General features: G+C 42.8%; 2 protein-coding genes and 2 pseudogenes across 8 annotated transcripts; 1 reads left to right on the top strand and 3 right to left on the bottom strand.

The window, feature by feature from the left end:
- Positions 1-750: 750 nt before the first annotated feature.
- LOC129815148 (6-phosphofructo-2-kinase/fructose-2,6-bisphosphatase 2-like) lies at positions 751-11,759 on the bottom strand. 6 transcript variants are annotated; one of them, XM_055868582.1, is made up of 17 exons: positions 11,413-11,757; positions 10,630-10,782; positions 9,779-9,904; positions 9,325-9,421; positions 6,747-6,813; positions 6,575-6,649; positions 6,326-6,382; positions 6,040-6,164; positions 5,017-5,224; positions 4,546-4,692; positions 4,216-4,320; positions 3,991-4,120; positions 3,844-3,906; positions 3,628-3,692; positions 2,959-3,114; positions 2,294-2,316; positions 751-1,628 (listed from the first exon to the last, which is right to left on the bottom strand). In XM_055868582.1, exons 2-17 carry the CDS (start codon positions 10,715-10,717, stop codon positions 1,562-1,564), a joined length of 1,599 nt encoding a protein of 532 aa, XP_055724557.1. In that variant the 5' UTR covers positions 10,718-10,782; positions 11,413-11,757; the 3' UTR covers positions 751-1,561. The 6 variants fall into 6 exon arrangements, with proteins under 6 accessions (XP_055724557.1, XP_055724558.1, XP_055724559.1 ...); XM_055868583.1 differs by lacking the exon at positions 2,294-2,316; XM_055868584.1 differs by lacking the exon at positions 2,959-3,114.
- Positions 11,760-14,936: 3,177 nt separating this feature from the next.
- Positions 14,937-35,243, bottom strand: LOC129815147 (protein PHTF2-like). Of its 2 annotated transcripts, XM_055868579.1 has the most exons (18): positions 34,946-35,243; positions 34,575-34,647; positions 34,250-34,364; positions 32,582-32,638; positions 32,434-32,503; positions 32,174-32,332; positions 30,828-31,002; positions 30,592-30,709; positions 21,953-22,108; positions 21,626-21,865; positions 21,418-21,546; positions 20,945-21,214; positions 20,706-20,837; positions 20,489-20,575; positions 20,162-20,317; positions 19,981-20,076; positions 19,723-19,848; positions 14,937-17,898 (listed from the first exon to the last, which is right to left on the bottom strand). In XM_055868579.1, exons 3-18 carry the CDS (start codon positions 34,277-34,279, stop codon positions 17,878-17,880), a joined length of 2,022 nt encoding a protein of 673 aa, XP_055724554.1. In that variant the 5' UTR covers positions 34,280-34,364; positions 34,575-34,647; positions 34,946-35,243; the 3' UTR covers positions 14,937-17,877. The 2 variants fall into 2 exon arrangements, with proteins under 2 accessions (XP_055724554.1, XP_055724553.1); XM_055868578.1 differs by having other exon boundaries at positions 34,575-35,243.
- A 628-nt stretch (positions 35,244-35,871) lies between these two features.
- On the bottom strand, positions 35,872-36,388 carry LOC129815873 (olfactory receptor class A-like protein 1; annotated as a pseudogene).
- A 4,061-nt stretch (positions 36,389-40,449) lies between these two features.
- On the top strand, positions 40,450-43,693 carry LOC129815872 (olfactory receptor class A-like protein 1; annotated as a pseudogene).
- The last annotated feature ends 11,987 nt before the right edge of the window (positions 43,694-55,680 follow it).

Here is a 55,680-nt window from a genome sequence, read left to right as displayed (position 1 = left end):
TTTGTAACTTTTAAATTTTTGGACTTTAGTTTATTTATTAAATATTTTCTTAAGTCATTTTTTGAACTGCGTTGTTGGTTAAGGGCTTGTAAGTAAGCATTTAACGGTAAGGTGTGTTGTACTCGGCGCATGTGACAAATAAAACGTTATTTGATTTGCTGCAATAGCCCACCCGTGACATGGACCAACGAGTTGTGCGTTCCGAGATTCCGTTCTGCAAAGCACTGTTGTACTGAGACGTTATTTGCCTGTTTGCAGCCTGCTGTTAGCTTGCACGAATCTTGGACTTCTGCTGACTGGATGTTTTTTGTTTGTCACAACATTCTCGGTAAACCCTAGACACTGTCGTGCGTGAAAAGCCCAGGAGGCCGTTTCTGAGATACTGGAACCAGGACGCTTGGCACCGACACTCATACCACACTCAAAATCGCTTAGGTCACTAATTTTGACCATTCTAAAGTTCAATCGAACAGTAACTGTATGCCTCGATGCCTGTCTGCTTGCTTTATACAGCAAGCCACGTGACTCACTGTCTGTAAAGTCTGCATGTCAAGTACATACATCTGTCAAATACAAATTACAGTGAAATATTAAAGCCTCATATAGTTAATATTCTGATAATGCATTTGAAGTGACATGACCTGAGTTGTGTGTGTAGTGCTTAATAGTTATCTTGAGCCATACAAAGAGTAGGGAATGAACTTGAAACCTGATACCTCCTTCCCCAAAACTCACACACAAAAAGGAGAGAACAATTACACCTGTTTTATATCTTCATTGACTCTAATACAATTACTGGAGAAACGTCTTAAATACAATTCAACAATGCTAAACTAGCTGATTGATGCAATGAAGTCCATATCAACAGGCAACATTTGGCATGTTAAAATTCACGCCACCGTGTATTGAATACAGTACATTCTTGAGCAGAGCAGGCTATCCTTGGAAAACTATCAAATATATAGTCACACCTCTTGACATTTATTTGGAACCTTCATGTGTATGATTATACACATATTTATTATGCACAGAACAGATGAGTTTCCAGCAAGGCTTTCAGCATGCCCCAAAAGGCACAGGAAATAACTTGCAACATTAATAAAATGTGACAACTTCAGTATACAATAATTCAATTTTTAAAGAGCACTGGACTAACTTCTAATCTAAAAGTATATATATATGTGCCTTCGGAAAGTATTCAGCCCACTAGATTTTTTCCACATTTTGTTACGTTACAGCCTTATTCTAAAATGAATTAAATCAATAAAAAAATCCTCAGCAGTCTACACACAATAACCCATAATGATAAAGCAAAAACAGGTTGAAACACCTTATTTACATAAGTATTCAGAGCTTTTGCTATGAGAATCGAAATTGAGCTCAGGTGCATCCTGTTTCCAATGATCATCCTTGAGATGTTTCTAAAATTGCTTTTTTTGTTACACTATTCTACCAGTTGTTCCAGAGGTTTGGCATGCAGAGAAATGGAGGAGAGGATGATGAGCTTCAGGGTCACAGGGAGATACTGAGGCACCAGCTGAACATGAAGGTGACTTCGTAGTCACTCAGAAGCGGAAACAGCCACTAGTTTCTGGGCTGTCATAGTTGACTCCTTCACACAGGGAGTCCTTCAAACAGAACAGACATGACTCATATAATATTCCTGGTCTCTTTTCTATCACTGTCTTAACACGTTTCAGAGCAGTCTGATTAATCATTGTCTTAAAAAGAAAAGACAGGTCTTACATTACTACTAGTGTTTTGCTTCAGAAAAACCAATGCACAGAGATCTCTGCTAGGGAAAATGTTTCTCATGATACACCATCATCAATATACTACAAAGAGGGAACAAAATGATTAGTACTATCAGTAACTGAAAATTATGATACAGCATTCCATCATACTGTATGTCGATATTATTTAAAGGTGATACATAATCCATTGTTTGAGATTACGTCTCATGTGAATAAATGAAATTATAAACTGGGTAATTAGCACGCTGAATGCTGATGGGCTAAAAGCTGTGGTATATCAGACAATATACCATGCGTAGAAGCAAAATTACTTGTTTACTGTTATAATTATGTTGCTACCCAGTTTATAATAGCAATAAGGCACCTTTGGGGTTTGTGGTATATGGCCAATATATGGCTAAGGGATATATCCAGGCACTCTACGTTGCGTCGTACATAAGAACAGCCCTTAATCGTGGTATATTGGCCATATACCACACCCCCTTGGGCCCTATTGCTTAAACAGAAACTTTCTGCAGGAATATATCTAAAATACTCACAGAAAACAGCTTCCTATACGAGGCTGTAATGACAGACAGACAGGGACAAAAGGAAGAGACACAAATGGGGGGACTAACTATAGTACTGAACTCACAACAAACCAAATTGAACCAACACACTTGCACCACAACAAGAAACTTTGAATATGCATCTCAAAACATCAACATGTCTATATTTACTGTCCTTGTGTGGTATTGAGCTCTGAAGCTAATTGTTGTACAGAGCATGCTTCTCCTAGGATCACCAGATGGATTTAACTGACTAATGTATAACACCTGCTTACTGGAAGACGTTTTAACTGTGTATCTTCTGGAATGGTTTTCAGAAGACGTAAATGAGTATAAGAGGTAAGTGGTGCAGTTTGTTTGGGATAGGAATAGTGCTATGCATATTCAAGCTGGAGACATACAGCCTATGAAGAAAAAGGGAGACCATGCAAGACAAACAGCTGATGTTGGGGGAGAGACAGACATAATATAAAGAGGAGAAGCCACCAACAAGACCACAACATGTCTGGATTATCAAGGGGATTTAAGGGTAAGGGGATGCTAAGGATAAAGAGGGATTGGCTTGGGGTGGGGTGGGGGTGGCAGGTGGGAAGAGGGAGGTGACCGAGTTGAATTAAGAGTGATTCATTAAGTGGGCGCCAATTTTTGACACTAACTTGGCTTTGCTGCAGCATCCCCTCTGGCATCTCGGGGAGCCAGGGCCGGTTGCCGGCACTGTAGAGCCTGGGCCGCTTGAACTGGTCGTGACTGGACAGGGGGGTATAACTATTCCGCCGGAGCAGCATGGGAGCTGGGTCCCTCGGGACATTATCCTGATTGGAGATGGGGAAACACCAGGTGCATTAAAGAAAAAGACCTTAGCACACCCATCGTTACTGGGACAATTCCCCAAAATACAGCAATCGAACAATAGTTTTCCTTGACCAACCACCACAAAAACATTTTTTTAAATGCTATTGGACAAGAAAAAGGTGATTCTGCAAAAAAAGACCATCTAAAAGCAACTTCAGAGGGCAAAGGTTATGGTGCAAAGGCTGTTGTCCTTTGCACCACACTGTGTTGTACACCCATCAATACAAGTCAGTTATTAAAGGGGACCAGAGCATTGGTGGTGGTGTTTGCAAGCAGGGAAATGTGATCAGTTATAGCTGCCTCCAAGTTAAATATAAAGTCACACTAACTACTCATTTAACCAGACATACTGTAGCTTGAGCTAGTTTGGTTAAAGAGGAAAAATAACCAAGAAAATGTTCAGTGAAGCATGTGATATGTGAGCAGAACAGAGCAGAGCCTTGCCACTGAGGATAACGTGCAATGTTACTCACAAGTGGTCGGTCGCGATGTGTGTTCACTGCCTTCACATTAAGATAAAACATTTCCACTTTACAGCCTGGGGAAAGTTGCAAAGAAATTGATGTGACCCGTTCCTAATTGCAATACAAACGACAAGTAGTGATAGAGGAACAGGAACTCAGATGTGAACATGCATAAAATAATTGTCAGAACAATTTGTTCAGCATTTAATGAACACAAAGACTTACCATATGCAACAGGAGTGAGTTTGAGCACTGTGTGCAGTGGACATTTCAGGTAGGGCAGGTCATCTATGAAAGACAAAATAAAGTGTCATTACCTCTGGTGTTTGTGAAACTGTCAGTAAAAGTACTGTGCGGTGTGTGCTCACCCACCTGCACTCTTATCCAGGAAGTAGGCCAGCAGGCAGCGCATGACAGCCTGGTGACAGATAACCAGCACGTTGCCCTGTCTCTCTAGCTCCATGATGACAGGCTCTAACCGCTGCACCAGGTCCTGGTAGGACTACAGGGAGGGAGAGGGGACACACTGAGCCTTAGTGATCCCTCACCCTGCCAAGAACAGGGCCTCAGAAAAGTGGTAAGAGGGTAGGACTTTACCTCTCCCCCTGGGTAGCGGTAGTGGTACTTATCCTGGTCCCTCAGGGCAAACTCTTCTGGGAAGGATTTCTGGATCATATCATAGGTCATCTCCTCACACACACCCTAACAGACAGGAAAGAGAAAACTCTGGAAAATTTGCCTTGTCAGTTGAGTTGACAGGTAATGATAAATCATTAATTATTATACAAACAAGGAATATTACAAGTCCTTTATCACAGAACAAGTTCATTTTCATCACAAAAGGTGTCTACCTAAATTAAACCCTCATGGTATTAATTATGTTAGACCAGTGATAAGTGAGAGATCAGAGGTGAAGTCAGTACTGACAGCATCGATCTCGTTGAGGATCTTCCACTGTTCGTAGGGCACAATCAGCTCCTCAGCAGTCTGGATGGTGCGTCTCAGCTGGCTTGTCCATACCTTCAAGTCAGACAGTTTGTGCTCCTCAATGAAGCTGTGCAAGGCATGAGCAAACTGGACCAGAGGTGGCAAAGGAGAAAGATACCGTAAAACTAGTGAAGAGATTAGTTTCAATAACAAGCCCATCCATCAGGGTACTTTTTACTGTATATAGTCGTAAACAGGCTATTAACTATTTAAGAGTATATAATTACATGATCAGATTACCAGTGTTTATTCAAATTCAAAGTACAGGAGCTTTAATTAGTATTTTCCATTAGCTGCAACTAAATCGAAATAGAAACTGGTAGTGTTCACTGACTCAAATACAAGGGTCAGTGTCATGCTGACTGTGTTCTCTAGAGTGGGCCTAACCGTTATGGCAGACAGGACACATACCTGTTTTCCTCCTGGGGAGAGCTCCGAGTCACCTCCGATACGGCCCTCCATGTTGTGATTACTCTCTCCATGCCGGCACAGGTAGAGGGAGTGAGAGTGCACTTGGATGTTCATGAGGTAGTACACTATCTTACTCTGGATGTAGTCCTGCACCCGGTTCACCAGGAAGCGCCGGCCCACATTCTCCACCTTGATGAAGGATAGGTCCCTACGGGATACACAGTAACAAAATTGTCTGTATTCTGCCTCCACCTGGCGGCTTACATCTGAACTGTTGCAGCAAATTTACAGGAATTCTGGAGAATTACTGTTAACGCCTACTAAGTATAACAACAAATGATCCGCATGAACAGTTATTGCCTCTAATTGAGGCAAGCGGTTGCTTAGGGGCCCGGCCACTAGGGGGCCCGGACTAAAAAAAAGAAAACAACTCAGTTGGGGTTTCAACTGAGAGAAAGAATAGTAGAAAAACACCAGGTGCAATTTCTAAAATTGGTAATCCATCAGCAGTTTCTCTCTTATGTCACTCAGCCATGTCAGCTATCAATTTGTAGTTAGTCTAGAATTTGTAGTTAGTCTAGACAGCCATCTAAACTTGCAGTAATCATGGCCGAATACAACGCAGGGCACGTGCCCAGGTGCCCTGACCTCCAGGGGGAACTCATTGATTTTGTTAGTCATTCCCACTCAGATATCATATTAACATGGCATAAGTCATGGCAAAATGTGTAGAATTGCAGGGTATTAGCTTTAAAAAAACTGCACTGTTTTTCTCTCTGCCCCATGAAAAAAAAGAAAAGTATAATTAGATGAAATGTGTTATACAATTGCAAACATTTCTCTCCACCAAAGGCAAAATGGGTAGAATTATAGCACATTTATCTATCCACCATCAAGAGGGGGAGCCACTATATTTTGTTGCCACGAGGTGGGGGGCCCCCAACCAGAAAATGCTACGGAGCCCACCTGGCAAACTCCTATTCAAATGGACTGAGATAAACAATATGCTTTGGTCATTCTTACTTGTCATAATCATCGGGATCCAAAGGTTGGTATGTAACCTTATAGCACTCTATGCGTTTGAGAAAGTCATCCATCACTCTCTCTCTGTGCCTCTCTGGGTAGTCTGGACTGGATACCTTCACCTCCTGTATAGAGATATAACACATTAGAATGTGGGCAAAGAAACAATGAGAGTCGTCAGTCACATAGCAGAGATATAGTCAGTGTATAAATAGGTTATACTTTTGACCGTGGCCTGGGGTCATAGTAAAGCATTACAATCCCACATGGCGACATCGGAACATACCAGAATATTAGCAGCAATGACTTCTGGGTCGTCACACACTGACTCCACAAAGAACACCTGTTGGAAAGAAAATAGCTCAGACTACAACAATATACTGCCTCACCACAGGGATGGATGCAGAGTCCCATGACCACACACTATCAGATTCATCTCAATATTAAATGGCTGTCCATAATACAGAGTAATGTTATATGGAGATACAATTCAAACACAAAAATATATTTGGCAATTTAGCACATTGCATGTTACCTTGAATGCATTCTCTTTCCCAAAATCAAGAATGAGGTCTCTCCTCTCCCTTGTTGTGTTTGTTGCATCAAATACCTAATCAAACAAAGCAAACATCACAAAACTGGTGGACTGGTGTCAAATATATCGAGTAGACAAAAAAAGAAACAAAATGAGAGAGTAAATGCCGTACAGCGATTTGTCCACCTTCTTCAGTTAGATATCCCTTCACATCCTCCAGGGCTACCAGGGCACACTGTCTGTGGGAGAGGAGGAAAATACAGTTGCCTGCAGCAAAGGGGGCAGGTATGCAATCCAAACTACTATACTTTTTTTTATTTAGATACTTTATCTTAACGGCCCCTGTACCATTTATTTGCTCATTTCGTGTTTGATTGTAAGGGAAGCGGGCCAGAAGACCAGAGTGATCTACTGTATGCCTATATTTCTTCTATACCGACACCTGAATACTAACACTGACAGAACAGTGACGGAACATACCGATTCAACATTTTGCAAGGCTCATACGAGCAGAAGAGTGGCAGCAGACGTATATTTAGATCAGCATTCTGTGATATCAAGAACAGTAAAGCTGTTTACAGGTCCATAAAGGGCAATTCTCTACACAGACTGCTACATTCACTTTCTGAGCCTATTTGGATGCATGTCTCATTCAGTGATTATACTGGATACAGTTTTGTGCTTGCTTAGAAAATGTTCAGCTAGTTGGAAAATAGTAATCCATCACAAATTACTATGAAAAACTAAGCAAATTTCATTTTGAATCCCGCAGCTGGTGTGTGTGTGTGTGTGTGTGTGTGAGTGTGTATACAGACCCTCAGACCCTGTGTATACACACATACACACACATGCAGTGCATTCGGAAAGTGCATTCGGAAAGTATTCAGACCCCTTGACTTTTTCCACATTTTGTTACAGCCTTATTCTAAAATGGATTAAATTGTTTCCCCCCCCCCTCATGGATCTACACACAATACCCCATAATGACAAAGCAAAAACAGGTTTTTAGAAATGTTTGCAAATGTATAATAAAAAATAAAATAAAAACATCACAATTACTCAGTACTTTGTTGAAGGACCTTTGGCAGCGATTACAGCCTCAAATCTTCTTGGGTATGACGCTATAAGCTTGGCACAGCTGTATTTGGGGAGTTTCTCCCATTCTTCTTTGCAGATCCTCTTAAGCTCTGTCAGGTTGGATGGGGAGCGTTGCTGCACAGCTATTTTCAGGTCTGTCCAGAGATGTTTCGATCGTGTACAAGTCCGGGCTCTGCTGGGCCACTCAAGGACAATGAGACTTGTCCCGAAGCCAGTCCTGCGTTGTCTTGGCTGTGTGTTTAGCGTCATTGTCCTGTTAGAAGGTGAACCTTCGCCCCAGTCTAAGGTCCTGAGTGCTCTGGAGAAGGTTTTCAAGGATCTCTGTGCTTTGCGCCGTTCATCTTTCCTTCGATCATGACTAGTCTCACAGTCCCTGCCACTGAAAAACATCCCGACAGCATGATGCTGCCACCACCATGCTTCACTATAGGGATGGTGCCTGGTTTCCTCCACATTGGCATTCAGGCCAAAGAGTTCAATCTTGGTTTTATCAGACCAGAGAATATTGTTTCTCATGGTCTGAGAGTCCTTTAGGTGCCTTTTGGCAAACTCCAAGCGGGCTGTCATGTGATTGGTGGATTGGTGGAGTGCTGCAGAGATGGTTGTCCTTCTGGAAGGTTCTTCCATTTCCACAGAAGAACTCTGGAGCTCTGTCAGAGTGACCATCGGTTTCTTGGTCACCTCCCTGACCAAGGCCCTTCTCCACCGATTGCTCAGTTTGGCCTGGTGGCCAGCCAGCTCTAGGAAGAGTCTTGGTGGTTCCAAACTTCTTCCATTTAAGAATGATGGAGGACACTGTGTTCTTGGGGACCTTCAATGCTGCAGAACGTTTTTGGTACCCTTCCCTGGATCTGTGCCTATACACAATCCTGTCTCTGAGCTCTACGGACAATTCCTACGACCTCATGGCTTGGTTTTTGCTTTGACATGCACTGTCAACTGTGGGACCTTATATAGACAGGTGTGTGCCTTTCCAAATCATGTCCAATCAATTGAATTTACCACAGGTGGACTCCAAGTTGTAGAAACATCTCAAGAATAATCAATGGAAAAAGGATGCATCTGAGCTCAATTTCAAGTCTCATAGCAAAGGGTCTGGATACTTAAGTAAATAAGGTATTTCTGTTTTTATTTGTAACACATTTGCAAAAAAAATCTAAAAACCTGTTTTTGTTTTGTTTTTAATGGGGTATTGGATGTAGATTGAATACATTTTTTTCCTCATCAATCAATTTTAGAATAAGGCTGTAATGTAACAAAATGTGGGAAAAAGGAAGGGGTCTGAATACTTTGAGTACACTGTATTCTGTTAATAGAATGAGTATTTTGTACACTGAATAACTGCTTGCACAGCAGACAGTGTGTTGATTCAGAAACTCATTAGCCATTGATGCAGCAGCCAACCCTGAAAAGTAAATCTGTGAAATTAAGCATGACAGAACCTGGTGTACTGCTGGAGTAATGAGATTGACTCAGATCTGACCATGATAATGGAGACACAATACTTGATTAATGATTTTTCCCCCTAACATTTGACCATTTATACAAAACTTTGGCTCTCATATGTGAACTAAAGTGTGCAAAGCAGTTGTGACTGCTTTTTCAGAATGACTCATGCATATCACTGCATGAATAAAACAAATGTAACTTACTTCCTTATTTCCATGGCTTCCTTGTTGTCGTGCCTGAAGAAGTCGTAGGACTTGTAAGCTTTGACGGCCTCTCGGCGGTAGACACCCAAGTTAAACACTACAAAACGAACAAAATGGCATCAACAATAGAGTTATGACTAGCTTTTATCAGTGTCTACATGGTCTACTATCTCCTATCATAGAAATGGGACTGGTTTAAAGTAGGATCCTATTCAACATGGGGCGTCGCAGTTCTCAGGAGCTTTAAAACTTGACAGTTACCTAATTAATGAAAGTACCTTACTTTGTAGGCCACAATACACTTGTGATTTAAAGTTGAGTCATGTGCTTATTTAAAGATCTCTCAAAAACCAGAGTGTTAATAGTCAATAGTCTGTCATAATGGAAGACTTAAACGGACATGTCTAATTTCTTCAAATGTAAAGTTGTAGAGAGGTTGTCTTTCCCCACTCACCTTTGGTTGGAACCCCTATCCAGTTGAGGTATCGTGTCAGTTTCTTAGACATGTAGGTCTTTCCCCTGGCAGGTAGGCCAATCATTACAATCACTGTGGGAGAGTTTGTCATGTAGGATGCCCATGCTGAACAAAAAGACAGACAGACATACATACTATAGTGCATTCACATTGGACTAAATCAGATACTATTGTATACTGTCTATACAGTATACCTACAAATGATACACATCCCTGACAATGAAATGAGATACAGTAGATAAGGCAAAACAATTGAACTATCAAAGTTGTTGGTTGGTGTGATCAAACATCACTGGATTCATTTCTTGTCCTTGATTTCCCATGTACTGTATACTCAGATGAAAAGGGACAGATCAAAGTGCACTGGCAAACCATAGTTTGCTATTCTCATATCAATTACGGACACAACAGGACTGCATATAGGCTGAATACTGTTCAGAATATGGGCTAATTATAATCATTTTTCAATATAATATGCATTATACAAATATGATGTGGAAAGAGAATGAATCATTTGCCCAAAATATGCCCGAAGGAATCATTTTCAGAGAAGACTATTCTCTCACAATATTATTGATGCACTTGTATTTCTTTTAAACTAATTTGCTTGAGAATGTGTGCATCAGCTATATGTGTTGCATGTCAGGCATAGGGACATCTTTCAGAGATAAAGCCAAAACATCACCTGCAGACTCATTCTGTGCCAGTCAAAACAACCTGAGGCAATCACGCAGACTGCAGAGGAATTGATGCCGTCCTGCTCATGACCCTGCCTGTGCACAGCTCTCCTGCATTGAAGAGTTTTCTCTGGGAGACTTATCAGTACTTACAGCATTTCTTCTCATTAATTCTGAGCTCTGTTTTCTTGGCTTCAGCAGAGTTGGCCAAGCCAGTCTTTCTCTGAATGGTTGCTGACATGGTGAAGTTGTGTCCTTGTTGAGCCAGGTTTCCAAAGGCTCTAGAAGAGCATCACCCCAGACAATCTGAAACAGAAGGTTGATTTATTGTAGCAGTAGGTCTAGGCCTAGTAACTGAGTATTTTAGTATTTCATTTCTTAGTAACTCATAACATTTTCATGTCTATTCCCTGAATAAGAATTACTAATTTACTCACTATCTGAACAATATTCAATTAAAGTAAAGTTGATGTACTGGTATAAAATGTAAAAGCACTTCAAAATTGGCAATACATTAAGTAATATGAGTTTGATATGAACTTTCAAATAAATGACAAAGTAATGGTATACGACTTGACATATTGCTGTAATATAGGCTACTTTTATATTCTGTCCACAGCCTTCAAGAACATAGTAACACAGCAAAGTAAGGGAGACTAACATCTGATCTTCATAGCCACTGCACTGTATGTAGCCTACTGCGCGACCATTTCTGAGGCTATCATCAAAAATAGCGCACGCATTAAACGGACATCACCAAATGATGCTAAAGGAAGCCATTTACCGCAGTACGCTATGCAATATTATTAAGCGACGACACTACTCTATTGCAATGGTAGTCTCGGGCCGGGGTCTTAAAATGTCTGTCTGGAATACTGATAATAGGCTTATTGGTTGTTTCGCACACATACACTCACCAAAGCTATTGCAATTTACCTGCAATATGCGAGACGATGAGGCAATTAGAACTGAAAAGGTTAATCTGACGACGGATACGCGATCTTTTTCTCTACGATGTTTCTGTCCCACTACAGCCTGCGTTGCGAATGTCTGATCGGGGTCGACGCTGTCCTTCGTATGTTGGTGGCGCGGACCCGGTTGATGCCCTTCCACTAATTACCACAGCCACACGGTCCAAATATATTGTAATTCATGAAAACAAAAATTCGCTTTTTGGTCTTAATTTAAAGATAGGGTTAGGCAAAAGACTAGAAGTGTCGTTAACATTAGGTTTAAAATCACATTTTAAGATACATTGTAGAAATAGGCGGGGTTTATGACTTTGTGGCTGTGGTAACTATTGACTACACCTTCCAAACCAGAAAAGCATGAGGTGTGTCTGAGTCACAATTTCCTTACCGTAATCTTCATAATATACAGACTTCTGAAGCGCATAGGCAGTAAAAATCGGCTTATATGCATTGACCAGACAGCAGTAATAATACAATCATCAGCCTATTGAAGGTCTTTATCAAACTATACTATTTGTGCATTTGCTTAGCAGAACATGGGATGCTCGAGGGTGGAGTTCCTGCAGGAACAGTGGAGGCTCCTCAGAGGAGGAAGGGGAGGACCATCCTCCTCAGTGAATTTCATAAAAATGGTAAAACATTAAAACATTTAGATAAAAGTTAGATAACACTATACTAAACATATTCATGTCACCAGATAAATGATTAAAACACACTGTTTTGCAATGAAGGTCTACAGTAGCCTCAACAGCACTCTTGGGTAGCACCATGGTGTAGCCGGGGGACAGCTAGCTTCCGTCCTCTTTTTGGTACATTGGCTTCAATACAAAACCTAGTAGGCTCTTGGTTCTCACCCCAGAGCCTACTATAATATCACACTGGTTGATATTATACATGTGGACATTTGAATCTATTTAGATGAAGCCATATCAAGTTAGATGAAGTTGCATGAGGAAAGATACACTGCATGACCAAAAGGATGTGGACACCTGCTCGCCGAACATCTCATTCCAAAGTCATGAGCATTAATATGGAGTTGTTCCCCCCTTGCTGCTATAACAGCCTCCACTCATCTGGGAAGGCTTTCCACTAGATGTTGGAACATTGCTGCAGGGACTTGCTTCTAGTTGCCTAGTTAAATAAAGTTAAATACAATAAAATAAAAATACTCAGCCACAAGAGCATTAATGAGGTCAGGCACAGATGTCTGGCGATTAGGCCTGGCTCGCAGTCGGCGTTCCAATTCATCACAAAGGGGTCCGAAGGGGTTGAGGTCAGGGCTCTGTGCAGGCCAGTCAATTTCTTCCACACCGATCTCGACAAACCATTTGTGTGTGGACCTCGCTTTGTGCATGGGGGCATTGTCATGCTGAAACAAGAAAGGGCCTTCCCCAAACTGTTGACACAAAGTTGGAAGCACAGAATTGTCCAGAATGTCATTGTATGCTGTAGCGTTAAGATTTCCTTTCACTGGAACTAAGGGGCCTAGCCAAAACCATGAAAAACAACCCCAGACTATTATTCCTCCACCACACAACTTTACAGTTGATACTATGCAGAGGGTGAAGGGATTCATCACTCCAGAGAAAGCGTTTCCACTGCTCCAGAGTTCAATGGCGGCGAGCTTTACACCACTCCAGCCAACGCATGGTGATCTTGGGCTTGTGTGCGGCTGCTTGGCCATGGAAACTCATTTTATGAAGCTCCGGACCAACAGTTCTTGTGCTGACGTTGCCTCCAGAGGTAGTTTGGAACTCGGTAATGAATGTTGCAAAAGAGGACAGACAACTTTTATGCCCTACGCGCTTCAGCACTCGGTAGTCCCGTTCTGTGAGCTTGTGTGGCCTACCACTTTACGGCTGAGCAGTTATTGCTCCTAGACTTTTACACTTCACAAAAACAGCACTTCGAGTTGACCGGGGCATCCCATTACGGTGCCATGTTGAAAGCTCTTTAGTACGGCCATTTTACTGACAATGTGTGTCTATGGAGATTGCATGGCTCGTGCTCGATTTTATACACCTGTCAGCAACGGGTGTGGCTGAAATAGTTGAATCACCTAATTTGAAGGTGTGTCCACATACACTAGATATATAAAAGTATCTTGATTACATCATAAGCATTCAACTGCCTGAGTCAATACATGTTAGAATCACCTTTGGCAACAATTACAGTTGTGTCTTTCTGGGTAAGGCTCTAAGAGCCTTGCACACCTGGATCGTAGAATATTTGCACATTATTATTTTTGTCAAGTTGGTTGTTGATCATTGCAAGACAACCATTTTCAAATCTTGCCACTGATTTTCAAGCCGATTTAAGTCAAAACTGTAACTAGGCCAATCAGGAACACTCAATGTGGTATTGGTAAGCAACTCCAGTGTTTATTTGGACTTGTGCTTTCGGTTACTGTCCTGCTGAAAGGTGAATTTGTCTCCCAGTGTCTGGTGGAAAGCAGACTGAACCAGGCTCTATTCTATTTCTTTTATCCTAAAAAAACTCCCTTGCCGATGACAAGCATGCCCATAACATGATGCAGCAATCACAATGCTTGAAAATATGAATGGTACTCAGAAATGTGTTGTGTTGGATTTGCCCCAAATATAACGCTTTGTATTCAGGACATACAGTTGAAGTCGGATGTTTACATACACTTAGGTTGGGACCATGCAGCCGTCATACCGCTCAGGAAGGAGACGCATTCAGTCTCCTAAAAATTAACATACTTTGATGCGAAAAGTGCAATTCAATCCCAAAACAACAGCAAAGTACCTTGTGAAGATGCTGGAGGAAACAGGTACAAAAGTATCTATATCCACAGTAAAACGAGTCCTATATCGACATAACCTGAAAGGCCGCTCAGCAAGGAAGAAGCCACTGCTCCAAAACCGCCATAAAAAAGCCAGAATACGGTTTGCAATGAACATCGTTATGTTTGGAGGAAAAAGGGGGATGCTTGCAAGCCGAAGAACACCATCCCAACCGTGAAGCACGGGGGTGGGGGTGCTTTGCTGCAGGAGGGACTGGTGCACTTCACAAAATAGATGGCATCATGAGGGTGGAAATTATGTGGATATATTGAAGCAACATCTCAAGACATCAGTCAGGAAGTTAAAGCTTGGTCGCAAATTGGTCTTCCAAATGGACAATGACCACAAGCATACTTCCAAAGTTGTGGCAAATGGCTTAAGGACAACAAAGTCAAGGTATTGGAGTGGCCATCACGAAGCCATGAACTCAATCCTACAGAAAATATATGGGCAGAACTGAAAAAGCATGTGCGAGCAAGGAGGCCTACAAACCTGACTCAGTTACACCAGCTCTGTCTGGAGGAATGGGCCAAAATTCACCCAACTTATTGTGGGAAGCTTGTGGAAGGCTACACGAAACGTTTGACCCAAGTGAAGCAATTTAAAATGCAATGCTACTAAATACTAATTGAGTGTATGTAAACTTCTGACCCACTGGGAATGTGATGAAAGAAATAAAAGCTGAAATAAATCACTACTTTTATTCTGACATTTCACATTCATAAAATGAAGTGGTGATACTAACTGACCTAAGACAGGGAATTTTTACTAGGATTACATTCAGGAATTGTGAAAAACTGAGTTTAAATGTATTTGTCTAAGATACATGTAAACTTTCGACTTCAACTGTAAATTCAAGTTTTGCAGTTTTACTTTAGTGCCTTATTGCAAACAGGATGCACATTTTGGAATTCTGTATAGGTTTCCTTCTTTTCACTCTGTAATTTAGGTTAGTATTGTGGAGTAAATACAATGTTGTTGATCCATCCTCAGTTTTGTCCTATCGCAGCCATTCAACGCTTACGGTTTTAAGTTACCATTGGGCTCATGGTGAAATCCCTGAGCGGTTTCCTTCCTCTCAGGCAACTGAGTTAGGAAGGACACCTGTATCTTTGTAGTGACTGGGTGTATTAATACACCATCCAAAGTGTAATTAATAACTTCACCATGCTCAAAGGGATATTCAATGTCTGCTTTTCATTTTGTTTTTACCCATCTATCAATAAGTGCCTTTGTATTTATGCTTGCCATAACAAAGGGGTTGAATACTTATGTCAAGACATTCCAGTTTTTATGTTTTTAGTTCATTTGTAAAAATGTCTACAAACATAGTTACACTTTGACAGTATGGGGTATTGTGTGTAGGCCAGTGTGACAATATCTCAATTTAAACTTTTAAATTCAGGCTGTTATACAACAACATGTGGAAAAAGTCAAAGAGTGTGAATACTTTCTGAATGCACTGTATGTCAGTAATGAAATACTGAAAACCCATAAATAAATAAAGCCCCCATAAAATCTATATTAAATTCCCTTAAATATCACAAAATACAATTAGAGTAGAGTTTAATATATCCTATTGAAAAGAAAATACGTAATTAAGTGAGTTCAGTAATCCATTTTGAAGATCTATAGATTTCTACATAATCTACCAGCTGTGTTTGAGAGAGTACATGTATACTAAACAAAAATATAAACGCAACATGTAAAGTGTTGGTCCCATGTTTCATCATCTGAAATGAAAAAAAACAAACACACAAAGCTAATTTCTCTCAAATTTTTTGCACAAACTTGTTTACATCCCTGTTAGTAAGCATTTTTCCTTTACCTAGACAATCCATCCACCTGACACGTGTGGCATATCAAGAAGCTGATTAAACAGCATGATCATTACACATGTGCACCTTGTGCTGGGGACAATATAAAGGCCAGGAAATGTCAAGCTGACTGCAGGAAAGTCCACCAGAGCTGGTGCCAGATAATTTAATGTTCATTCCTCTACCATAAGAAGCCTCCAACGCCGTTTTAGAGAATTTGGCAGTACATCCAACCGGCCTCCCAACTGTAAACCATGTGTTATCACGCCAGCCCAGGACCTCCACATCCAGTTTCTTCACCTGTGGGATCGTCTGACACTAGCCACCCAGACAGCTGATGAAACTGTGGGTTTGCACAACCAAAGAATTTCTGCACAAACTGTCAGAAACCGTCTCACGGAAGCGCTGATTCAGAGGGGTTGGGTTAATAAGGAAGACATTTTAGTTGAATGCAATCAGTTGTACAACTCGTCATCCTCACCAGGGTCTTGACCTGATTGCAGTTTGGCATCGTAACCAACTTCAGTGGGCAAATGCTCACTTTCGATGGCCACTGGCACACTGGGAAAGTGTGCTCTTCACAGATGAATCTCGGTTTAAACTGTAAGGGGCAGATGGCAGACAGCGTGTATGGCATTGTGTGGGTGAGTGGCTTGCTGATGTCAACGTTGTGAACAGAGAGAAATCCATGTGAAATCCATGGTGGCGGTGGGGTTATGGTATGGGCAGGTATAAGCTACGGACAACGAACACAATTGCACATTATCAATGGCAATTTAAATGCAGAGATACCATGATGAGATCCTGAGGCCCATTGTCGTGCCATTCATCCACTGCCATCACCTCATGTTTCAGCGTGATAATGCATGGCCCATGCCGCAAGGATCTGTACACAATTCCTGGAAGATAAAAATGTCCAAGTTCTTCCATGGCCTGCATACTCACCAGACATTTCACCCATTGAGCATGTTTGGGATGCTCTTGATCGACATGTACGACAGCATGTTCCAGTTCCTGCCAATATCCAGCAACTTCGCACAGACAATGAAGAGGAGTTTGACAACATTCCACAGGCCACAATCAACAGCCTGATCCACTCTATGCGAAGGAGATCTATCGTGCTGCATGAGGCAAATGGTAGTCACACCAGATACTGACCGGTTTTCTGATCCATGCCCCAACCTTTCTTTAAGGTATCTGTGACCAACAGATGCATATCTGTATTCCCAGTCATGTGAAATCCATAGATTAGGGCCTAATTAATTAATTTCAATTGACTGATTCCCTTATAAGAACTATAACTCAGTAATATCTTTGACATTGTTGCATGTTGCGTTTATATTTTTGTTCAGTGTACATGTCAAACCACACTGGAATGTCCAATTCTTTTATAAGAATTTGTTCATTCTTGTTTCCTATTCCATCCTTTCTCCATATCTTAAAATGGTTTACATTCAAATGGCCAGCAAATTTCTCCATGTTCAGAAGGCACCCATTGGCTACTGTTTCTCCATGTGAGAGCCAGGAAGTGGTCAGGTCCAGGGACATTCCAGATTCAGGCACTGGGTTACTGGAACTGCTGCAGCAGATGTAGTAGTCAAGGATGTGTATATCATTCATTGTCAAGAGTTCACGCTTGTGTATGACCACAATGGTATTGTGTGATTGAAAGTTCAATGTTCCTGGGAGGGAAGGCACTGAGATGCATAGGCGATCACTCAGTAGATTTGCACACTTTGCACAGATAGCAAGCTGTGGATGGTAGGAGTTGGCAGTCTCCATTGTCCAACAGTTAGTGGTTTAGCATTAAGGCTTGATCTTCCACAGCTGTAGAAGAGACAAGAAGGAGGGTGCATTTAAAAACACAGCACATATACTCACTTTTGGAAGTTAATACACTGCTCAAAAAAATAAAGGGAACACTTAAACTACACAATGTAACTCTAAGTCAATCACACTTCTGTGAAATCAAACTGTCCACTTAGGAAGCAACACTGATTGACAATACATTTCACATGCTGTTGTGCAAATGGAGTAGACAAAAGATGGAAATTATAGGCAATTAGCAAGACACCCCCAATAAAGGAGTGATTCTGCAGGTGGTGACCACAGACCACTTCTCAGATCCTATGCTTCCTGGCTGATGTTTTGGTCACTTTTGAATGCTGGCGGTGCTTTAACTCTAGTGGTAGCATGAGACGGAGTCTACAACCCACACAAGTGGCTCAGGTAGTGCAGCTCATCCAGGATGGCACATCAATGCGAGCTGTGGAAAGAAGGTTTGCTGTGTCTGTCAGCGTAGTGTCCAGAGCATGGAGGCGCTACCAGGAGACAGGCCAGTACATCAGGAGACGTGGAGGAGGCCGTAGGAGGGCAACAACCCAGCAGCAGGACCGCTACCTCCGCCTTTGTGCAAGGAGGAGCACTGCCAGAGCCCTGCAAAATGACCTCCAGCAGGCCACAAATGTGCATGTGTCAGCATATGGTCTCACAAGGGCTCTGAGGATCTCATCTCGGTACCTAATGGCAGTCAGGCTACCTCTGGCGAGCACATGGAGGGCTATGCGGCCCCACAAAGAAATGCCACCCCACACCATGACTGACCCACCGCCAAACCGGTCATGCTGGAGGATGTTGCAGGCAGCAGAACGTTCTCCACGGCGTCTCCAGACTCTGTCACGTCTGTCACATGTGCTCATGTGCTCAGTGTGAACCTGCTTTCATCTGTGAAGAGCACAGGGCGCCAGTGGCGAATTTGCCAATCTTGGTGTTCTCTGGCAAATGCCAAACGTCCTGCACGGTGTTGGGCTGTAAGCACAACCCCAACCTGTGGACGTCGGGCCCTCATATCACCCCCATGGAGTCTGTTTCTGACCGTTTGAGCAGACAAATGCACATTTGTGGCCTGCTGGAGGTCATTTTGCAGGGCTCTGGCAGTGCTCCTCCTTGCACAAAGGCGGAGGTAGCGGTCCTGCTGCTGGGTTGTTGCCCTCCTACGGCCTCCTCCTCGTCTCCTGATGTACTGGCCTGTCTCCTGGTAGCGCCTCCTTGCTCTGGACACTACGCTGACAGACACAGCAAACCTTCTTGCCACAGCTCGCATTGATGTGCCATCCTGGATGAGCTGCACTACCTGAGCCACTTGTGTGGGTTGTAGACTCCGTCTCATGCTACCACTAGAGTGAAAGCACCGCCAGCATTCAAAAGTGACCAAAACATCAGCCAGGAAGCATAGGAACTGAGAAGTGGTCTGTGGTCACCACCTGCAGAATCACTCCTTTATTGGGGGTGTCTTGCTAATTGCCTATAATTTCCACCTTTTGTCTATTCCATTTGCACAACAGCATGTGAAATTTATTGTCAATCAGTGTTGCTTCCTAAGTGGACAGTTTGATTTCACAGAAGTGTGATTGACTTGGAGTTACATTGTGTAGTTTAAGTGTTCCCTTTATTTTTTTGAGCAGTGTACAAATGTACTAGGAGGAAAACAACTGACAGAGGTGAAGAGTCACTGTTTGGTAAACAGTGTTTAATTTCTAAAAATGTATTTGACTAGGCAAGTCAATTAAGATCAAACGCTGGGCCAATTGTGCTCCACCACATATCAGTGTTCTGCTACAGCACTGTGGTATTAGAAGTGTCTCCACTCACTCTGATGTTGAAGCCGAGCAGATCGCTGACCACAGCGGAGACTGCAGACAGGATGACCACACGTGTGATGTTGTAGATAAGAGGGTTCACAGTCAGACCCAGCAGTCGGAAGGGGGTGTCAAGCTCCTGTGAAAGGGTTGGTATGAAAAGCTAGAGATGCCTTCACTGCACGTAATGCTGAATAAACAACTACCAGCCCAAAAGATGTGACTAAGTCCAAATATTCATAATATGGATAAAGTTTAAAGACATGCTTACTTTCATTAATTTTGTTGCAAGCTTCAGAACATTGTTCACTATGTTCAACATTTCTTTCTTGTTGGGCTTCTTTTCCATCTTAAGATACAAGTTGATCTGAAAGAATTGAGGAGATACATTACTGAAAGTATTAAAGTGGTCTGTCTGCATGTGCACGTGTGTGTGTTGTAGGGAGCCTCACCTGTTCCGTCAGCAGCACTGACACGTTGCTGTATTTACAGTTGGTCTCGGAGCCCAGGGTGGCCAGGCGGAGCAGGAAGAGGATGAGAGAGGAACCCCACACCATGAGCTCCCAGTTGGTCTCCGAGTCCAGGAAGGTGTGGTGACTGTTCAGGAGCTGGGAGTTAGAGATAGAAAAAGAGTACTCGATCTTTCATCGATTGAGTTCCTACAGGTTGGACCTTAACCAATGCCCATTCATAACGAGGGGAAGGTAAATCATGGTGTTTCCTGGAATCCTGTGTATTTATCAGAGATACACACACTCTTTCTTATCGATATGTCTGACCTGTGTACACAAGATGAAGGCGATGGAGAGGGCCAGGAGGAAGATGGAGGAGACGATGACATCAACGGAACGCTGGGGCCCACGTCTCTGTGATGAACGGGAAAAAAGAATAAGACATTAATCAATGAGGGTAAGACATTAATCACCCCCTACTGGTCAAAGCCATACACTGAAGTATACCTAAAAAAGTCATAGGAGTAGTGAGAGTAAGTCAGACCTTGAGGAAGGAGCGGAGCGACAGCCACATCTTTATGTTCCTAACATTCTTCAGCCTGAAATGGGGGATTTCCCACTTCTTAGCCTTTCGTGCTGAGGTGATGTGGTTGAAGAGTTTGGCGAAAACAAGCCGCTGTTGTTGAAAGAGAACCACGCAAAAACCTATGTCAGCCACACAATTTCTAGCATGTTTGTTTTGTAGTGGTATGTCTACTACAGTAGTGGGACTAACATGCTGACCTGTTTGTAGGTCCTCTCTGCCACACACATCATGAAGAAGAAGAGTCCTGTGAGGCAAAGCCTCTCCACGGTGGTGATGAAGAAGAAGGCGTAGATCTGGGTGTTGGGTGGCCCCACCACCATGACAGCCAGCTCTACCAGGGACAGGGAGCTCAGGCGCTTCATGTCCAGCTGCTGTGCCAGGCGGAAGACAAAAGGAAGCAGTGCCAGTGTGGCAGTGAACAACCCCCCCAGGGCTAGGTAACCCATGCCCTGCTCCACCACCTTCACCTACACAGGAGAAATGACCTGTTAGGAGGGGAGTGGCATGGAGCACAGAGTACACACACCTAATAGTGTTTCTATAAATAGAATCAGACAGAATCCATTTCCAGTCCCAAAGCATTACAGACCAGCATTCCCTCTGTATTGGATGTGTGTTAATTCTACCAAAAAGGCATCAGTGTGTAATGAAGTGGTCATAGGAGGTGTACCCGTGTGAGGATGATCCCACTGATCTCCAGTACTGACATATCTGCTTTCTTGCACTCCCCCTGCTCCCAGATGATGACACTGACCCGGTCTCTGGATGGGTGGCACGCCTGCAGCCACGATAGATGGCCCTGTCGGGAGAGAAAGCTGGTGAGCTGATATATACTTACCCTTTCTGTGATTAAAGTGAGTCCTTGTGGACGGACCCACCTGCAGCAGGGTCTCATCATCACTGCTGAGAGTGGTGAACGGGGGGAGGGTCAGGCCAGGGCCGTATCGCCCGTCCCCCTCACTGTCACTGCTGCCAGTGGAGGCGGTGTCAGGCCCCTGAAGAAGCTCCTCCCATATTGTGTCATCTGTGTCAGAAGCCGGACGTGAGACTTCAGCCCTAAGGCGCTCCACTTCATGAGGTTTCACCTTAGTGTCCATGGCACCTCCACTACTTTCCTCCTGTGCAAATAATAGGTCAAACTAAATGTCCCCCTTTCACTCTGGCTACAATAAACAGAGCAGGACTCACTGCCTCTTAAGGTTTACCTGAGGCGATGAGGGGTTTGAGAAGGAGTGAAGGCGTCTCTTCCTGAGGACAGAGGCAGGTATAGTTCCAGCTACACCAGTAGGTAGTTTTTCTTCCTCATCCTCCTCACTGGAAAGTTCGTCAGAGGCCCCAAAGCCTGACTTTCTCTGGTTGTTCTGGAACAGCATCACAATCAACAATAGAATCCGCAGGATAAACAGCAACACCACCTTGGTAGCCAAAATGTCAATCACAGACAAAGCCCCTTAAAAGCCCCGCCCAGCCTTACAACCTGCTAGACACATTTGCTCAGGCAACACAAAAAGTAACAAATACATTTTGAGATTCCCCACACACATGAAAATAGGAACTTTTGGAACTCTGGTAGCCCTTAACACTCTAACCTTATACGGGTCAAAATTGCAGATTTGGGCATTGATAAGCACCTAAATTTGAATGCAGTGGCTGTACAGTAACATGCTATAAATTGTCAGAGCTCAGGCTCTGCGCTTCACAGTGCTTTATAGGTTTTGACTGACAGCTGTTCTGAACTTGAACACCTAGTGCATCAAAAAGTTGCACACATCCCTCCCCGCTGAGTGAGGGAAATGCTGTAAATTAAGAGGACTTGATGAGATGTTAATAAATTATATTAATACCGCTTTGATGTCATACAAGCAAGCCAAACACCCGTGAATCCAAATGTGAACTTCACATTTCCATTTAATTTAAACTCATGTCATATACAGTGTAAGGCTGTCCCCGAGAGTCATCCTGTTCTTTCGACCAATCGATTGGTTGAAAATGTTTTAAATTTATATTTCCATATACACTACTGTTCAAAGGTTTGGGATCACTTAGAAATGTCCTTGTTTTTGAAAGAAAAGCTAATTTTTGGTCCATTAAAATAACATAAAATTGATCAGAAATACAGTGTAGACATTGTTAATGACAATTGTAGCTGGAAACAGCTGATTTTTAATGGAATATCTACATAGGCGTACAGAGGCCCATTATCAGCAACCATCACTCCTGTGTTCCAATAGCACGTTGTGTTAGCTAATCCAAGTTTATCATTTTAAAAGGCTAATTGATCATTTGAAAATGCTTTTGCAATTATGTTAGCACAGCTGAAAAGTGTTGTGCTGATTAAAGAAGCAATGAAACTGGCCTTCTCTAGACTAGTTGAGTATCTGGAGCATCAGATCAGATTTGTGGGTTCGAAGCTCAAATTGGCCAGAAACAAAGAGCTTTCTTCGGAAACTCGTCACTCTATTCTTGTTCTGAGAAATAAAGGCTATTCCATGCGAGAACTTGCCAAGAAACTACCCGCAAAACACCAGTCTCAACGTCAACAGTGAAGAGGCGACTCCGGGATGCTGGCCTTCTAGGCAGAGTTCCTCTGTCTAGTGTCTGTGTTCTTTTGCCCATCTTAATCTTTTATTTTTATTGGCCAGTCTGAGATATGGCTTTTTCTTTGCAACTCTGCCTAGAAGGCCAGCATCCCGGAGTCGCCTCTTCACTGTTGACGTTGAGACTGGTGTTTTGCGGGTACTATTTAATGAAGCTGCCAGTTGAGGATTTGTGAGGCGTCTGTTTCTCAAACTAGATACTCTAATGTACTTGTCCTCTTGCTCAGTTGTGCACCGGGGCCTCCCACTCTTTTTAAAACCATCGACATACAGTTGAAGTCGGAAGTTTACATGCACCTTAGACAAATACATTTAAACTCAGTTTTTCACAATTCCTGACATTTAATCCTAGTAAAAAATCCCTGTCTTAGGTCAGTTAGGATCACCACTTTATTTTAAGAATGTGAAATGTCAGAATAATAAGTAGAGAGAATTATTTATTTCAGATTTTATTTCTTTCATCACATTCCCAGTGGGTCAGAAGTTTACATACACTCAATTAGTATTCGGTAGCATTGCCTTAAAATTGTTTAACTTGGGTCAAACGTTTCGGGCAGCCTTCCACAAGCATCCCACAATAAGTTGGGTGAATTTTGGCCCATTCCTCCAGACAGAGCTGGTGTAACTGAGTCAGGTTTGTAGGCCTCCTTGGTCGCACACGCCTTTTCAGTTCTGCCCACAAATTCTCGATAGGATGAGGTCAGGGCTTTGTGATGGCCACTCCAATACCTTGACTTTGTTGTCCTTAAGCCATTTGCCACACCTTTGGAAGTATGCTTGGGGTCATTGTCCATTTGGAAGACCCATTTGCGACCAAGCTTTACCTTCCTGACTGATGTCTTGAGATGTTGCTTCAAAACATCCACATAATTTCCCTTCCTCATGACCCATCTATTTTGTGAAGTGCACCAATCCCTCCTGCAGCAAAGCACACCCACAACATGATGCTGCCACCGCCGTGCTTCACGGTTGGGATTGTGTTCTTCGGCTTGCAAGCCTCCCCCTTTTTCCTCCAAACATAACGATGGTCATTATGGCAAACAGTTCTATTTTTGTTTCATCAGACCAGAGGACATTTTTCCAAAAAGTAAGATCTTTGTCCCCATGTGCAGTTGCAAACCGTAGTCTTGATTTTATATGGCGGTTTTGGAGCAGTGGCTTCTTCCTTGCTGAGCGGCCTTTCAGGTTATGTTGATATAGGACTCGTTTTACTGTGGATATAGATACTTTTGTACCTGTTCCCTTCAGCATCTTCACAGGGTCCTTTGCTGTTGTTTTGGGATTGATTTGCACTTTTCACACCAAAGTATGTTCATCTCTAGGAGACAGAACGCGTCTCCTTCCTGAGTGGTATGATGGCTGCGTGGTTCCATGGTGTTTATACTTGCGTACTATTGTTTGTACAGATGAACGTGGTACCTTCAGGCATTTGGAAATTGCTCCCAAGGATGAGCCAGACTTGTGGAGGTCTACAATTATTTTCTGAGGTCTTTGCTCATTTCTTTTGATTTTCCCATGATGTCAAGCAGAGGCACTCAGTTTGAAGGTAGGCCTTGAAATACATCCACAGGTACACCTCCAATTGACTCAAATTATGTCAATTAGCCTATCAGAAGCTTCTAAAGCCATGGCATCAAGGAATTTTCCAAACTGTTTAAAGGCAATATACATGGAGCACTGTAATGCAGTGATCTGTTTCACAAGTCAACTTAGTGTATGTAAACTTCTGACCAACTGGAATTGTGATACAGTGAATTATAAGTGAAATAATCTGTCTGTAAGCAATTGTTGGAAAAATGACTTGTGTCATGCACAAAGTAGATGTCCTAACCGACTTGCCAAAATTATAATTTGTTAACAAGAAATTTGTGGAGTGGTTGAAAAACAAGTTTTAATGACTCCAACCTAAGTGTATGTAAACTTCCGACTTCAACTGTATGCACTGTAAGCACACTGTTTGATAAAATAATTGAGACACGCAAATGACTCATGAAAGAGCCAGATGGTCACACTGTGTTAAAAATAATGACAGCGAGTGCCTGTGTGACTTGCGCACGTTGTCAAGCTCTCCTCCCTAATGCAGTGAAAAGGCACCACAACACAGCAAGTGTTAGTTTCTTACTTGTTTCTGATTTAAAATGTCCTTTCCCGAAATCCCAATTCGTTTAGGATCCTTGCTCTCTTTACGTGAAACATGTAAGCATCACATGCATGTGACCAATAGTCCCTGACCTATAGCCTATCATAATCACATCAATAAATTGATTATAAACGCCGAACACAGTAATGTTGACAGCAAAATGGATGCAGAGAACGTAAAAAAGAAACTCGAATTGAGCAAATGTTTACTGGTTGCTCAGGGAAAGGGGAAGTCAGATCTGTGGAAGACATTTGACTTGGTTATGTAAACTACTGGAGATCAAGAAAAAGGAGGGTATAGAAGCAAGCGCTGCATGAGTATTAGGATTGCCAAAAGGTTGCTGTTAGATTACAATATAATTTTTTCTGACCATTTGGAACAGTGTAAACAACACTAAATGAATAAGTGTACCAGAGAGTCTGTTCTAAGGAAGAAAAAGATATACAAAGCCTTTATTACAGCAGACTAAAAACAGTTGCATGCATTCGTGAATTGCGGTTTATTTACTGCATAGGCTAATTATTCAAAGCTCCCTTTGTTATTCAATTTTAAAACTAAAATGCTTGATTGCATTTCAAAGCATGAATGTCTCATATGTTGTGTGACGGTATGAACAAATTAATGACTGATTGATACAGTAGCCTGTATTGAAATATAGGCCTAAGTAAATTACGGTATTAAGACTGAACCGGACGTAGTCTTAGGCCTACAGCTCGATGGCTGGGTATACAAGGCTACTTTACAAAGCCTACTAATGATAACAACATTAGTTATTATTATAAAGATGATCATAATAACAATTGTAATAATAACAATAAGAAGGAAATCAAGAAAAAGGAGGGTATAGGAGCGAGAGCTGCGTGGATATTATGTGTGACAAACAGGTGCTGTTAGATTACAATATACATGTTCTGCCTGTTGGAACAGTGTAAACAACACTAAATAAATTATAAGTAATACCAGTCTGTTCTAACGGAAAACAATTGTAAAGCCTTTATTACGGGCATAGCAAATATTAAAAACAGCCAAATCTGTGAAATTTCTTTATCCGTCATTTTGCCGTTGCATGAGGCTTGGTGCTCACGGAATCAGTAGGCTATTAAACAAACACTCAAACAGTCAACAGAAGCAAGATCTGCCTTATTTCTGTAGATATACAGTACCAGTCAAAAGTTTGATACACCTACTCATTCAAGGGTTTTTCTTTATTTTTACTATTTTCTACATTGTAGAATAATAGTGAAGACATCAAAACTATTAAATAACACATCTGGAATCATGTAGTAACCAAAAAGCAGCCACCCTTTGCCTTGATGACAGCTTTGCACACTCATGGCATTCTCAACCAGCTTCATGAATGCATTTCAGTTAACAAGTGTGCCCTGTTAAAAGTTAATCTGTGGAATTTATTTTCTTCTCAATGCATTTGAGCCAATCAGTTGTGTTGTGACAAGGTAGGGGTGGTATACAAAATATAGCCTTATTTGGTAAAAGACCAAGTCCATATTATGGCAAGAACAGCTCAAATAAGCAAAAAAGAAACAGTCCATAATTACTTTAAGGTCAGTCAATATGTAAAATTTTAAGAAATTTGAAAGTTTCTTCAAGTGCATCCGCAAAAACCATCAAGCGCTATGATGAACCTGACTCTCATGAGGACCCGCGACAGGAAAGTAAGACCCAGAGTTACCTCTGCTGCAGAGGATAAGTTCATTAGAGTTACTAGCCTCAGATTGCAGCCCAAATAAATGCTTCAAAGTTCAAGTAACAGACACATCTCAACATCAACTGTTCAGAGGAGACTACATGAATCAGACCTTCATGGTCGAATTGCTGCAAATAAACCACTACTAAAGGACACCAATAATAAGAAGAGACTTGCATGGCCAAGAAACACGAGCAATGGACATTAGACCGGTGGAAATCTGTCCTTTGGTCTAGTAAATCCAAATTGGAGATTTTTGGTACAACCGCCGTGACGTTGTGAGACATAGAGTAGGTGAGCGGATGATCACCGCACGTGTGGTTCCCACCATGAATCATGGAGGAGGTGTGATGGTGCTTTGCTGGTGACACGGTCCGTGATTTATTTAGAATTCAAGGGACACTTAACCAGCATGAGTACCACAGCATTCTGCAGTGATACGCCATCCCATCTGGTTTGCGCTCATTTGTTTATCAAAAGGGAAATAACCCAAAACACACCTCCAGGTTGTGTAAGGGCTATTTGACCAAGAAGGAGAGTGATGGAGTGCTGCATCAGATGACCTGGCCTCCAATCACCCAACCTCAACCCAATTGAGATGGTTTGGGATGAGTTGGACCGCAGAGTAAAGGAAAAGCAGCCAACAAGTGCTCAGCATATGTGGGAACTCCTTCAAGTCTGTTGGAAAAGCATTCAAGGTGAAGCTGGTTGAGAGAATGCCAAGAGTGTGTAAAGCTGTCATCAAGGCAAAGGGTGGCTACTTTGAAGAATCTCTAATATAAAATGCATTTTGATTTGCTTAACATTGTCGGTTACTATATGATTCCATATGTGTTAGTTCATAGTTTTGATGTCTTCACTATAATTCTACAATGTAGAAAATAGTAAAAATAAAGTAAAAACCCTTGAATGAGTAGGTGTGTCCAAACTTTAGACTGGTACTGTCACACCCTGATCTGTTTCACCTGTCTTGTGCTTGTCTCCACTCCCTTCCAGGTGTCGCTCATTTCCCCCATTATCCCCTGTGCATTTATACCCGAGTTTTCTGTTTGTCTGTTGCCAGTTTGTCTTGTCTCATCAAGCCTACCAGCATGTTTTTCCCATACTCCCGTTTCTCTCTAGCCCTTGTTTTTCTAGTTTTTCCAGTTTTGACTACTCTGCCTGCCCCGAACCCACCTGCTGTTCTGTACCTGTCTGACTCTGCCCTGGATTACCAACCTCTGCCTGTCCTTGACCTGTCGTCTGCCTGCCCCGTTTTGTTAATAAACATCTGTGATTCGAACGGTCTGCATCTGGGTCTTATCCTGTATATGGATGATGTATATAAAGCCAGGCACATTTAACAGTTAGGCTGTTGATAGACCTAATTAGGTTGGAGTTTGCTGGCTCCTCAATTTTCTTAAGCCCTATTTCGCACAGTACTAGTATTACTAGAGAACGTTGGTTATGTAATTATTACCCCAGAATGTCTGTTATTCCAGAGGACGACTAGGACGGGATAAATTTTTTCCAAACTGCCCCCTGTAATTCTAAAATGTTTTCAAAAAAATGGACAGTTATGACGGAAGCCTGGAGTGTTTTTTTTCTACACAAAGATATTTCAACAAGTCCATGCGATAACAGTGTCGCCATAATATTTGAATTGAGGAAGTGTGATAATAATCATTAGGATATTTTAGCGATCTGCAGTAGACATCCTAAATGCCGCCCAGCCTTCAGATGTGAGCTGAACAGTGCACTTGCACTGTAGATGTGTTTTAAGGCTATGGATGCAAAAGTGAACTTATCATTCTCAAACGTTTAGGTCAGTTGTATGCTGCTTTGCGATCTATTAACCAAGGGATACATTAAATAGGTGCAATATTCTTCACAGGTGCATTTGGCAATATTCAATTCATACGCACAAAACATATGAACAAAAGCATTCACTGTGAAAGTTGATACATGTAGGCCCTTCATTTTTAGCCTATGCAGTTATTGTTTTCTTGCTCACTTGCTCAAACCGTGAGCAACACCTGTCAAACGCAGACATTTCTCTCAAAACATAGGGATGTCGATTTGCATGGGACTAGTATTGTCAGAGGACCTTGGAGTTCACCAAAAAACATTAGGTTATTCTGGCTGGAATTGTTACTTTCCTGTCATGTACAAATTATTGACATGGCAGATTTGGACAGGACTAAAATTTGATTTATTAGTGTTGCACCATTATTCTTACATAATCATATACAATTTCAGTATCACGTCTTAGAATGATGGATTGTGCCATTCGTGCGGCCACCGCAGTCAACTGAGACAGGCATGAATTAGACAGGTGTTTTGTGCACATTGAAAAAAACACAATTGCAACCGCTCGACTAAAGAAATCTCGGTCGACCAACAGCCTATCGACCATAAAATCGACCAGTCGACTAAATGGGGTCAGCCCTAATAGAGTGTCAACGTTTATGATCACTATGTTTGATGTTCAGTTACAATATGACATGGCGTCATACCCTGGGTTGTTCTGAACAGAAAGAGCCTGTTTGTCTATTGTGAAGAGATGCACCTGAATGCACTCATTACTCCTTTCTATGGGGACCAAAATTACCATCTATTTCTCTGAAATGCCTTGTGAAAGTCAAACACTGTAAGATCGTATTTTACAACTTAGCTAGTCATGTTGGCAATAAAACACGTTTTGAAATTATGCCCAACTGAACCAGACTGCGATTTATAATGGGCTGTTTTTGGATTGCATGAAACAACAACAGTGATTGTGTGATGGCAGGAATACATTGTTGTGCTCCAAACAAAACAACTACAAGTGTGCTTGCTCTAGTTCCTCAACGGCACAGCTAGGAGAGCTCAAAAAAAGCACCTTATAGTTGAAGACTCTTCTTTGAGTCATAAAAAAGTGCATTTCAATTTAGGAACTCTACACACTTTGGAGAGGTGTGTCACCACTTGGAGACACCAGTTAGTCCTCTCATTCAAACCCTTGTCATTTTTGTTGTCTTATGTTGCACCTACCGCACATTTTGCAGGAATATTCTTATCATGTTACCGAATGTATCAAGAGTATTTTCAGACTTCGCTATCAACAAATGTGGCAAAAAGCACAGTAAATGTAAAATGCACATAACATCAACAGTGTAATGTTTGGATTCAGTCTTGTGTCCGGTGAACTGTTGTGTCCTCAACTTTGGTCTAATAATTTTGCCATTATCTCCAAACTATTCCCTTTCTATTGCTACCATGGTTATGCATTTCATATTTCTTCTGTAAGAAACAATTCAATTTAGCCCCATCCATATAGGCCAATTCCTAGAGTGTAAAGGGTTAACGACTGCTTAACTCACAAACATGAATTATTGCTTTATGTTCAGGTAGAGGATCTGGTCATTGTTTGTATGGCCTTACCCTTCTCTCCTCTGATCTGTACAACCTCTGGTTTTCCTCCAGCTGCCAAGGCTGCAGCTCAGTGTCCCCGTCGTTCCCCTGTCCCTCTGTTCTCTTCAATCCTCTACCCTTCCTTGGCCTGAATGAATGTTGAGAAATGAGGGAACATGTTATACAGTGTGAGAGCAGTTTGCAAGAGTGTATAAAAGGGTGAGCACACAGCAGTGTGTGTGTGTTACATGCTGTAAGAGTACAACCTCCTCCTTCGTGCAGGGCTGGTGCTGCTCACAGGGCTGTCTGAGGGGCTCCGGTTGGACTCAGTGGACACTATCTGGCAGTGCACTGTCCCCAGCAACAACATCAGACACATGGGCCCAAATAGCTCACTAGCACTGGCTGCAGGAACTTCCATGTACAACACAGATGCTGCCACTGCAGAGAGAAAGACATTAAGTTAACAGGCCACCCAAAAATGGTAGAAACCTGCTCTTTAGAGAGTGGGGGGCCGGATGGGAGCTGTTTTACTAAGGGGTCTGCCTACAGCCTCGTTCTCAGGTCACGCGCTTTCACTTGAGAGGTTGTTCCGGTTGGAACAATATTGAACTTTTATGATAAAAACATCCTAAAGATTGAGTCTATACTTAGTTTGACAAGTTTCTTCGACCTGTAATATAACTTTTTGAACGTTTCGTCCGAATGGACCAGATCGCGCTTTTGGATTGTTTACCAAACGCCCAAACAAAAGAAGCTATTGGACATAAATTATGGACATTATCGAACAAAACAAGCATTTATTGTGGAACTGCGATTCCTGGGAGTGCATTCTGATGAAGATCATCAAAGGTAAGTGAATATTTCTAATGCTATTTATGAATAATGTTGACTACCCAACATGGCAGAGATTTCTCTGGCTGGTTTGGGCTCTGAGCGCCGTTCTCAGATTATGCTTTTCCGTAAAGTAAAAAAAAAAAATTGACACAGCGGTTGCATTCAGGAGAAGTGTATCTAAAGTTTCATGTATAATAGCCGTATTTTCATCAACATTTATTATGAGTATTTCTGTGAATTCATGTGGCTCTCTGCAATATCACTGCATGTTTTGGAACTACCGAATCTAACACGCCAATGTAAAATAAGATTTTTGGATATAAATATGAACTTTACCGAACAAAACATACATGTATTGTGTAACATGAAGTCCTATGAGTGTCATCTGATGAAGATCATCAAAGGTTAGTGATGAATTTTATCTCTATTTGTGCTTTTTGTGACTCCTCTCTTTGGAGGGAAAAATGGCTGAGTTTTTCTGTGACAAACATAATCGTTTGTGGAGCTTTCTCTGCAAAGTATTTTTGAAATCAGACACTGTGGCTGGATTAACGAGAATTGTATCTTTAAAATGGTGCCCAATACTTGTATGTTTGAGAAATTTGATTTATGAGACTTCTGTTGATTTGTATTTGGCGCCCCGCAATTTTATTGGCTGTTGGCGAGGGGTTCCGCTAGCGGAACGTGGAACCCCAGTCCTAGACAGGTTAACAGTAGACAACAAGCATGATCTGACCCATGCCTAAATCAATGTTAATGTGAGATGCGAGTTTACCTTGCATCAAGTAGAGCACCAGGATACAGGTGGAGATGGACCTGGAGGTCACCTGGATCCACCATTGGAAAAAGAAGGGGAAGAGGAGCACCCTGACCAGACCCTTACGAGTCAATGCTGTCCATGGACTATCTGGCTTGGCCTTGCTGAATGTGGATCCTGGAATAGAAGATCAATAGTGTTGCATGCACCATATCCATCCAATAAGCGACATTGTGTAAGATATAAGATATAACACCTTGTAATAAATGGATACTCACCTCTTACTAAGTCAACATCAATGAGGTCTGTCTTGATGTGGCCAGACCTCTTTGGTTTACTGTCAATACCCTGTGGGGATGACACTTAGTGACAAATGCTGATTATATAAGAAACGTGTGCATATTAGGCCAAATGTCATGAACTTACATTAAACTCTGCTTGCTCCAGAGATTTCTCCCAGACCTGCTGATCATATGCACCAATCTGTTGACACATGGACACACTTTAGTTTGTATCATCTCATGTAGGGGATTTCAGACCCTCATTACATTGTCAGTAATTCTAGCATGTCTTAGGGGCCATTTACACTAGTAAAATTTGTCTAGTGAGATCTATCTCTCTTCAACATCAGATTTGCAACTTTTCTATTTACACAAGCCTGGGATGTAGTTTGGCCAAAGCCACATTCCTGCTTCATGTGAGTGCAGCTATTAAAATACCGTAAACACCATAGTATTTAGACAACCAAAATAACGCTAGAAATTGAAACTATACAGGAGCTTCTCATCTAAACCATATTGCACAGTGTTTCACACTTAAATAATGCAATGATTCACAAATATGTGGATATTTTAAAAGCCTTTAATTTTCAATTTGTCTAACAGACCAAGAACGCTGTGTAATTGTATTAAGGCAATTGCGGTAATTCGGGTTGGGCCATGTGGTGTGGGAGAGACTTTTTCTTAAAGGGTAACTCTCAACCCCAATTTCAGCCTTTGCTCGACCCCTTCAAACTTAACAAACATTCATTCGGGTGAGATGTTGTGGGTGGGGGGAATATCTCCTAAATATTAATTTTGGGGGTGGGTAAACATCCCACCACGTTCTCACTAAAGCATATTTACCAGAAGTCCACTGGCACGCTCTGATAATAAAATGATGTGCATCGTGGGCAAATACGTCTCTGCACAGTTAGCTCACAGTGGTAAGGCGGCGAGGTCCTGACATCTACTGCCACTTGCGGTGTAAGTTCGAATTCCCCATTGAGCGTTTTCTAGACTTGACACTTTGCCAAAGTTTTTAAAAATTGCGTTGTTTAGAAGGAGTATAAGGTTGAATTGAGTTTGTGCACACGCGCACTTCACAGAGGAGGCGTTCCCAAATGGAAATATGCAAATACATACTACAACGAGCCAACAGGATCTCGCTAGCTCGTGCTTGGCTTTGCCCACCTCCTTGCTTTATCTGCCCAATATGCTTAATTTGCACCCACTGTAAACAACACAGATGAACCATCTTAGGTTAGTTACAAATATCTTTGCCAATATGGCATGCTTCAAATTCAAATACTTCAGGCGCCATTGGGAGTTTTCCAGACAACTGGTAACACAGAAAAATACGAGGTCAAATCATGACGTCAGTGATCTACAGATGGGAAAGTCGGAGCTCTAGAAAGAGGCCCAAGTTCCCGAGTTGGATGACTGTTCAAAAGGATTTTTCCTCAGTCGGAGCAAGTTTTTTTCCCTGAGTTCCCAGTTGTCTTGAACGCACTCAAGTCAGAAGTCTGAGATTTCCGAGTTACCAGTTGTTTTGAACATGGCATATCATCTACTGGTTTTACATACCTCCGGAGGTTTTATTTAGGCAAGTCAGTTAAGAACAAATTCTTATTTACAATGACGGCCTACACCGGCCAAACCTGGACGACGCTGGGCCAATTGTGCGCCGCCCTATGGCACTCAAATCACAGCCGGTTGTGGTAGTGTGGGAGACATCTCTTAAAGAGATTTGAATCTAGATCTGTCTCTTTACACAACACAAGTATCTCTCCTGGACCTAGTTTGTGTTGTCAAAGTAGTGTAAAGAGGCCCTTACCTTTTCTTGATACCAAGCTATTCTTGCCATTGTTGTTTTATGACTGTGATGAAGATTGTGTCAGGTCATTTTCCAGGGGACACAGGGGCAGATAAGATTCTGACTGCAACCCAGGCTTGTCAAAACAAAGGAAAGAACATTAGAGATAAAGCAAAAACAAAGCCATTGTGGAGTACAAAGGGCATTCACACATAACATGTTCACTCAATACCAGAATTAATCACTGCTAACTGTTTTTAATTGTGCTGCATGTACATTTGTTATACTCAATACAAAACTACTGTTAGCTGTATAGGCTACAGAACGTCAACTGACTAAAACTTACCCCAGAGCCAAAGGATAATGTGGTTGAAGATAGGTGATACAATTGTCCAACTGTATTCGGGTGAAACTCTATACTAGAAATCATTCCAAAAACATTAAAAGATCAGTCTGTACTGTTAGAACCCTCATCCAGGAGCAGTATCAAGTGGGATGGCGCAGTAACGTTATAGGATTGCAAACTAGCTAGCTCTGCCTCGCCATCATCATCATTCAGGCAACCTCAGCTAGGCTATACTTTTCAAATCGTACAAAACACGTTTCAAATTCTAAATTTGCCACCATTCAAAATAGGTAAACAGATTCGCGGCACATTTAGCTAATCTAGAAACCAGTACAGTAGTGCTATATTAGCAATAGAGGCTAGCTAGCTACCATTAAGCAAAGTTAGCTCGCCAGCTTTTCTTCAGCCCAGGAGTGGCGCACAGCTAACCAGCTAGCAGCATCTCGACTGCGGGAATTGCAAAGATTTATGAGCAATTTATTTTATTTCAGTTATTTAAACGATTTTCCAAATGCAAACTTCGTTGTCAGTTGTATTTCAAGGCGAATTCATAGAAATGCAAACCGACACGGCTCTTCCCGAAAAAAAAAAATCCCGGTTAATCGGATTCATTTTAGCCTGCTTGTTGACAATTTTCAGAACTGTCAAATCTGTGCCGCGTGTGGTCTGTGGAATATCCACATTATAATAAATAACTTGTGACAGCTCGGCTAGAGTGAAGGCTTTACCACTCTAGACTTCTAGAATAAACATCAATGCATAGAGTAAAATAAAGATTTTTACATGATGTTGATTTCCATAGCATTACTTATAACTATTTACATGTTTTGTTACTGTTGTTTTTTATCTACATTATTGTATTGTACTGTATTTGTCGTCTATCCTCACAGTTCCTGCTTGTCCAATAGAATGATAAATCCCTTACTAGTTTCAAACCTCATGTCACACATTAGTTAAATCTAAAATCCTGAAAACTGCAATGATTTACACAAATAAATAGAAGGCCTATAACAAGTAGGCTACACAGACATAATTACACAAAATAATCACAAGAAGACCATCCATGTGGTATAATAGCCCCAGAAGGACATAAAGTTTATCCAGAGCTTGGGTTACATTTGAGATATATGTCACTGAAGTCCTGGGTGTCGGCTGATGGCTGTTCATGGTCGGCTGCAGCACACACCAACTTGCTCTTGACCTTCTTATTGGAGCTGATGATGAAGATGGGACTGCGAGAGGCATAACAGGAGGAGAAGAAGACCCTCTTGTCAGCCACAACCGTCAGCATGTAAATTCAGATGACATTGTCTATGTGTAAGAATACAACATTCAGGGTGAAGGCAGGCATGGGGCCATTGCACGGGCCGATAGAGACCAATAGAGAAACATTTCGCTGTGATGCATCCATTTTGAGGAGCCACAGCCGTGCGAAGGTGGGCACAATGAGGCTGGGGAGACAGACCTCAAGCCTGGACAAACAGTCCACCTGCAGGGGCGATGGTCACCGCCTGGAACACACTGAGCATACAAGTGATGAAAGTGGACAGGGCCCGGGCGATGCGGTAGGGGTAAATGACTACCTTGCACCGGGTCATTCAGCAGGTCAATCAGGCCAAACACAGTCATGGCCTGGGGAGCAGCATCAGGTCAACGGAGGCGAGGTGGCACAGAATCATGTCCAAAGGCATGAGTATGTGCTCAGAGCAGAAGACCTGGGTGTAGGCCAGCAGCACTAGAGTGTTCCCCAAGATCCCTAACCCTGTCTACAGCAGGAAGGACACCTCTTTGATGGTGACACACAGATCCAACATGATACCTAACTTGGGTACCTTGCTGAAGAATAGAGACAAAACATTAAGTTTGTTAAACAGACCTATGTGTAACAGTATAACTTTATGTCCTTCCCCTCGCCCCAACCCGGGCGCGAACCAGGGACCCTCTGCACACATCAACAACAGTAACCCACGAAGCATCGTTACCCATCGCTCCACAAAAGCCGCGGCCCTTGCAGAGCAAGGGGAACCACTACTTCAAGATCTCAAAGCGAGTGACGTCACCGTTTGAAAGGCTATTAGTGCGCACCACCGCTAACTAGCTATCCATTTCACATCTGTTACATATGCATACACCAACTGTGAACAAATGTTCCCTATTGCACTCTCTAAATTATTGGACAATGATTGCGGAAAGCATATCCTTACCTGCGACTATTAATACAGAAACGTGAACACAGTATTGGTCATTCAGTGTGGTTAATTTCAGTATATAGCATGTTGTACTCTGTGGGGATTATTAGGGCACAACATTAGAACACTCACTTCACCCCTCCTAAGACTCACTACAAAATGTAACCAAGAGTAAGAGTTTTTTCTTTTCAGATGTCAGCATTAATATCAATAACGCATGTTTAGTCTAATTTGGAGCACTGGGAAAGTAGCCTTCTATTCTGAGTCCCACTCTTCACACTGCTTTATTCACCTACAAGAACAATCATACTGTTTCACAAAACCTCTGCTGCACAGTGGGGAGTAACAATCCTTACAGTGTACATTTCTAATCCAGTGTTGCTCCATTCTCAAAATATGAATGAAAGATGGTAATGTCGTGGTTTAGCTGTGCTTAAGAAATAACAGAGTATTTTAGACAGCACCCGTAACTATAAGTCGAACTTGGAATAAAGTCAACCCATGCTGAAGGATCCTTGATATAGGCTAAGGTGACATTTGAATTTCACTTGCTACTCATTTTCAAACCCCTATGAGATCATTAATCTGAAGTGGTGTAATTTCCCCATGTGAGTATCAATATGTTGACATGAGTACAGGACTAATTAGAGCACAAGCTCATGCATGTTCTTCTCTTGGGATTCTATCATGTATTCTACATAGTAAGCAGAGGGGTTTTAATAAGTTTCCTCCAAAGACTAATCAAATCAAATCAAGTTTATTTTATATAGCCCTTCGTACATCAGCTAATATCTCGAAGTGCTGTACAGAAACCCAGCCTAAAACCCCAAACAGCAAGCAATGCAGGTGTAGAAGCACGGCGGCTAGGAAAAACATCCTAGAAAGGCCAAAACCTAGGAAGAAGCCTAGAGAGGAACCAGGCTATGAGGGGTGGCCAGTCCTTTTCTGGCTGTGCCGGTTGGAGATTATAACAGAACATGACCAAGATGTTCAAATGTTCATAAATGACCAACATGGTCAGATAATAATCAGGAGTAAATGTCAGTTGGCTTTTCATAGCCGATCATTAAGAGTATCTCTACCGCTCCTGCGGTCTCTAGAGAGTTGAAAACAGCAGGTCTGGGACAGGTAGCACGTCCGGTGGACAGGTCAGGGTTCCATAGCTGCAGGCAGAACAGTTGAAACTGGAACAGCAGCAAGGCCAGGTGGACTGGGGACAGCAAGGAGTCATCATGCCCGGTAGTCCTGACGCATGGTCCTAGGGCTCAGGTCCTCCGAGAGAGAGAAAGAAAGAGAGAAGGAGAGAATTAGAGAGAGCATACTTAAATTCACACAGGACACCGGATAAGACAGGAGAAGTACTCCAGATATAACCAACTGACCCTAGCCCCCCGACACATAAACTACTGCAGCATAAATACTGGAGACTGAGACAGGAGGGGTCAGGAGACACTGTGGCCCCATCCGATGATACCCCCGGACAGGGCCAAACAGGAAGGATATAACCCCACCCACTTTGCCAAAGCACAGCCCCCACACCACTAGAGGGATATCTTCAACCACCAACTTACCATCCTGAGACAAGGCCGAGTATAGCCCACAAAGATCTCCACCACAGCACAAACCAAGGGGGGGCGCCAACCCAGACAGGAAGATCACGTCAGTGACTCAACCCACTCAAGTGACGCACCCCTCCTAGGGACGGCATGAAAGAGCATCAGTAAGCCAGTGACTCAGGCCCTGTAATAGGGTTAGAGGCAGAGAATCCCAGTGGAGAGAGGGGAACCGGCCAGGCAGAGACAGCAAGGGCGGTTCGTTGCTCCAGAGCCTTTCCGTTCACATTCACACTCCTGGGCCAGACTACACTCAATCATATGACCTACTGAAGAGATAAGTCTTCAGTAAAGACTTAAAGGTTGAGACCGAGTCTGCATCTCTCACATGGGTAGGCAGACTATTCCATAAAAATGGAGATCTATAGGAGAAAGCCCTGCCTCCAGCTGTTTGCTTAGAAATTCTAGGGACAATTAGGAGGCCAAACAGGAAGCCAGTGTAGGGAAGCTAGCACTGGAGTAATATGATCAAATTTCTTGGTTCTAGTCAGGATTCTAGCAGCCGTATTTAGCACTAACTGAAGTTTATTTAGTGCTTTATCCGGGTAGCCGGAAAGTAGAGCATTGCAGTAGTCTAACCTAGAAGTAACAAAAGCATGGATACATTTTTCTGCATCATTTTTGAACAGAACATTTCTGATTTTTGCAATGTTACGTAGATGGAAAAAAGTCTTGATATGTTCTTCAAAAGAAAGATCAGGGTTCAGAGTAACGCCGAGGTCCTTCACAGTTTTATTTGAGACGACTTTACAACCATCAAGATTAATTGTCAGATTTAACAGAATATCTCTTTGTTTCTTGGGACCTAGAACAAGCATCTCTGTTTTGTCCGAGTTTAAAAGTAGAACGTTTTCAGCCATCCACTTCCTTATGTCTGAAACACAGGCTTCTAGCGAGGGTAATTCTGGGGCTTCACCATGTTTCATTGAAATGTACAGCTGTGTATCATCCGCATAGCAGTGAAAGTTAACATTATGTTTTCGAATGACATCCCCAAGAGGTAAAATATATAGTGAAAACAATAGTGGTCCTAAAACGGAACCTTGAGGAACACCGAAATGTACAGTTGATTTGTCAGAGGACAAACCATTCACAGAGACAAACTGATATCTTTCCGACAGATAAGATCTAAGCCAAGCCAGAACTTGTCCGTGTAGACCAATTTGGGTTTCCAGTCTCTCCAAAAGAATGTGATGATCGATGGTATCAAAGGCAGCACTAAGGTCTAGTAGCACGAGGACAGATGCAGAGCCTCGGTCTGACGCCATTAAAAGGTAATTTACCCAGACTAGACTAGACTTGTTTTCCCCCCTTTCGAATTTCTTTATAGATTTATTTTTCATTTCAATGCCTCAAACAGGTTGTCAAAAACTACAGACGACTGTTGAAAATCTAAATAAGTATACTCTCCCAGGAGTGGGACTCACAGGCATAAATATACCTTTTAGTGGAATTCCAGTCTGTTTTTATGGACCAAGGTCTTTGCTTCAGCACTTTTATCTCCGACAGAGGAGCCAGCGTGACAGTGAGGCGTGTTTCACATCAATGACATCAAACAAGCTCAAGTCTATCTGACTTGTTATGCATCTCATTACAAACATCAATCACAAACTAAATCAAACATACATTGCTCATACATAATTTTTCTGTTTGGGGTAACTATTTTACTCCTATGTCAGACCTTTTTGAATGGCAAAAATTATACACTTGTCGTGTCACATCATTCTCCAGAGGGGGGCACTATAGTCTTGTTGTTATTCCTTACCTGGACCGTAGCAGAAAGCGATTCAAAGAAACCATAGAAAAATAATGAAATAGAACAGTAGGCCTAGTCTATGAGAATTGAAAGTGATAATTATGGCTGGGAATACATTGAGCATTAGACAAAGGGTTTTGTCCCCATTCGAATGCTTTCTTTGCACAATAACTTGACATATAGATACTCCTTGAGACCTCAATTTTCTTTTATTTGGTGTCATTCTGTCCTCAGTCCTGATTACATGTTTTGGTGCCATATAGCCACAGCTGGAACAGATGCAGTCATCTGTATTGATCTCAGGTAATTGGAGGGAGATGAAAGAGGAGCCTAAAGTCAGTGGACCATGCTGATCACCACCAACAGTTACTGAATCTCTCTGAGAGTATAAGAACACAAGGAAACTCCCTAGCCAAGGGGACTTTGGTCTGGTTTACAAACACACTAGTGATCAGACTCCAACATCATAAAGAATTCCTCTCAGGTAAAATAACTGATGTATGCAATGGCCTTCTGAGATGATTGCATATATTGACAAATACTGATTTGACATATATTTTCATATCCTCTATTTCTGCAACCACGGAATCAGAGGAGGTGGTCTGGGGACTACTGTACCTGTCTCTCACTGTGGTTGATGTCCCAAGAAACACTGCTGTCATCTTGGCATTCCACCTGGCACTGTACCAGGAGCCCCAGCTCCATCCTGCTGATGCTATCGTGCTGCACCTGGCCTGTGCCAACCTGCTTGTGGTGGGCGTGTGCTGCCTGCTAGAGACCCTGGCTAGCTTCCTGCAGCCATAGCCTTGTCCCTGGGCCCCTGGAACGAATCGGGCCTCATGCAGCACAGCATTAATTTGTTCGCTTCCCTTCTATGCAGTCCACGCAGGTGAACGGGGCTGTCCAGGTGGGGAGGGACGTGGTGCCCATGGCCCTGATGGCCAGTCTGGTTATCCTGGTGTTTCTGTACTGCCACAGCCAACAGGTGAAGGGACTCTGCAGCAGATTTGGGGCCAGTGGTGGGGCAGAGCAGCGGGCAGCTAAAGCTGTAGTGGCCTTGGTGACCCCGTACATGTTCCTGGACTGTGCACATATTCTTCCTGCCGCTGTATGCAGCACTCAGCCCCCTGCTGATCATAGCCACCAACAGGAAGATGAACAGCAGGCTGAGGTGTGTGGTACAGGAGAGGCCTGTTCAGGACAGCGCCACTACACTATCTACTGTGTGAGTTAGGGACATTATTGTGGTCAGATATGGTTACAAAGATGAGGAATGTTGATTATTAATGAATTATGTTGCTATTAGAATATGGATTATTAAACATATAGAGCTAACATTGTACAATGTGAAATGTGTGGCAAAAGTATCTTGAACTCATGTACTCTAGTTTTTAAATTAGATTTTTATCTCAGTTAATATTTTTCAGCATATCACATTATTGTTTGAGCTGTTTTGACTTATGTCCCAAAGTTGATGGCATGCTTGGATTTACAGAACTGGAAGGTCATGAAACCAATATGTTGCTAGAAATGAACGTGTCTAGAAAATAACAAATATGCATCGAAGTAGAGTTTGAGCCTTTTTTGTCGCACGGTCCAATTAGTGAAATTGCCAGGATTGTAATCATTCCAGATTTGTCCTGTTATCGTTTTGTTTGTTCATTCATTATGCTCCTTCATCTTAATTGGGTGGAAGAATTATAACTGGATGACTAAAGCACACAATAGCTGTCAAATGACTTCCAGCAGTCTCTTTCATAGCAATTAACACTTTGAATAGGGTCTGCAAAATGTCTCATTGCTAATGAAGATAGTTAATTGCCCCACAGAGACCCAGGTACGGTCTCATGGGAAAACCAGCTCTCTTTAGAACAAGAATGATACATTCAATCTTTGAATAGAAATATGATGGAAATGTGAGAGAGGGATGGTTTTCAATTAAGGCCAAATACTAAAGATGAGATGGCTAAGATAAAAGTATCTGATTGGTTGATATTATACATGTAGACATTTGTATCTACTTAGATGAATCCATATCAAGTTAGAAGAAGTTGCATGAGGAAAGATATGCCCTTGATTAAATTATTCACTAGGGGTGATATTTCCATTTGCATGTAGTTGTATTCTACTTCAGGAAAGCCAGGGCTGAGTAAAAGGGACTAGGAGGGGTGGGGTTAAGGGTGTCTGAATGACAACTTGTGATTTCACAACCTCATTTATGTACAAAGAGTGAGTCATTAGTTTTCATATGGCAATTACAACAAACATTTTTGGTACTCTTAAAGGGCTTTGTATTATGTGCCTGGCCACATATATTTTCATTTTAGATGCAACTTGTTTTTTAGATGCATTATATCAGTAGAGGTACTGCATGGCAAATCAAAAATCAAATCAAATGAAATTTTATTGGTCAAATACACATATTTAGCAGATGTTATTGTGGGTGTAGCGATATGCTTGTGTTCCTAGCTCCAACAGTGCAGTAGTATCTAACAATTCACAACAATACACACATCTAGAAGTAAAATAATGGAATTAAGAAATATATAAATATTAGATTGAGCAATGTCGGAGTGGCATTGACTAAAATACAGTAGAATAAAATACAGTATATACATATGAGATGAGTAAAGCAGTATGTAAACATTATTAAAGTGACTAGTGTTCCACTATTAAAGTGGCCAGTAATTTCAAGTCTATGTATATAGGGCAGCAGCCTCTAAGGTGCAGGGTTGCTTAACCGGGTGGAAGCCGGCTAGTGATGGCTATTTAACAGTCTGATCGCTTTGAGATAGAAGCTGTTTTTCAGTCTCTCGGGCCCAGCTTTGATGAACCTGTACTGACCTGGTCGGTCATAGGTCACAGAAATGATCATGAATGGTGAATATTAATGACCAAGAATCTGACCCACCATGCTCTTGTAGAGATTGCAAGTGTGTCATACACCAAACGATAAACAGAAATATAAATTAAATCTAATGCAGGTAGTAACACTTTATTCATGTTTGCACCGCTCCGTCAGGCTTTGATTCTTTACTGATCTATGTAAAAAATACTCCTAATGTTTTTTTTTATATACAGTATGTCTGCAGTACAATGCTGAAAACAATGCTAAATTCATTTAAGTTACTGATTTGAGTCCATAGTCACAGAGTAGAGAATCCAATTCTCTAATCTTTTCTATTGACGATAAAGTCCATGTTTCTTACTCTTCACAACACTGAAATCTGAATGGTTCATGCCACAGACTCCGGTGGAATGAAGGATAGAATGCATGGCTAATTCCAGTCAGCCTATGAGTCTTTTCCTTTGCCCCAATTCATAGCTGAGTACTCCTTGGAACCTTATCAGAAAACAAAACACAAAATGAGTCAAAATGGAACATAAAACACTGAGGAGAGAAGAATGACATACTTCTAGAGGGAATGTATCTGTTTATTGTGCGTGTGTAAAGGGTGTGCCAGCCTCTCCCTGTACAAGATGAGACCTGCTTCTGTTCTGTTCCATTCCTCCAGTGTGTTCCAGGCCCAGGTGAATGCCTTAGCCCTGCTAGACATGTAGAGACAGCACTGATGCTTCTGTGGCTCAGAATCACATAGATTTGTATGTAATCCTGGACTAGGAACATTGTCTTTTTATTTTTGCAATACTGAGTAGAATATAACATTTCCATATCACGACTGCTACCTATCAATCAACGGGATGAATGTCTGGGTCACTGCATACTCTCCCTTTACATCGATACTGTACATTTCAAATCTGACTCACCTTACTGGAGATTGACTTTTCAACTCTTGGTTCTTGTTTGATCCATAACTAAAAACAAAACACAATGCAAGTACAAATACCAAACATCAAACAACAGTCATCAAACACTATGAGCAAGTTTCATCAAAAGATTATTACAAATATTTGAGGACTGATTTAAGAGTAATCATTGAAGACAAAAAAAAGTCAAGATGTCTCTGAGAGTTTTCTGTAAATTTGCATTGAAAGATAAATAAAATGAAGTAATCCAGATGAATCCTTTTTCTGCAGTGCCTAATGTCAGTCTCACTGTCTTTTTACCTGCCCTATGTAGAGGCATTTTAGCTTACAGCATGGACCAATGGCATTGCAGCAAAAAGGGCAAGCCTCGCCCCACCTATTTTAAATCTGGCGAATGCCCTAATATAGCCCTCCTGGACAAATTCTAATGACAGAATAAAATGTATTCCCCTCCCTTGAGAAACAAACTATCCCACGAACAAACACCTAACATTAGTTAATAGTATCGTTCGTTCCACATCCATTTGTACAATTCAGTATAAGAAATTATAATAACACATTATCATACTCAAAGCATAAACAATCATAAACTGCTGAAATGGATAGACCATTTGGCTTTATTCTATTACTATTATAGGTCAACACAGTAGATTGTTCAATAGCTTTGTCTTTGACTGTCTATGCTTGACAACAGTGCATCTATTGATGTAAGTTGTGCATCTTTGGTCAGAAATTCTATGGAAATGTGTGGGATATCATCTACCCAGCCCGTCACTCCTCCCTCTCATCCCTCAACTACCCATCCTCCCCTCCATACCTTCTCACCAGAGTGGAACCTGTCTGGACAGGTTGACAATGGAATTTACTGGTATTCTGAAGGACTGCAACTAGGGGAGAAAACATGGAGATAAAAATGAAACTTCATGCATGAAACTTGTATGCAAAATAACAGTAATTTAATAGACACAGGTAGCCCCTTAAAGAATGCATGGCCAAAGAGCTCTTTTTTCATGTCATCCAACAATTGTAAACGTCTGGTGTTTGCTAAACGGCATTAGTACTTTGATTGGAATAGGTGCTTTGATCAGATTACATGAAAATAGAGCTCTTTGGCCACTCACACCAGTGGTGGGTTTGGCATCGAAATGAGAATGCATAAGCAAGAAAGAACCCCATACCTACTGTAAAATATGGTTGTGTAACTTTAATGTTATGGGGCTATTTTGCATCCATTGGTTCTGGGGCCTTTGTTAAGGTAAACGGCATCATGAACTTTACCCAGTACCAGGAAATGTTTTGCCAAAAACCTAGTTGCCTTGGCCACAAGTGGATCTTCCAGCAAGAAAATAACCTCAAGAACACATTAAAATCCACAAATAAATAGTTAATTGACCATAAAATCAACATTTTGCAATGGCCATGTGGTTTGAATTGAAGAGGGCAGTCCATAAGCACAGACAAAGGGTATCAAGGATCTGGAAGGATTCTGTATAATTGGGAATCCCATAGGGCGGTGCACAATTGGCCCAGCGTTGTCCGGGTTTGGCTGGGATAGGCCGTCATTGTTAATAAGAATTTGTTCTTAGCTGACTTGCCTAGTTAAATAAAGGTTAAATAAAAATAAATTTAAGTATGGAGGAATGGTCTAAGATCCCTCCCAATGTATTGTCCAACTCATAAAACATTTTAGAAAAATGCTCAGTGCCATTGACCCCTACCTTTTTGAGAATTTTTGTATCACTTGTTAAACAAAATATCTTTCTCTGAGCAATTGTATTAGTATAAAATAAAAAATAAAAATATTGACAATACAATATAGCTCAGTGTTTGAATTATTTACACTATTTCACACAGTCATTTTTGCTCTTTTTGCTCTTTTTGCTCTGTCAAACATTTTGGACCCCAATGTATGTGGCCCATAGCTCTATTTCCACTTCCCCAGTTCCAGAGGGAGAGGAGAGGACAATGTTTCAACATGCCTGGAATGCTGCAATGCAGGAAAGGAATACAGCAGCACCTCTATATTCTGCTTCCTGCCTGAATGAGAACATGTTTCAATTTTGTGATGGTAGATATCATATCAACATGAATGCACAGTTTTTGTAATGTCAGTTTACTATATTTGGTGTCTTCTCATGTAATGTGTAAAAAAAATTGCTGTCTCTAGTCCTGAATAACGCATTAAGGTCTATCATGCAGGATTCTCTAATATTACTCTGATCCAGTTGAGGAGACTGAATGTCAGATGAGCCCCTGGGTGAAGCAGGCCACACAGTCGATAGGGGGATGTGGAGTTGCAAGAGCCCTCTGAGGGCCCGGGGCCAGTCACAGCCACAGTCTCCTCCCAGCCTATACTTTCAGGTGAGATATGTGTTGCTCTGTCTGGACTTGCACAACATTCAAGGCTGGCTGTAATCTTCCTCAGCAACGCTTTGGATCAGAGAGAGTGCAGCTCTGAGTTTCACCTTTAGCCAACACATTACTCACTGCCAAATATTGTACAAGCAGAGACAAAATAGAAGGGGAAGGCGGGGAAGCAAAGCAGAACCCCATCACGAGGCAAGCAGACATTTTGTGAGAATTTGTGACAAGCCAACCTGGCAGTACAGTAGATAAACACACAGTCCATATAAGGAAATCAGTTAATTTTAATTAATTAATTAGGCCCTAATTTATGGATTTCACATGACTTGGCAGGGGTGCAGCCATCGGTGGGCCTTCAAGGGCATAGGCCCACCCACTTGGCAGCCAGGCCCACCCACTGGGGAGCCAGGCCCAGCCAATCATAATGACTTTTTCCCCATAAAAGGGCTTATTACCGACAGAAATACTCCTCAGATACCTCAGGTGAAGAAGCCGGATGTGGAGGTCCTGAGCTGGCGTGGTTACACGAGCTCTCTGGTTGTGAGGCTGTTGGACGTACTGACAAATTCTCTAAAACTACGTTGTAGGCAGCTTATGGCAGAGAAATGAACAATCGATTCTCTGGCAACAGCTCTGGTGGACATTCCTGCAGTCAGCATGCCAATTGCACTCTCCCTCAAAACTTGAGACATCTGTGGCATTGTTTTGTGTGACAAAGGGGTGGCCATTTATTGTCCCCAGCACAAGGTGCACCTATGTAACGACCATGCTTTTTTTAAAGTCAAATACATTTTTTATTGGTCACATACACATATTTAGCAGATGTTATTGCGGGTGTAGCGAAATGCTTGTAGCTTCTTGATATGCCACACCTGTCAGGTGGATGGATTATCTTGGCATAGGAGAAACGCTCACTAACAGGGATGTAAACAAATTTGTGCACAAAATTTGAGAGAAATAAGCTTCTTGTGAGTATGGAACATTTTTGGTCAGTTTATTTGGTACCGGGAAGTGAAATGAATCAATATCTGGAAGGGCTGATCTACATTACGGTGTCAGTTTACAGAGATCAATTATTTTGATGAAAACCAATGAGCCAATCCAGTGTTATCCCTTGGGGGTGTCTGTGGCGTGCTGTGTGCTCCCTGAATACAAAACCCTAGCTCCAAGATTCTAATCTCATTTAATGATTGTGGTTAAGAGCTGAAGGCTGAAGGGCTGAAGCTTGGGGAGGGTTGATTGTAACTCCTGAGGGACCCTGAGTCTGGCCCTGATTGAAGTTTATTTTATTTTGGATTAGGATGTCACCTCATCTGTCTTTCAGCAGTGACACAGAAGAGACACAGCCTGGCAGCATGTTCAAAAGTTCAAAATGTAGGATCGGTCTAAGGCGCAGCGATCTAAGGCACTGCGTCGCAGTGCAAGAGGCGTCACTGCAGACCTGGGTTCGATCCCGGGCTGTATCACAACCGGCCCGTGATCGGGAGTCCCATAAAGCGGCGCACAATTGGCCTACCGTTGTGAGGGTTTGGCCGGGGGGGGGCTTTACTTGGCTCATCGCGCTCTAGCGACTTCTCGTGGCGGATTGCGTGCCTGCAGGCTGACCTCAGTCACAGGTGAATGGTGTTCCTCCGACACATTGGTGCTGCTGGCTTCCGGGTTAAGCGGGCAGGTGGGTGTTAAGAAGCATGGTTTGGTGTGTCGTGTTTCGCAGGAAGCATGACTCGTCCTTTGCCTTCCGAACCTGTTGGGGAGTTGCTGCGATGAGACACGATCAAAAAAGGTGGAAAAATACAAAAATAAAGTTCAAAATGTAAAACATTGGCTCCATAGTGTCCATAGTGTTTCACCATGGCAACAAATATCCATACCATACAATTATTTTCTTGAAACTAAAGCTTTTAAAGAGGCCAGTTCTACAGAAACAGGTTATTCCACACAGTACTAGGTTGAGTTATTGTGGTCCCTTGGCCACCCCTTCTTCTCTTTCAATCCAGAGAGGTGGAATTTTCCACCATGGGAGCTCCATAGACCGGTGTGGAATGTAGACAAGATGGAACACGCTGCACCTGTCCTGAATTCTGGCAGTCTTGGGTTGTAGTGTAGTACTTTACTTGTGCACATCATCTCCAGTGCCTGATAAAGGGGAATCCTTTTCCAAAGGGGTGGTCAATTACTCAGAATGTAGGCTACATCCACTAGTCACTGGGGCTACTGACTCGTTGCCCACAGGGTCTTACAGCAGTCAACTACTGTACCATATTGGTTAAAACAAGTTGCTGAGGAGCATTTTTTACCACAAGGAATTGGTCTTGCAAATACAATGAAAACACAGATGAGAGGATGTCTTTACACTACACATATGCTGACATACAGAGCTGATTCAGACATTTACTATTCCGCTATAAACAGTCAGAGATGGTTATCTTCGCCTTGGAGCAACAAATCAGAACTTGTAAAGTTATACATCATGGGCAGGGCATGTGATGACATAGCAACAGCCTCACTACTCTCTCCATCTCTCTCCAGACTGTTCTCATAGACTAGACATGACATAGTAAACGTAACTCCAGGACACTCAAATTAGTATGATATGATATGATAAGTTTGGTATGGTTATATAAGACAGAACGTTAGGAAGGTGGTTGGTCAGGGTGGATGGGTGGGCGTATATAACGCGAATGTCTAGCAACCCAGAGGTTGTGCGTTTGAACCTCATCACGGACAACCTTAGCATTTTAGCTAATTAGCAACTTTACAACTACTTACAATTTTTTGCTACTTTGCAACTACTTAACCTGTTAACTAACCCTTCCCCTAACCCTAACCTTAACCTTTTAAGCTTCCCCTTGTCACGTTCCTGACCTGTTTTCTGTTGTTTGGTATGTGTTTAATTGGTCAGGGCGTGAGTTTGGGTGGGTAGTCTATGTTATGTGTTTTCTATGTTGGGTTAATGGGTTGCCTGGTATGGCTCTCAATTAGGGGCAGGTGGTTTTCATTTCCTCTGATTGAGAGTCATATTAAGGTAGGTTGTTCTCACTGTTTGTTTGTGGGTGATTGTTCCTGTGTCTGTGTAAATCCACATGGGACTGTTTCGTTTGTTCGTTCGTTCGTTTAAGGTAGTCTGTTCCTGTTCGTGCGTTCTTCGTCTATATGTAAGTTCGTTTGTTTCAGGTCTGTTGCCTTCGTTTATTGTTTTGTAGTTTGTTCTAGTGTTTTGTCAGTGTTTCGTCTGTTTTGAAATAAATAGTTATGTATTCAACACCCGCTGCGCCTTGGTCCGTTCATACACCACCAGACAAACGTTACAGAATCACCCACCAAACCCGGATCAAGCAGCGGGTTAACGGACAGCAGCGACAGCAGCAGTGGGTCAAGGAGGAATGGACATGGGAAGAGATTCTGAACGGAGAAGGACCCTGGGCAGAGCCAGAGGAGTGTCGCCGCCCCAAGGCGGAGCTGGAGGCATCTAAAGCGGAGAGGCGACGATATGAGGAGGCAGCACGGAAGCAAGGGTGGAAGCCCGCAAGTACAACCCAAACATTTCTTGGGGGGGGGCTAAGAGGTAGTGGGTCTAGGGCAGGTAGGAGACCTGCGCCCACTTCCCGGGCTTACCGTGGAGAGCGAGAGTACGGGCAGACACCGTGTTACGCAGTAGAGCGCATGGTGTCTCCTGTACGTGTTCATAGCCCGGTGCGGGTTATTCCACCTCCCCGCACTAGCCGGGCTAGAGTGAGCATTGAGCCAAGTGCCATGAAGCCGGCTCAACATATCTGGCCTCCAGTACGTCTCCTCGGGCCGGTGTACATGGCACCAGCCTTACGCATGGTGTCCCCGGTTCGCCAACACAGCCCAGTGCGGGTTATTCCACCTCCTCGCACTGGACGGGCTACGGGGAGCATGCAACCAGGTAAGGTTGGGCAGGCTCAGTGCTCAAAGGAGCCAGTACGCTTGCACGGTCCGGTATATCCGGCGCCACCTTCCCGCCCCAGCTCAGTACCACCAGTGCCTACACCACGCACCAGGCTTCCAGTGCGTCTCCAGAGCCCTGTTCCTCCTCCACGCACTCTCCCTGTGGTGCGTGTCTCAAGCTCAGTGCCTCCAGTTTCGGCACCACGCATCAAGCCTCCTGTGCGTCTCCAGAGCCCTGTACGCACTGTTCCTTCTCGCCCTGAGGTGCGTGCCCTCAGCCCGGTACCTCCAGTTCCGGTACCACGCACCAGGCCTATAGTGCGCATCGAGAGTCCAGTGTGCCCTGTTCCTGCTCCCCGCACTAGCCTTGAGGTGCGTGTCTCCAGTCCGGTACCACCAGTTCCGGCACCACGCACCAGGCCTACTGTGCGCCTCAGCAGGTCAGAGTCGGCTGTCTGCCCAACGCCGCCTGCACTGCTCGTCTGCCCAGCACCGTCTGAGCCATCCGTCTGCCCACCACCGTCTGAGCCATCCGTCTGCCCAGCGCCGTCTGAGCCATCCGTCTGCCCAGCGCCGTCTGAGCCATCCGTCTGCCCAGCGCCGTCTGAGCCATCCGTCTGCCCAGCGCCTTCTGAGCCATCCGTCTGCCCAGCGCCTTCTGAGCCATCCGTCTGCCCAGCGCCTTCTGAGCCGCCCGTCTGTCCCGAGCCATTAGAGTCGTCCGTCAGTCAGGAGCCGCTAGAGCCGTCCGTCAGTCAGGAGCCGCCAGAGCCGTCCGTCAGTCAGGAGCTGCTAGAGCCGCCAGCCAGTCAGGAGCTGCCAGAGCCGCCAGCCAGTCAGGAGCTGCCAGAGCCGCCAGCCAGTCAGGAGCTGCCAGAGCCGCCAGCCAGTCAGGAGCTGCCAGAGCCGCCAGCCAGTCAGGAGCTGCCAGAGCCGCCAGCCAGTCAGGAGCTGCCAGAGCCGCCAGCCAGTCAGAAGCTGCCAGAGCCGCCAGCCAGTCAGGAGCTGCCAGAGCCGCCAGACAGTCAGGAGCTGCATGAGCTGCCCTCCAGTCAGGAGCTGCCCTCCAGTCATGAGCTGCCCTCCAGTCATGAGCTGCCCTCCAGTCATGAGCTGCCCTCCAGTCATGAGCTGCCTTCCAGTCATGAGCTGCCTTCCAGTCATGAGCTGCCTTCCAGTCATGAGCTGCCTTCCAGTCATGAGCTGCCTTCCAGTCATGAGCTGCCCTACAGTCATGAGCTGCCCTACAGTCAGGAGCTGCCCTACAGTCAGGAGCTGCCCTACAGTCCGGAGCTGCCCTACAGTCCGGAGCTGCCCTACAGTCCGGAGCTGCCACTCAGTCCGGAGCTGCCACTCAGTCCGGAGCTGCCACTCAGTCCGGAGCTGCCACTAGTCCAGAGTTGCCTCTCAGTCCGGAGCTGCCACTAGTCCAGAGTTGCCTCTCTGTCCTAAGCTACCTCTCTGTCCTTAGCTACCTCTTTGTCCTGAACTACCTCTCTGTCCTGAGTTGTCTCCTCTATTGTAGAGGGGCGTTGGTGAAGGTTCCTGGACCATGGTCGGGGGCGAGGGTCGCCACTCAAGGGACGCTAAGGAGGTGGACAAAGACAGTGGTGGAGTGGTGTCCTCGTCCACCGCCGGAGCCGCCACCGCGGACAGATGCCCACCCAGACCCTCCCCTTGAGTTTTAGGGGTGCGCCCGGAGTTCGCACCTTGAGGGGGGGGTTCTGTCACGTTCCTGACCTGACACGTTTTCTGTTAAGTATGTGTTTAATTGGTCAGGGCGTGAGTTTGGGTGGGTAGTCTATGTTATGTGTTTTCTATGTTGGGTTAATGGGTTGCCTGGTATGGCTCTCAATTAGGGGCAGGTGGTTTTCATTTCCTCTGATTGAGAGTCATATTAAGGTAGGTTGTTCTCACTGTTTGTTTGTGGGTGATTGTTCCTGTGTCTGTGTAAATCCCCATGGGACTGTTTCGTTTGTTCGTTCGTTTAAGGTAGTCTGTTCCTGTTCGTGCGTTCTTCGTCTATATGTAAGTTCGTTTGTTTCAGGTCTGTTGCCTTCGTTTATTGTTTTGTAGTTTGTTCTAGTGTTTTGTCAGTGTTTCGTCTGTTTTGAAATAAATAGTTATGTATTCAACACCCGCTGCGCCTTGGTCCGTTCATACACCACCAGACGAACGTTACACCCCTGACCTAATCAATCCTAACCTTCACCCTAACCTTATCCCCTAACCCCTAGCCTAGCTAAGTTTAGCAAGCTAGCTAATGTTAGCATTAGCAACCCCCAGCTAATGTTAGTCACACCAAACTGGAATTTGTAACATGTCATACATTTTGCAAATTTGTAACATGTTGTAGTTGTTGAAAAATTCATAACATATTGTACAAATTGTAATTTGTGACATATCATATGAAATGGATAATCGACATCCACAAATTAATACATGCCACACGGAACGTAACATATCATACTAAATGGAGTGTCTTGGATTTAAGTATAGAATAATACATTTAAAAACCACATCGCTCTCTCCCCTCCTCTACCACCCCTATAGGTAAATAAAGGGAAGACCTTAAGGAAAGGTCGAGACCTCAAAGAAGCAGCAGAATCACAGATTCTCAACTATTTCCCCTAAACAGACTGAAATGTGGCACAACAAGACCATACTTGCCAAAATGTAAAACATGAGGCACTAAAAGTATGCTGCAGCTGGAAAATCTATCTTGACTATTACATTTTCCTCCAGTGAGATACTCTGAGAACTACTTAAGTAGTTTTTTGGGGTATCTGTAATTTATTTTTTACATTTACTTCACTACAGTCCTTAAGAAAATATGTACATTTTACTCCTATACACTCAAAAGTATTTGTTACATTTCGAATGCTCCGGCAGGACAGCAATATGGTCTATTTCACGTACCCATCAATATAACGCGTTGTCATCCCTACTGCCTCTGGTCTTGCGGACTCACTAAACACAAATACTGCGTTTGTAAATTATGTCTGAGTGTTGGAGTGTGCCCCTAGCTGTCTGTAAATAATTAAAAAAAACAAGAGAATCGTGTAGTCTGGTTTGCTTAAAATAAGGAATTTAATGTCTAGCATTTAATGTTACTTTTAACTTTTACCCAAGTATGACAACTGAGTAGTTTTTCCACCACTGTACTTAAGTACATTTCAAACCAGATACTTTTACACTTTATTTAAGTAGTATTTTACTGGGTGACTTTCACTTTTTCATTTTCTATTAAGGTATCTTAACTTTTACTCAAGTATGACAATTGAGTACTTTTTCCACCACTGCCAGACAAAAATGGCAAAGTGCTTTATGTAAAGCATGGGAATACATTGTCAGGATGGCATAGCGATACATCCGTAAGGCTGCTCCCATGGGGGTGGTGATTTTATTTGTCCTTTATTTAACTAGGCAAGTCAGTTCAAACTTCTTCGGGATTGGTGTCCCTTCCATGGGACGGTTGAGCTAATGTAGGCTAATGCGATTAGCATGAGGTTGTAAGTAACAAGAACATTTCCCAGGACATAGACTTATCTTATATTGGCAGAAAGCTTAAATTCTTGTTAATCTAACTGCACTGTCCAATTTACAGTAGCTATTACAGTGAAAGAATACCATGCTATTGTTTGAGGAGAGTTCACCATTTTGAACATGAAAAGTTATTAATAAACAAAGTAGGCACATTTGGGCAGTCAGTCAACATTTTGAACAGAAATACAATGGTTCATTGAATCAGTCTAAAACTTTGCATAAACACTGCTGAAATCTAGTGGCCAAAATCTAAACTGCACATGGGCTGGAATAATACATTTTGGCCTTTCTCTTGCATTTCAAAGATGATAGTACAAATAAATACAAAATACGTTTTTTTTTCTTTGTATTATCTTTTACCAGATCTACTGTATTATGTTACATTCTCCTACATTCCTTTCACATTTACACAAAATTCAAAGTGTTTCCTTTCAAATGGTACCAAGAATATGCATATCCTTGCTTCTGGGCCTGAGCTTCAGGCGGATTTGGGTGTGTCATTTTAGGTGAAAATTGAAAAAAAGGGGTGGATCCTTAATTAAGAACAAATTCTTATTTACAATGACAGCCTACCCCGGCCAAACCCTAAACTGGACAACACTGGGCCAATTGTGCGCCGCCCTATGGGACTCGCAATCACAGCTGGTTGTGGGACAGCCTGGACTCAAACCAGGGTCTTAGACTGCTGCGCCACTCAGATATTATTGTTACATATACACACGGTGTGGAACTAGACCAGCATAAGTAATATGAAGCTTTGATTCTTCAAAGAAAGTGTTTTAAATCACAGGAGCAAGCTCTTTACAATGAATACACAGTAATCACTGGTACAGGCACAGGTACTTTAGGCTACATTAACACACCAGGAGTGGATGAGATTTTAAGAGCCTCACACAGCTTTACATGAAGATATTATGGAAAAGTGAATCTGCTTGTGTTGTCCCAGAGCAAGAGGAGCCAACTCTGCCCACTCAAACCTGAATAATGGATATCTGATGGGTCCTCAGTCGCACATTATATTACATCCCCTGCACAGGAAGCTGCTGAGGGGTGACCGTCTCATAATAATGGTTGGAATGGAGCAAATGGAATGACATCAAACACCTGGGAACCATGTGTTTGGTCTATTTGATACCATTCCATTGATTCCGCTCCAGTCATTACCACGAGCCCATTATCCCCAATTAAGGTGCCACCAACCTCCTGTGATCCCCTGCAGCATGAGAATGAAACAGCATCAGTTTTCAAGACAACATAGCAGTTTAATGTGTAGCACATAAATGCCATGTGCTCTAATGTTGAGTAAAGGTGCAATATGCAGAAATCACTGCAATATGCTAAAATTAGAATAGTTTACCTAATTTAAGTTTATGTGACAAAACAAGTGTAGAGAATCATTGTACAATCTAAACCGCTGTGAAATATCTTTTCAACAACCAAAAATATATTATTTTATGCTGTTTGAAGCTGGTGTACACCGAATGTACCGAATGTAAAAGATGCAAAAACTAAAATTATGAACGGGAAGCACATAGAACAGATCTACTGCTTTTTGGACTTGCTTTCAATGAGAATTACAGATCTGTATCTCACATTTCCATGTGAATTTTATTTGGGTCGTCCAAAATGTCACATATTGCAGCTTCCTTGAGTAAAGTGTGACATGGCCTTTAGTTTGGAAAGTTAGGCTTGTTACTAGTATTAGTACAACTATATTGTGCAGTGAGGCTCAAAGGTATAAAATGAGGGGGTAGGAGAATGCACCACCTGCTGACCAACAATGGTATGGCTTCTAAGGTGCAACGGTAACTTAAAACGTGGAGGTTGACAGAGATCCAGTGACATCTGTGCTCAGTCTGGTAAACAGAGGGGAATGAATGCACAGCACACCCAAGGCAAGAGGAGCTCAGCATGCTAGTACAACATCCTCACAACGTACAAGCCTGGTGGGTTCACTT

The sequence above is a fragment of the Salvelinus fontinalis genome, chromosome 18, assembly GCF_029448725.1.
Source record: "Salvelinus fontinalis isolate EN_2023a chromosome 18, ASM2944872v1, whole genome shotgun sequence".
Classification (NCBI taxonomy): domain Eukaryota; kingdom Metazoa; phylum Chordata; class Actinopteri; order Salmoniformes; family Salmonidae; genus Salvelinus; species Salvelinus fontinalis.
This window is presented reverse-complemented; position numbering and strand designations above follow the sequence as displayed.

What these genes read in the sequence shown, in the direction of transcription:
- LOC129815147 (XM_055868578.1), bottom strand. Translation starts at nt 34,279, where the DNA reads ATGGCAAGAATAGCTTGGTATCAAGAAAAG. An exon ending in AGCCCTGCACGAAGGAGGAG is followed by an intron (nt 30,710 to 30,827) that starts GTTGTACTCTTA and finishes ACATTCATTCAG; the next exon opens with GCCAAGGAAGGGTAGAGGAT. An exon ending in ATGATGAGACCCTGCTGCAG is followed by an intron (nt 21,547 to 21,625) that starts GTGGGTCCGTCC and finishes CTCTCCCGACAG; the next exon opens with GGCCATCTATCGTGGCTGCA.
- LOC129815148 (XM_055868580.1), bottom strand. Translation starts at nt 10,717, where the DNA reads ATGTCAGCAACCATTCAGAGAAAGACTGGCTTGGCCAACTCTGCTGAA. An exon ending in AATTAATGAGAAGAAATGCT is followed by an intron (nt 9,905 to 10,629) that starts GTAAGTACTGAT and finishes CTTTTTGTTCAG; the next exon opens with CATGGGCATCCTACATGACA. An exon ending in AAGAAGGTGGACAAATCGCT is followed by an intron (nt 6,650 to 6,746) that starts GTACGGCATTTA and finishes TTGTTTGATTAG; the next exon opens with GTATTTGATGCAACAAACAC.